The sequence below is a fragment of the Pristiophorus japonicus genome, chromosome 8 (assembly GCF_044704955.1).
Source record: "Pristiophorus japonicus isolate sPriJap1 chromosome 8, sPriJap1.hap1, whole genome shotgun sequence".
Taxonomy (NCBI): Eukaryota; Metazoa; Chordata; class Chondrichthyes; family Pristiophoridae; genus Pristiophorus; species Pristiophorus japonicus.
In genome coordinates this window covers 16,942,440-17,014,528 of record NC_091984.1, presented here as the reverse complement: position 1 = coordinate 17,014,528, position 72,089 = coordinate 16,942,440, and the positions used below count along the sequence as shown (strand labels likewise).

Genomic DNA, 72,089 nt, shown 5'->3' with positions numbered 1-72,089 from the left:
GCACACTTTCCAGCAGGGGTCACTGGATAGTGATGATGTGCAAAGACCCCTCACTGACCTTTCTCCTCACTAGACAAGAGATGTTGAGTCCAGTTGACATACTTCAATTGTTATCTTGGGCTGAGTCTGGCTAATTCAGCACAGACTGGGAGCTGAACTTTGGACCTCTTCGCCTACATGGTTCAGTGTGATATCAAGCGATGTTCTTTGTTTACTAGTCTCTCTGTTCTTTGATGCCCCAGATGACATGTGAAAAAATCTAGATTTTTCGCTTCAAGTAATGTTGGCTCCAGTGCAACTGAAGGGTGGGAACATGGAACCATCTTCGGAAGCTTTTCCACGAGCTCCTTTCTCACTCCGCCGCAATTTTTTTTTTTTAAATGGTTCTCGGAAACAGACACTTCCTGCGAGGCACTGCTTATATTTTCTGGGTCTTTTTTTATTCGGAGGGTAAATAGTAATTGATTTTATCTGCTGGTCAGTGAAGTGGTGAAGAGGGAGCATTAACTAAGGGTGCAGTACATAAAGGGTACACTTAAACAAAATTTTTCATACAAAAGATTAATGGAATATGGCGTGCATTACCACAGGTGAATCGCATGAATATTGTAATAAGGAAACAGGCCGTTCAGCCCATCTATTCCGTACTGGTGTTTTTCCTCCACACAAGCAGTGGTCCTAATCCCATATGCCTTGATAGCGCGAATGTACCCTTCCAAGAATCACTCGTCACTCAGGGTCGGTCCATGCATCAAAACGGTTTATTACGCCGGCGGGGAGATGAAACAACTGGTGGGTCCAGGTACCTCTCTCCGCCGAACAAAGGATTTCGTGGATTTTTATATGTTTTACAACAGTTTACTACAGTTATATCAGCTCATTTCGGCCGGACACTATCCAATCATATTGATTATAGATGACAAATAGATTCAATTAGACCAATAGAAGTGGTCTCTAAACATTAGGTGACTGCGTGATTGCCTCATGCGTTGCTAAGAATTATTCGTGTAGCTTGTGACATGGTCCAGGCCCCCCTTATCTTACTGTCCTTGGGTGCTGTCTTTGGGTAGCCTCCTTATCTTAGTCCTCTTACAGAGTCTTATTGTCCTAACATGTTCTAACCAGAACATCTTGTCTGAGGCCTGGCTGATTAGAGACATCTGCAAAGCTTGCTTGTTGGTCCTGTGTGTGGGAAACAACAGTTATCAGTTTCCAGGAATACATTCTCCTTCAGCTAACAGAAAATCCCTTGAGGCTTTGCTAAATCACGGGCAGCCACCTTTATATATTTCACACACACATTTAATATTACAGTTGCATATTTAGTTCTAATTATGCTACAGGTGCCGTTGCCCTAGGGGAAAATCTTTCCGCTATAACATGCCTGTTATGATATATTCCTTACGACCTCACAAACACACAGGGGCCGAACTCGGTGCACTCACCGCCCGCTGCCGCCGAGTTTTCTGGGCGGTCTCCCCTCCAAGCGAGTTTGGAGGAGGCCTCCCGCTGGCGGGGAGGGAAGACCGCTGGGACCCGCCCGCTGACGTCTGCTGGCGCGCAACTCACGTAAGTGTCCTCCCATTCGCCGTGCTGCCAGTTTGGTCCGGGCCGGAGTCCGCTGCAGCAACGGGAAGGACTGCCGCATGGAGGCAGGTCTAACCTCAATGGTAAGTAAGAAGACCTTCAAAAAGAGCTTAGTAAAGTTTTCTTTATTTTTTTCCCAATGCTTCAGGTGGATGGGGTCTCCTGAATGTTTTGCAGTGTTTTTTATTTTTTGAAAATTTTAAGTTTGATGGGCCCGAACTTGGTCAAAGCCAAGGCCCGCCCAAGTGCCACCCGAAGGACCGCCGATGGCCGCCGAGAGACCGGGCGGTACTTTGCAGGAAGATTACTCTAAAAGAGGTGGAGGTACCGCCCGGTAGCAGCAGGCAGCAGTGGGCGGTAAAGCCACCAATTTCGGGCCCTATATGTTCCCCCCTCCCTGCGCCTGACTCTATCCTCGGCGGTACTTTGCTGAGAATTATATTTGGCGCCGATATTGGGGGTGCCTGCCCCCTGCCGCCTAGATTCCTAAGTCATTTTTTTTGCCGCCGGGCGGTCTTTCCCAGATATTTCCACGGATCTCCCGCCCAAAGTATCGTCAGGTATCTCAGCGGTCCTTTGGGCAGCACTTGGTCAGAACTTACCTTCCACGAAGTTCGGGGCCATAGACTCCAAGATGACTCCATTACACAGGAACTTGTCAGGTGACCTGTCACCTGATGCTTTATTCTTGTAAACAGCAATGACCGCATTACCACAGTAATCCACTAGGTGGAACAGTAGTCCACTAGGTGGAAATATATTACACTTCTCCCTCCTTAATGAAGAAGTAATTATAACAAACAATCATCATATATAACTTGCATCGTTATATATAACAAAAGATATGGACTTATTTTGCCACATTTACAAATCAAACTTAACTACAGGTTTTCTGTTTTGAAGAGGATACCTCCACTCTCAAACAGAACCTTCCAAACATGGTGCCGAACCGAGACTCATTCTAGTCTGAACCTAAGGAAAGGTTTCCTCTAAGGGATGTCCTTGATCTACATTTGAACTCACTATAACTTCAGACTGTTTGTTTGCCTGACTCGGACTCAGACTTAAATTCTGACTTTCTCTTGGACTTGTTTCTAGTACATTTGATGCAAGATATGCTACTGGTACTCTACTTGTAATAAGACTATCTGATAAGTCAGAAATAATCAGATCATTCCAACTTTCAACTCCTTCCATATCTGTAGGTAAAATATGATCAATGAGAACAAACCTAACCTGTACATGATCAACCATCTTGACCAAATATGTGCGAGGACCACATATCTTCACCACTCTTCCTGGTAATCACTTTAACCACTTATGGTGATGGTTCTTCACTCCCACCTTCTGATTTAATTTCACACCTCTCTTTTACTCTACCTCTATCATGATTCTCTTTAGATACGTCATAATGAACTAACATAGTGCTCTCTACCAATTTGGCTTTTACACTCCTTGAATGATGTGTTGCATTCTTCTGACCACTTTAAATTGACCTGTTTTTTGAACAGCTCATTCAGTGGATGTAACACTAGCCAAATGTGGTAAGAACTTCCCACAATAGTTCAAAAGACCCAAAACTGATCGAAGTTCAGTGACATTCTTGGGAGTGGGTGTATTTCTGATTGCATCCAGCTTGCCCTTGGTTGGATTAAACCAACTTTGTCTACTCTGTACCCTGAATTTTGAAATAACTCACACTTGCGAGCAGTCACTTATACTCTGTGCATCTCAAGCCGTTTGAGCACTTCATTCAATATGTTATTATGAATTTGCCTGTTTGTTGCTGAAATTAGTATGTCATCTAAATAACATCATCATCATAGGCAGTCCCTCGAAACGAGGATGACTTGCTTCCACGCTGAAAAGGGATGAGTTCACAGGTGTTTCAATGAAGGACCCGAACTACATCCTCAAGGGTGGAAGATGCCTGTGTGTGGATTTTTTTTAACGTGTGGTGGCCGTTGCACACCAGCCACCACACGGGCTCGACAGAGCTCGGTAAATAACAACTACCCCTTCAATACCTTGCAAAATCTGGTTCATTACCCTTTGAAATATGGTGGGGGCGGAAGACACTCCAAATTGATATAGGCTGAGATGAGTATTTATAGTCAAGCATGACTTGGACTCTTCATCTAGTTCAAGTTGTAAGTAGGTATTTGTGAGATCCAACTTTCAGAAGATCTGACCACCTGTCAGTGTTGTGAACAAATCTTCTACATTTGGCAATGTATTAGGGAGATTACCCTCTAGAACCTGATTTACGGTTACTTTATAATCACCATCCAACCTTACTACCATCAGACTTAGGTACGGTCATACGACCTACCACAGGAATTTGCTCTTCTGAGTAACCTTGCAGCTCTTGGATTTTTCCAATGGGAAATCACGCAATTTGTCAAGATATAGCAATTCCGGTACTACACTCATGGATGGACCAGTATCGATTTCCATGGATATCCTGGTTCCTGCAACATCCACTTGGATGATGATGCTTTTTGAATCGCTGTTAGATACCCTGGTGCTCCTGATGACATGTATCTCTTCATCCTGTTGCTTTTCTTCCATGCTATGTACTCTCTGGGGATTTCTACTTACAGCCTTGAAAGTTGGTTTACTCTTCAGTCAATATGTCCAGTTTTCCCTTCAGAAGAAACACTCTGCCTTCACATATGGACAACTTTGAGTGAGGTGTTGTCCCAGACACCAATAGCATGACTTCAATGCTCTGTTACCATTGCCAGTTTCTGAGACCTTGGTGCCAAACTGCCTTTTACTTTTAACCTGCAGGCGATTCACCTCGGTTGTCTGACGACTGGAAACGGTCCAAAATTCTTGGGAATATTGGTCGTCCATATCCATCGACATAGCTGTCTGACAAGCTAAATCAAAAGTCAAGTTAGGGGTTGTCAACAACTTTGCTCTGATCGCTTCATTTTTCATCCCACAAACAAAGCAGTCACGCAATGCTCGGTCCTGAAAGTTTTTGAAATGACGGTGAATAGACAGCTTCTTCAATGCTACAATGTACTCACTGATACTTTCATCAGTTAACTGATCTCGTATTCCGAAATGATAACTTTCAGCAATTTCCAGGAGCTCAGGACTGTAGTGCTGTTCTAACTGCCTTAGAATCTCCCTAAGTGATGTATCCTTTGGCTTGACGGGAACAAGCAAATTTTTCAGATTTTCAGACACCTCGGGGCCTGCTTCAGTCAAGAAAATAGCCCGTTTTCTTTCCAACACCACCTGGTTACGGCTTTTGTCATCGGGGACTTCGATGATACAATTTGCAGTGAAAGATATTACTAGCCACTCCACATACGCTCCGAAGGTCTCTCGGTCATGGTCTCAGTCTCGGAACTCCCCCAAGCACCCTATTATTCCCATAAGCATAGCCACCCGGACTCTTCAGTTGTGCTTGTAATTTACCTTGGAGTTTTAGCTGTTCTGCAAACAAAGGACCTCTCTGGTCTCTCTGGCTAGAATCATCCACCAATACAAATTTCAGCTTGTGTATCCAGAAATCCTATCCTCATCGCCAATTTGATATATTCCTTACGACCTCACAAACACCCAGACTCTAAGATGACGCCATTACACAGGAACTTGTCAGTTGGAGTACTGCGTACAGTTTTGGTCTCTGTATTTAAGAAAGGATATACTGACCTTGGAGGCTGTTCAGAGAAGGTTCACTAGGTTGATTCCAGAGATGAGGGGGTTGACTTATGAAGATAGGTTGAGTAAGTTGGGCCTATAATCATTGGAATTCAAAAGAATGAGAGGTGGTCTTATCGAAACATATAAGATAATGAGGGAGCTCGACAAGGTGGATGCAGAGAGGATATTTCCGCTCATAGGAGAAACTAAAACTAGGGGACATAGGGCTAGACTTTCCATTATTTTTGCATGCAAACCGCCCACTTAACGTCCATTTTAACGCTGAAATAAGGTATAATGCCCAGATATCGCCCATTTAGCCACAAAATGGAAAATAAAATCCATTTCTCGGGCATCTGTTGCCCAGCGTTACTTTCGGCATGTACTTAACACTGATAAAAAATTATACCGCCCGCCGGCTTTTTTTGGGCAGAAAGATCAGAATGGGCGAACCCAACGACCGTAATATTGCCCGGCATTACTTTCGGCATGCAATTAACGGCGAGATTCAATAATACCGACCGTCCACTTTTTTTTGTCGTAAAGAACAAATTTGCCAAAACGAATGCCCAAAATATCACCCAGCGTGACTTTCAGCACCTCGCACACATATCACCCAAAATCTCAGTCGCCGAAAAAACTGCTGTGAAAAAGTTGAACTGACCTGAACTAATCACAGCGGTGTGGGCGCCATTTTGTAAATCGCAGATCGCTTCATTTAAAAGGGCTGCTTCAACTTCGGGGGAGTTTGGATGTACTCTGGAGTTCTTTTAAGGTGATGTGAACGTCTGAACAAACATATCATACTGTGGACGATTGGAATTTACTTTAGGTGTCTTAGTGGGGACATTTATTGCTTGTGAATAATCGGCATTATACTGATAGTTATTGGAATGGGGCCTGGCATTTCTCAGCCTGTCTTGATGACAACGCAGATGCTGCAGAGTAGAGATGGCAGAAGGTATATTCGACAGCATTATATGCCCAATCTAAGACGTGCCAGACTGATGAAGAGGACGAGACCATACACCCCCCGCTCTTACAGGGAGAAGCGGTCTTACCTCAACTTATCCGAGAACACCTGCCTTCGGAGACTGCGCTTCCACAAAGAGGTTATCAGTGAGATATGCCAGCTCATCAGGGCAGATCTGCAGCTTGCCAGCACCATCAGGACTGCACTGTCCGTCAAGGTCAATGTGACCGTAGCACTTTTGTTCTATGTGTCGGGTTTCTTTCAGGTCTCCGCTGGCGACATTTGCGCTATATCTCAGCATGCCACACATTGCTGCATTAGACATGTCACTGAAGCCCTGTATGCACGCAGGATGGACTTTATCAGCATCCTTATGACCGGGGAGGCTCAGACTGAGAGGGCTGTAGGATTCTACTGAATTGCTAACTTCCCCAAGGTGCAAGGAGCAATAGACTGTACGCACATCACCATGCGGGCACCTTTTCAGGATGCAGAGGTTTTTCGGAACCCAAAAGGATTTCACTCCCTGAAGGTGCAACTCGTTGTCGACCACAACCAGATAATTATGGCAGTGAACGGCAAATTTCCGGGCAGCATCCATGATGCTCACATCCTGCGTGAGAGCGCTGTGTCTGACATGCTTACCTGTCAGCCACAAGGTCAATGCTGGATGCTTGGTGACAAAGGATATGGCCTCACCACCTAGCTGATGACCACCCCGCCCCCCCCCCCCCCACGTGACACCCACACCGAAGCCGAGAAGCAATACAACGAGAGCCACAGAGCCACTCGCACTATTGTGGAGAAAACCATTGGTGTGCTTAAGTAGCGCTTTAGATGCTTGGACCACTCAGGAGACGAGCTACAATACCACCCTGATCAGATAGCTCAATTCGTGATCGTGTGCTCAACTTGGCTATCAGGAGGGGACAAGAATTGCCAGAAGGAACTGATGGTCCACCTCAGAAGAGTGAGGAAGAGGAGGACGAGGAGGTGGATGCTGAACTCGGGCCAGACAATCAGGCTGACTATGCAACCATGCCCACGCCCCCCTCCAGACCGCAGGAAAGGGCCCGTGGTGGCAAGACTCTTACATCAGCAGCTCATAAATGAGCACTTTGCCTGAAAGAACGTTGCTGTATTTACAAAGCTGACACACTGCTGTGTGTGCAGCTCAGACATCAATGGTGGGCATCGCGTTGGTGCCAGTTAAAGTTGAAGTTGATTCAAGTTAAGTTTAATTATACCCTTTCATGTTAAGGAATCACCAGTGTGTAATGGTGCAGCTATCTGAGACAATGCGCAACAAGGTTATGTTAAATAAAAAACATTTAATCCGACCATTTGTGTGAAATCTTAAGTATATCTGTCAAAAACACCCCACCCCCACCTCACTCCACAACACATTTATAACATTGACATCAATCAAATAGTCAACATTTCCAGCAACACAGAACACAACGGCAAACCAACAAGGTGGCCCTCTCCCCACTTATCCCAGACCTTACAACAAATTTGATACACCAAGTTGGAAATATTACAAAGCCATCACCTGCGGACATGCACCTCACTTTCCTTCCCCCCCCTTCTTCTCCCCACCTTTACCCCTTCCCCTCCTGATTCCACGCCGCCTGGCCAAGGAGCTCCTCAGGCACTGCATCATTGGCGGGGGGGTTGAAGGCAGACCCGGTGGTTGCACGGATACGGGCGAGGAGGGTCCCGAGGTGGGAACCTTCTCCGAGCCAGAAACAAGATGTTCCTCCTGGCTCGCATGTGTCATTGGCAATGGGGCTGCGGCAGCTTGGGGTGTGGTGCCGCATTCTGGGACCACTGGGAGGCCTCTGCCACTAGTGTTCCTGGCTATCGCCTCCAGCGCCTCCGCCATCCGCGGAACATACTCCGTCATGATGCCGGACATGCTGGCCAGCTGTCGGGATATACCCCATTGTCTGGAGGATCTAGTCAACACTCCTCCTGGACAAGTGTACCATGTCACCGCTCAGATCTGCCACTCGAAGAGCGGAGCTGCCGTGTCGAAAAAAAACCTCTGCGGGGTCAGCGCCATCCTGGGGACACCTGGGGTGCCCTGTGGCGAGGTGCTTGGGCCCGGTACCTCCGCAGTAGAGGTGTGAATGGCCGCAGGAGCACGAGATGGCGTTGGGGTCGAATGCGTTCTGGAGCCTGGCAATGCAGGCTCCTCGAAGTCCACGCTGTCATCCGTAGAGAACGGACCCAGCAGATTCACGGGCGAGAATCGGTGCTCCTCAGCACTAGATGGAGGATCGCCCGGCGAGTCCGGCCCCACGCCCCCACCTTCTGGGCTCGGTGGTCTTACCTGGGGACGCACTGCTGGCTGAGCTGCAAGACACAAGTGAGGCTATTAGAGGAGAAGCGGGTGCAGGGTCACAAGGTGATTACAGCGCGACACACAGCATATGCATGACAAAAGCACCACCGCTATCAAAATCATCACATTTCATGACCATCAACACACTCTGCATTGCAATGATTCTCATGAGCCCAGCATTATTTAGAGAACACTTTTAGCAATCTATCATATTATTGTTCGGATATGAGTGGATGTGGCATCTATATTGACTTTACATCACGCAATAGTGTATACTTTACTCACTTGGCATCACTTCAGGTTCTGTAGCTGCTTGTGTAGCCGACTGGGGGTGGGGCCCCATGAGTGCCAGCACCCCCTCGATATCAGTCAGGTCGCTGATGACTGGTGGCCCGCCACCCGTTCGCCTCAGCTGGACCCTATTCTTTGAAACCTCCTTCTGTAAAAGGTAACAACAGGACGATATGGCATGAGATCATTGTGTGATATCATGGTTAGGTACTGGGAACTAAACGACAGAAACAGTGGGAAGTTGTTCAACCTTCGCCGTCTCCAGGCCAGGTCCGAGACCACTCCAACCTCTGACGTCGAGCTACAGTATGCGGATGACGCCTGTGTCTGTGCACGCACAGAGGCTGAACTCCAGGACATAGTCGATGTATTTACCGAGGCGTATGAAAGCATGGGCCTTACGCTAAACATTAGTAAGACAAAGGTCCTCCACCAGCTTGTCCTCGCCACACAGCACTGCCCCCCCAGTCATCAAGATCCACGGCATAGCCCTGGACAACATGGACCACCTCCCCTATCTCGGGAGCTCCAATCAACAAGAGCAGGCATTGATGAAGAGATCCAACACCGCCTCCAGTGCGCCAGTGCAGCCTTCGGCTGCTTGAGGAAAAGTGTGTTTGAAGATCAGTCCCTCAAAACTGTCACCAAGCTCATGGTCTACAAGGCCATAGTAATACCTGCCCTCCTGTATGGCTCAGAGACATGGACCATGTACAGTAGACACCTCAAGTCGCTGGAGAAATATCACCAGCGATGTCTCCGCAAAATCCTGCAAATCCCCTGGGAGGACAGGCACACAAACATTAGCGTCCTCGTCCAGGCCAACATTCTCAGCATTGAAGCACTGACCACACTTGATCAGCTCCGCTGGGCAGGCCACATAGTTCGCACGCCAGACACGAGACACCCAAAGCAAGTGCTTTACTCGGAACTCGTCCACGGCAAACGAACCAAAGGCGGGCAGAGGAAACGTTACAAGGACACCCTCAAAGCCTCCCTGATAAAGTGCGACATCCCCACTGACACCTGGGAGTCCTTGGCCAAAGACCGCTCTAAGTGGAGGAAGTGCATTCGGGAGGGCGCTGAGCTCCTCGAGTATCGTCGCCGAGAGCATGCAGAAATCAAGCGCAGGCAGCGGAAGGAGCGTGCGGCAAACCAGGCTCCCTGCCCACCCTTTCCCTCAACGACTATCTGTCCAACCTGTGACAGAGACTGTGGTTCTCGTATTGGACTGTACAGCCACCTAAGAACTCATGCTAAGAGTGGAAGCAAGTCTTCCTTGATTCCGAGGGACTGCCTATGATGCCTGTCACAGAGACTGATACAACGCATAAGCGACAGATGTAATCATGATTATTATGACAATTATTATTCTTTACCTAAAGACGTACACCGTGAATGCAGGCTTGGAGTACAACATTCCCGGTAAAAGTAAAAGACCTCACATTTGATTTTAATCACTCATTACACTTACAAATCAAATTATATAAATAAATATAAGTACATGTAAATGAATGTAATACTTACTCTTGTGGATCCGACAAGGTCATTCCAGCGCTTGCAGCATTGGTTGCCCTCACACACCTCGTTGGTCACCGACGAGATACCTCTGCTATCTCGGCCCATATCTTCTGGTAGGCCTTTGGGGTGGGCTTCCCACGGCCACCCTGTGTCAATTGACCCCAGCGTGACTCGACCTCCTGCATGAGGGAGGCATTTGCCTCGTCCGAGAATCTCCTCGCTCTCTTTCATCCTCCCAATTGTTCCTCTCCCACCTCACTACTTTCGCCAGCATCAGTCTCCACAGCATGCTGTGTCGCCTCCTCCATTCCCTCCATTGTAAGCACCAAATTTGAGAAAATATCTCGCTGGTAACAGCTAAATATTTTCTCACAATTCAGTATTAAGGTCGAAATTCTCCCTCCTACCTCCCAAAACAGCCAAACAAGTATCCACACCACACCCATACACGCCTTCACTCCCTCTCTGCTCCCTCTTTGTCTCCTCTTATACGCATGTAATGATGACCCTTGACCTCCTGAAATGCGGGAAATGAGCATTGCCATGCTGTTGCTATGGATGGCGACACTTTGCGGCAGAAGGTCAGAGAAATTTAACGCTAATGCCCATTTCAGATCGCTCGCGGTAACGCCCATTTAAAAAAATGCAAAGTTAGGGTTTTGACAATGGGCGATAATCCGATGATCTGAAAACCCACATTTACCACCCACGCTGAAAATAATGCCGATTTTTGGGCAATGTGCGCAAAAGTGGAAAGTCCAGCCCATAGCCTCAGAATAAGGGGCCGCCCATTTAAAACTGAGATGAGGAGGAAAGTCTTCTTTCAGAGGGTTGTAAATCTGTGGAATTCTCTGTCCCAGAGAACTGTGGAGGTTGGGTCATTGAATATATTTAAGGCGGAGATAGACAGATTTGTGAATGATAAGGGAGTAAAGGGTTATGGGGAGCGGGCAGGGAAGTGGAGCTGAGTCCATGATCAGATCAGCCACGATCTTATTGAATGGCGGAGCAGGCACGAGAGGCCAGGTGGCTTACTCCTGCTCCTATTCCTTATGTTCTTATGGCATTTTAATGATCTATGTACCTGGACCCCGAAGTTTCTTTGGACCTCCACTGCTTCTAGCTATTCAGCATTTAGAAAATACCCTGTTCTAGGTGCAACAGGGATGACCTCACACTTGCCTGTATTGAAATCCATTTGCCGCAGTTTTGCGCATTCACATAATCTATTAAACGCTCTGTAATTTTATACTTCCATCTATACTGCTTACAATTGACAAACCTGAACATTTATATAGTGCCTTTCACAATGACCAGACAACTCGAGGTGCTTAACAACCAATGCAGTACTTTTGGAATGTAGTCACTGTTGTAATGTAGGAAACGTGGCAGCCAATGTGATAATGATCAGATAATTTATTTTTTTGTTATCTTGTTTAGAGATAAACATTGGCCAGGACACCAGGATAACTCTCCTGCTGTTCTTCAAAACAGTGCCTGAGAAAGCAAACATGGCTTCAGTTCAGCATCTCATCCGAAAGACGACACCTCCAACAGCGCAGTACTCCTTTACCCTCCCATTGGAGTGTCAGCCTAGATTTTATGTATCTTAGAGTGGGACTTGAACCCACAACCTTGTGACTCAGAGGCAAGTGTGCTACAGCTGACAACTTGAATATGTGGCTCTCTATCCCGTCATCTAAGTCGTTAATAAATACTGTGATTAGTTGTGGCCCCAACACAGATCCCTGCGGGACAGCACTTGTCACATCCTGACAAATTCAGTATCTCCCCATTATCCCTACTATCTGCTTCCTGCCGCTCAGCCAATCTCCCAATTCCTTTGCTCCCATTTCTTTCAAGCACCCATCTTGTTTTAGCATATTTTCACATTCTTCCCTTGGAGACCTATTCTTAAATGTTGACACGGGGTGTGAAATTCAACTTCGGCAGGGTGGCACAACGGTCGGTAGTGGATCGTCCTCCCATTAAACTTCCCGCCCAATTTTCCTTTTCCCTCACTTCAATTCTAGACCCCTTCAGTAACAGGAAATAGAGTGCTTCCAGCTACCCTGTCCCAGTTCTTAGGAACACTAGCACAAAAGGATTGATTAAAGAACCAATTTTATGTTCAGGATTAGACCTTGTAATTAAAAGACAGTTTTGCCGCATCTGTGGAAACAGGCGATACCTGTAGAATATCAACAAATCATCTCAACTCTCCAACGCTGTACCGATTGACTTCATACAAGAGAACACTGGGCAGTTCTAATCTTCTAATAGGTATATCTACCTGTTTGCCGACTATCGGGGCTAAATTCGATAGTCCCAAAAACGGGCACAGGGATTGTGATGTGCGATTAACCCACGCCTGTTGGTTCCAATGCACATTTTATGCTGCCTGCTAATTTAAATGGTTGTAGCGCGCAGCACAATGCTAAACGCGTTGTTGAGTGGCTGCGTGCTTCCCCCGGGGGCGAAGGTTCGTGCGAAGCTAGCACCACTTAAAGCTAGCCTGCACTACTTAAAGCACTCTTAATGGGGAGGTGCATTGTGGCTGGGGAAGAGAGTCTAAGCTGCAAGAATACTGACTAATGGCGCAACTGGGGAGAGAGCGGGCTGCAAGGTTCTCAGATGCTGCACTGGAGGCCTTGGTGGAGGAGGTGGACAGGAGCAGAGAGGCCCTTTATCCACCAGAGGCCAGGGGCCCTCCAGGCAAACTCTACTAAGGCAGCGTGAGCATGTAGCCATGCCAGAAGTCAAGCACAGAGGTCCTGGATGCAGCGCCACAAGAAGTTCAATGACATCACGCGCATGGTCAAGGTCAGTGAAATCATTTTCAAATGCCATATCTCACCAACTGCACCACTAGCATCCCCCCCACCCCCCGCACCCCTCAACCCCCACTTCCCACCTAACCCAGCACTCACCTACCAACAATCTCTATCAAACGGAATGTTTTCTTTAGAGCAGCGAAGGTTATGGGGTGATTTAATAGAGGTTTTCAAAGTTTTGAGGGCTTTTGGTAGAGTAAATAAGGAGAAACTCTTTCCACTGAGAGGTGGGTCGGGAACCAGAGGACACAGATTTAAAGTGTTTTGAATAAGAACCAGAGGGGAGGTTAAGTGAAATCTTTTTAAGCAGCGAGTTGTTTTGATCGGGAATGCTCTGTCTAAAAGGACGGTGGAAGCAGATACAGTAATAACTTTCCAAAGGGAATTAGATAAATACTTAAAAAGGAAAAATTTGCAGGACTACGGGGAGAGAACAAGGGTAGTAATTGGGTAGCTCTTTCAAAGAGGCAGCACAGGTGTATTCCAGTAATCACCATACCCGTGTAAGCCTCCAAAATGCGCTCTGGACATGGAGGAAAGGCAATAGAAGTGCTTCCCCCTCCAATCAGCTGGGTTCCACCCCAGTCCTAACTCCTTCCCCACTACATCTTCTCCTAAATTTCACCCGCCACACATCACACCCCCCCTCCTCGTCCCCCCCCCCCATCTCCACAGAGAGAAGCAAAGGGTTCTCCTGAGATCGCAACAAACTTCCCTCAACTGAAAACAGTCTACCTGGTCATTCATCTCCTTGCTGTTTGTGGGATCTTGCTGTGCGCAAATCGGCTAATTTCTTGTCTGCATAACAGGCACTGTACTTCAAAATAATTCAGTGGACCTGAAGCGCCTTGGGACGTTTCTGTGAGGGATGTGGTAAGGTGCATCACGACGTGGTCTCCTCTACATCGGGAAGACCATACGCGGATTGGGTGACTGCTTTGCAGAACACCTCCGTTCAGTCATAAGCGTGACCCAAAGCTTCCGGTCGCCTGTCACTTTACTCCCACTCCAGAAAAACTCTTTGCTTTATTCCCATTCTAACATCTCTGTCCTCGGCCTCCTACACTGTTCCAATGAAGCTCAATGCAAGCTCGAGGAACAATACCTCATATCTCGATAAGGCACTTTACAGCCTTCTGGACTCAACATCGAGTTCCACAATTTCAGACCATAACCGCTGCCCCTATTTTTTTTTTCTGTTTTTTTCTCGCTTTCTCATGGCAACTGTTGCTGATTCTGCCATCTCCATTTACACCCTATCTGGACTCATCTTAACTTTTCCCATTACCATCTTCTTTTGCCTCGCACCATCATCCCTTTTGTCTCTCTAATCTCTCCTGCCTTCCACCCTATCACAGGCCTTCCCTTTTGTTCTTTCCTCCCCTCCCCCCTTTCCCTGCCCCTGCACTTGCTTAAAAATCTGTTACATCTCTAACTTTTTCCAGTTCCGATGAAAGGTCCTCGACCTGAAACGTTAACTCTGTTTCTCTCTCCACTGATGCTGCCTGACCCGCTGAGTATTTCCTGCAGCTTCTGTTTTTATTGCATCTGGTACACTGTTGATGTGTAAATAATGAAGGAACCATTTTTGTACAAGGTCCCACAAATAGCAATTGGACAAATGACCTGCCCTTCTTCACTTATTTATTTATTTCAGTGACTTCCAGAGCAGGTGCTCCCATTTGTGTTGACACAAGAGATAGGGTCTGTGACTGATGTCTGTTGGCAGTCAACATTTAAGAAGAATAGAAGTGAACAAAAGGATAAACGTGTTTCATTGAAAATTATGACACTGTCGTTTAGCAGAACGCAAGCAGATCCCATTGCAAAAATCAGAGGAAATATGTTTTATAAGAATAGAAACTGTAGATTAGTACTTCTAGAGAGACCAACTTGGAGCTGCTTTCTATGTCAGGGATCAACGCCAAGTGTTTACAGATTTTATTCGAGGTGATGATACAAACAACACGCACAACAATGCAAAGGCTGCGGGAGACATGTTACAGTTGCTGAGTTCAGTCGCAGAGCGATTAACCCAACTGGTTCTTTAAAACTTCTCGGTTTTATCCTCATCTATATGGCCATTATATTATCGCACAATGCGCCACCACCTTCACTCTTGGTTTCCGCTCATTTTCATCAACTCGGCATAGGAACAAGTTAACTCAGCAAGGACTGGGATTTGAACTTGCGATATTCTGTTTTATATAGCTGGGCAATACAGGTACTTTATTCTTTTTAAAAATTCGTTCAGGGATGTGGACATCGCAGGCAAGGCCAGCATTTATTGCCCATCCCTAATGTTCCTCGAGAAGGTGGTGGTGAGCTGCCTTCTTGACCCGCTGCAGTCCGTGTGGTGAAGGTGCTCCCACAGTGCTGTTATGGAGGGAGTTCCAGGCTTTTGACCCAGCGACGATGAAGGAACGGCGATACATTTCCAAGTCAGGATGGTGTGTAACTTGGGAGGGGAACTTGTTCTTTATTTAGGCCACCAAGAGAGCTAGAAACAGTAAAATATTTGGTGGAGTCTCCATCTTCAATCTGAACTTATCTGTCTGAGATTCATTTAATGGGGAAGCTGACACATTTAACAACAACAACTTGCATTTTAACATAGTAAAAGGCCCCAAGGAGTTTAAGGAAGGCTTGAGGAGGGAGAAGGGAATGAAGGGGAATATATGGGGACAGGATGTGAAGACGTCATTAGAGTGAGAGGAGAGTCACGTACAGCATAAACAGCGACATAGATCAGTTGGGCCGTATGGCCATAGATTCTGTGTAATTCTCCAACTGGAAAAACTTCAATATTAAAGCAGAGCACTCCATCTACTGGCTGCTGGGTGGAATTAGCATGATAGTCAGAATATCGTGACATGTCATATAAAACTAGGAAAGAGCACAAGCCACGTTGAAGCTGGATAAAAGGAAGATGAGTACACACCCAAAGAGTGTTGTTACATCTTGTGAACGGTCATAGCTGCGACAGTTGCTTTCTCGTAATTTTTCTGTCATGCTCCACCATCTGGAGCCATCTCCACTCTGCGCTCTGGAACTCTCGGCCGGGACCGCTCTGTCTTGTGGCATCTTGCTCCAGCTTTCTCTTTAACTTTGTCTTTTATCGCCTCCCCTAACCTTCACCCCATTGCTGCTTGGTGCCAAATTCACCCATGGTGTTCGCCGTGGCTCAGTTTATTGGTATTCCTGTTTCTGAATCAGAAATTTGTGGATTCGTCGTCCCACTCCAGGGACTTGAGCACTTAATCCAGGCTGAGATGAGACATTAAACCAAGTCTGCCCTCTCAGGATCCCACAGCAGTATTTCAAAGAATAGCAGGGGAATTCTCCCCTGGTGTCTTGCCTAATATTATTGCCCAATGTTGGAAACGCGGCAACCATTTTGCGCACAGCAAGGTCCCACAAACAGCAATGTAATAATGACCAGATAATCTGATTTTAGATGTTGGTTGAGTATTAATATTGAGAATAAATATTTGCCAGGATACTGGGGAGAACTTCTCTGCTCTTTGTCAGGGCCCTTGACCATGTCCATTCTATTTCCTGTACCCCTACTCTCACCCCTTCCCCTCCCTCTCAGAACCATGACAGGGTTCCTCTTGTCCTCACCTTTCACCCCACCAGCCTCCACATTCAATGGATCATCCTCCGCCATTTCGACTACCTCTAGCGTGATCCCACCACCAATCACATCTTCCCCTCTCCTGCCCTCTCAGCATTTTGAAGGGACTGCTTCCTCCACGACACCCTGGTCCAAGAACATAAGAACATAAGAATTAGTAACAGGAGTAGGCCATCTAGCCCCTCGAGCCTGCTCCGCCATTCAACAAGATCATGGCTGATCTGGCCGTGGACTCAGCTCCACTTACCCGCCCGCTCCCCATAACCCTTAATTCCCTTATTGGTTAAAAAGCTATCTATCTGTGACTTGAATACATTCAATGAGCCTAGCCTCAACTGCTTCCTTGGGCAGAGAATTCCACAGATTCACAACCCTCTGGGAGAAGAAATTCCTTCTCAACTCGGTTTTAAATTGGCTCCCCCGTATTTTGAGGCTGTGCCCCCTAGTTCTAGTCTCCCCGACCAGTGGAAACAACCTCTCTGCCTCTATCTTGTCTATCCCTTTCATTATTTTAAATGTTTCTATAAGATCACCCCTCATCCTTCTGAACTCCAACGAGTAAAGACCCAGTCTACTCAATCTATCATCATAAGGTAACCCCCTCATCTCCGGAATCAGCCTCGTGAATCGTCTCTGTACCCCCTCCAAAGCTAGTATATCCTTTCTTAAGTAAGGCGACCAAAACTGCACGCAGTACTCCAGGTGCGACCTCACCAATACCCTATACAGTTGCAGAAGGACCTCCCTGCTTTTGTACTCCATCCCAATCCGCAGTCACCCCCAGCACCCCTCCCCTTCCCACGGCATCTTTCCGTGCAAGCACAGGAGATGCAACACCTGCCCTTTTACCTACTCCCTTCCCAAATACTCCTTCCAGGTGAAACAGCAATTTACTTGTACTTCTTTCAATTTACTATACTGTATTTGCTGCTCACGATGTGGTCTCCTCTACATTGGGGAGACCAAACGCAGGTTGGGTGACCGCTTTGCGGAGCATCTCCGTTCAGTCCGTAAGCCTGACCCCGAGCTTCCGGTCGCCTGTCACCTTAATTCGCTGCACCACTCCCACTCCGACATCTCCGTCCTCGGTCTCCTACACTGTCCCAATGAAGCTCAACGCAGCCCGAGGAACAGCTCCTCATCTTTCGTTTAGGCACTTTACAGCCTTCTGGACGCAACATTGAGTTCAACAATTTCAGACTCCCTTTCCTCCTTTTTCTAAACCCCCACGCCACCCCCCCCTGCCCCCAACTCCCCCCTGCCCCGAACCTATGTAATTTTTTTTCTTTGTCTCCCATGGCAACTGCTAATTATTCTGCCATTCACACCCCATCTGGACTAACCTTTTTCTAACTTATAAGAACATAAGAACATAAGAATTAGGAACAGGAGTAGGCCATCTAGCCCCTCGAGCCTGCTCCGCCATTCAACAAGATCATGGCTGATCTGGCCGTGGACTCAGCTCCACTTACCCGCCCGCTCCCCGTAACCCTTAATTCCCTTACTGGTTAAAAATCTATCTATCTGTGACTTGAATACATTCAATGAGCTAGCCTCAACTGCTTCCTTGGGTCTCAAGTCGGCTCATCATCCCTTTTGTCTTTCTAATCTCTCCTGCCCTCCACCCAATCACAGGCCTTCCCTTTTGTTCTTTCCTCACTCCTCCCTTTCAGTGCTCCTTAAGAATGTGTTCATTTCGAACATTTGCCAGTTCTGATGAAGGATCATCGACCTGAAACGTTAACTCTGTTTTTCTCTTCACAGAAGCTACCTGACCTGCTGAGATTTCCAGTATTTTCTGTTTTTATTTCAGATTCCAGCATCCGCAGAATTTTGCTTTTATAATAGTTGGTGCTTATCTTCCTGGCATCGTTTGGTGAACTCCTGTCCGATCGCTGCAACTGCACCTGAGGGGTTTTCACGGAGCAAATGCAACTCGCACAAGACACTCGGGTTCTCTTCATTTTCGAGTGCTTAAAAGATACTGGGTTAAATAAACGCATCTTCTTAAATTTGCCGCGCTGTCTTTGCTCCATTGTTACTCCACCCAGTCGCCCTCTGTTTTTCTCCGGATAGTCCCGCCTCCGCCCGCACTTTAATCATCTAATTTATTTATGATGTAGCTGCAGCTCAATTTCCCCCGCTTTGATTGGCAAGTTCCACCATCAATCATCAGTGATCCCACTTTGATGTCATGGTGGGCGGTGCAACAGGGACCAGTTTCCAGAACCGGAGACTCGTCCGGGGACATTGTTTGCCGGGGACGCTGTACCTAATCTGGGGACTGTCCCTGGAAAACAGGGATGTATGGTCCTGTTCCAACATTCAATTAGATCATGGCTGATCTGTATCTTAACCTCATCCATTCGCCTTTGTTTCGTAACCCTTGCCTAACAAAAATCTATCAATCTCAGTTTTGAAATTTCAAATTGACCCCCAGTCACAACAGATTTTTTGGGAGAGAGTCCCAGATTTCCACTACCCTTTATGTGAAGAAATGCCTCCTGTCATCACCCTTGACTGGCCTAGCTCTAATTGTAAGGTTATGCACCCTTATTCTGGACTCCCCCACCAGAGGAAATTGTTTCTCTCTCTTTTGTTTTATCCGTACCTGGGATGTGGCCTTCGTTGGCAAGGCCAGCATTTATCGCCCATCCCTAATTGCCCTTGAGAAGATGGCGGTGAGCCGCCATCTTGAACCACAGCAGTCCGTGTCGTGAAGGTACTCCCAGAGTGCTGTCAGGGAGGGAGTTCCAGGATTTTGACCCAGCGACACTGAAGAAACAACGATATATTTCCAATCATCATCATAGGCAGTCCCTCGGAATCGAGGAAGACTTGCTTCCACTCTAAAAATGAGTCCTTAGGTGGCTGTACTGTCCAATACGAGAGCCACAGTCCCTGTCACAGGTGGGACAGATAGTCGTTGAGGGAAAGGGGTGGGTGGCACAGGTTTGCCGCACGCTCTTTCCGCTGCCTGCACTTGATTTTTGCATGCTCTCGGCGATGAGATTCGAGGTGCTCAGTGCCCTCCCGGATGCACTTCCTCCACTTAGGGCGGTCTTTGGCCAGGGACTCCCAGGTGTCAGTGGGGATGTTACAGTTTATCAGGGAGGCTTTGAGGGTGTCCTTGTAACGGTTCCTCTGCCCACCTTTGGCTCGTTTGCTGTGAAGGAGTTCTGTGTAGAGCGCTTGCTTTGGGAGTCTCGTGTCTGGCATGCAAACAATGTGGCCTGCCCAGCAGAGCTGATCAAGTGTGGCTAGTGCTTCTATGCTGGGGATGTTGGCCTGATCGAGGACGCTAACTGTCATGTATGTAACCACAATGTAACACCACTGTATTACTGTATACACTCAACCTAGATGCATACCTTGACCACAAGTGGTGAACTTGTGGGAGACACTCCTTACCTGATCACTCAGCTATATAAAGGGAGGTCCCACGCAGGGTCATCACTTTTGGAGTCCTGTGAATAAAGAGTTAAGGTCACAGAGTGACCTTGTCCCCAGAATGTGCCTCGTGTGGTTTCATACCGTAGAGTAAGGACTTTACATTGGCGACGGGAAATGGAAATTCACGACCCATAAGAATGGCCACCAGTAGCGCAGAGGAACGGTACTGTGTTGGGAAAGACTGGGACGATTTTGTCGAGAGGCTTCAGCAAAGCTTTGTAACGAAAGAATGGCTGGGGGATGCAGCGGCCGACAAGCGACGGGCTCATCCTTTGACAGCTGCGGACCAAATACTTATGCGCTCATGAAGGACTTACTAGCACCCGAAAAGCCGTCGGATAAAATCTTTGAAGAACTTAGCAAATTGATCAGGGAGCACCTCAAACCGGCAAGTAGCATACATATGGCCCGACACAGATTCTACACCCACCGACGTCGTGACGAGCAGAGCATACCAGACTTCATAGTGGACCTCCGGCGTTTGGCCATCCTCTGTAAGTTCACAGATGCCTACAGGGGGGAGATGCTAAGGGACTTCTTTATCGAGGGCATCGGTCATGCGGGAATTTTCAGCAAATTAATTTAGACCAAGGATTTGACCTTGGAAGCGGTGGCATTGTTAGCTCAAACTTTCATGGCGGGGGAGGAAGAGACGAAAATAATATACGCGTGCAATTCTGCCTCTAACGCGGCAATGGATCAGGGAGTCAACGTCATCAATGCGATTCAGAGCCCTGCAGGCAGGCAGGGGCAGTCCGACATTCTCCAGGCAGCAATAGATCCCAGAGTAGGACTTCAACAGAGACAATGGCAGGCTGAACGGACATTCACGACATCACAGTGGACAATACGGCCCAGGATGGGGCCAATGACACCCACTAATAGGGTACTTAAGAGCAGTCAAAGGGACAGTCAGCACGGAATGCCTGGCCATAGTCCCTTTGTCCCCAACAATGGAAACTTTAACTCATGCTGGAGGTGTGGGGGAAAACACTCAGCCAGATCTTGCAGATTTCAACAGTTTGTCTGCAGAAAATGAAATCTCAGTGGACCTTTAGCTCGAATATGCAGGAAGCCTCAACCAGACTAATATATGAGGCGGATGGACCAGAAGAAGGTTTTTTGAGGCAGGATGACTTCTGGGGCAAATCGATGGACGCTGAGGTTCAGCGGGTCCATGCGGTGAATATTCACAGTTCATACATCAAAACGCCACCAATGATGATGAGGGTTTTATTAAATGGTATTCCAGTACGCATGGAGCTGGACACTGGGGCCAGCCAGTCACTCATGGGCGTTCAGCAATTTGAGAAGCTATGGCCACTTAAAGCCAGTCGACGCAAATTAGCATGTATTGAGACACCATTACGGACTTACACTAAAGAAATCATTGTGGTGTTAGGCAGTGCAATGTTGGCTGTCACACACAATGGGTTAGTGAATCGGCTGCCGCTCTGGATTGTCCCGGGCAATGGTCCCGCACTGTTGGGGAGGAGCTGGTTAGCCGAGATGAACTGGAAATGGGGGGATGTTCACGCAATGTCATCTGTGGAGCGAAGTTCAAGCTCACAAGTCCTACAACAATTCAATTCACTATTCCAACCTGGCGTCAGGACTTTCAAAGGCACTAAAGTAGTGATACACATCATCTGGGACGCCAGGCCAGTGCACCACAAAGCCAGAGCGGTGCCGTATGTGATGCGAGAAAAAAATCGAGAGCGAATTGGACCGGCTGTTGAGAGAGGGCATCATCTTGCTTGTTGAATTCAGCGACTGGGCGAGCCCCATCGTTCCCGTCCTAAAAGCGGATGGCTCTGTCAGGATCATTGGTGACTACAAGGCCACCATGAATCGGGTGTCCCGACAAGATCAATACCCGCTCCCGAGGGCGGAGGACCTCTTCGCCACGCTGGCAGGCGGCAAGCTGTTCACCAAGTTGAACCTCACTTCAGCCTATATGATCCAGGAACTGGCCGACGAATCTAAACTACTGACCACCAGCACCACGCACAAGGGACTGTTCGCTTATAACAGGTGTCCATTTGGCATTCGATCAGCGGCCGCGATTTTTCAACGAAACATGGAAAGCCTGCTTAAATGCATTCCTGGAACGATCGTATTCCTGGACGACATCCTCATCACGGGTCGAGACACCGAGGAACAACTCCACAACCTGGAGGAGGTGCTACACCAACTGGACCGGGTAGGCCTGCGACTCAAGAAGTCTAAATGTGTGTTCTTAGCTCCTGAGGTTGAGTTTCTGGGCAGGAGGGTTGCTGCAGATGGGATTCGGCCCACCGAATCCAAAACAGAGGCAATTTAACGAGCACCCAGGCCCTGCAACACATCGAGTTGCGTTCATTCCTGGGACTGTTGAAGTATTTTGGGAACTTTCTGCCGAACTTGAGCACGTTGTTGGAGCCGCTACACGTGCTCCTGCATAAGGGTTGAGATTGGTTTTGGGGGGACAGTCAGGAACGGGCTTTTGATCGGGCGCGAAACCTACTTTGTTCAAACAAATTGTTGACCCTGTACGACCCCTGTAAAAAATTGGTTCTGACATGTGATGCATCATCCTATGGGGTTGGGTACGTGTTGCAGCAGGACAATGCTGAGGGTCAACTACAACCTGTGGCTTATGCCTCCAGGTCGCTCTCTTAAGCAGAACGGGGATATGGGATAGTCGAGAAGGAAACGCTCGCATGTGTCTATGGTGTAAAAAAAATGCATCAGTACCTCTTTGGTAGGAAGTTTGAATTAGAGACGGACCACAACCCATTAACATCCCTGATGTCAGACAGCAAGGCTGTCAATGCCAACGCATCAGCTCGCATATAGTGATGGCCTCTCACGCTGGCTACTTATGACTACTCCATCCGGCACCGGCCCGGCACTGAAAATTGCGCTGATGCGCTCAGCAGGCTTCCACTGGCCACCACTGAGGGGGCAGCGGAGCAAACCGCTCAGATGGTCATGGCTGTCGATGCCTTTGACAGCACAGGCTCCACCATCACAGCCCGACAGATCAAAATCCTATCCCTGATTAAGAAATGTGTCCTGACTGGGGATTGGGCGCCCGCACACGGAGCATGCCCTGAGGAGGTCAGACCGTTACACAGACGGATGGATGAGCTCTCCATCCAAGCCGACTGCCTACTATGGGGCAGCAGGGTAGTCATGCCCTAGAAGGGCAGGGAGGCATCCATCAGGGAACTCCACAGCGAGCACCCAGGCATTGTGCTGATGAAGGCCATTGCCCGGTCACACGTTTGGTGGCCTGGAATTGATTCGGACCTGGAACACTGTGTTCGCAGGTGCACAACGTGTGCCCAGCTGGGTAATGCCCCCAGGGAGGCCCCGTTCAGCCCGTGGCCCTGGCCCATCAGGCCATGGTCATGCAAACATGTTGACTACATGGGCCCGTTCATGGGAAAGATGTTCCTTATTTTGGTAGATGCGTACTCGAAATGGATTGAGTGTATCATCCTGAATTCATGCACGTCATCCAGCACCGTGGAAAGCCTACGTGCGATCTTTGCAACCCATGGCTTGCCGGACATCCTGGTTAGTGATAATGGCCCATGTTTCACAAGCTACAAATTCCGGGAGTTTATGTTGGGCAATGGCATCAACCACGTCAGGACTGCACCGTTCAAGCCGCTTCCAATGGCCAGACGGAACGTGCGGTCCAAATCATTAAGCAAGGTATGCTCAGGATTCAAGGACCCTCCCTACAATGCCACCTATTGTGCCTCCTACTGGCCTACAGATCCCGATCGCACTCGCTCATGGGGGTCCCGCCTGTAAAGTCCTGTCCCTGCAGTGCAGACTCACACGAGGCACATGCTGAAGTCAAGGTCATTCAGGACCTGCACCTTTATTACACAGCTCTCGAATGCCACACTTGCCTGCGACCTGTCTTTATATACCTGTGTGGGACAGGTATGCAGTGTCTCCTGCAAGTGCACCCCTGGTGGTAAGGTATGCTTCTGGTTACAGGTCATATTTAGTACAGTCATGTATAGCATGGTAAGATACAGTTATGTACAGTAGTGTGAGATACATGACACCACCTGCAGAGCTACTAATGAAACAGACACTCAAAACTTGGTTGTCCCTCATTCACCCAGTCCTGACCAACATAGTTGAGGGCAAGCGCAAGTCACAAAATGAGTGCCATGATCGTAATTCGAGGGGGAGATGTATAGAAATAAAAGATCCTGTATTCGTCCTCAATCACGCCATGGGGCCCAAATGGCTTGCGGGTACTGTAATTGAAAAGAGGGGAATAGGGTCATCGTGGTAAAACTCAACAATAGTCAGATATGCCGTAAGCATCTGGACCAAGTAAAAAAAAGGTTCAGCATCGACCTGAAGAAGACCATGAGATGGAGCTCACACCACCGCCAGTGAACGAGCAACAAGAGAAATCAGAAGAATGCACAGTCCCTGCGGTCAGGCCGGAATCACCACAGGTGACAGACACTCACGTCAGTGTCCAACAACCAGAGCCCCAACTGCGGCACTCCACGAGGGAGCGTAGACCACCTGAAAGACTAAACCTATGATCCTATGAAGACTTTGGGAGGGAAGGTGATGTCATGTATGTAACCACAATGTAACACCACTGTATTACTGTATACACTCAACCTAGATGCACACCTTGACCACAAGGGCCGAACTTGTGGGAGACACTCCTTACCTGATCACTCAGCTTTATAAAGGGAGGTCCCACGCAGAGTCATCACTTTTGTAGTCCTGTGAATCAAGAGTTAAGGTCACAAAGTGACCTTGTCCCCAGAATGTGCCTCGTGTGGTTTCATACTGTAGAGTAAGGACTTTACACTAACGTTGGTGCCTCTGTCCTCCCAGGGAATTTGCAGGATCTTGCGGAGACATCGTTGGTGGTATTTCTCCAGTGACTTGAGGTGCCTACTGTACATGGTCCATGTCTCTGAGCCATACAGGAGGGCGTATTACTACAGCCCTGTAGACCATGAGCTTGGTGGCAGATTTGAGGGCCTGGTCTTCGAACACTCTTTTCCTCAGGCGGCCAAAGGATGGTGTGTGACTTGGAAGTGGCGGTGTTCCCATGCGCCTGTTGCCCTTGTCCTTCTAGGTGGTAGCGGTCGTGAGTTTGGGAAGTACTGTTGATGCTACCTCCGCTATCAAACCAACACCTCAATTTGGTCACCTCTTAATCTCCTGTACTTGAAGGAATACAAGCCTGGTCTATGCAGCCTGTGCTGATAATTTAATCTTTAGGTGGATGTAAAAGATTTCATGGTATTTTTCAAAGATTAGTGGGGAGCCCTGGAATGCTGACCTACATTCCTTCCTCAACCAACACCAGCAAAAAGCAGATTAACTGGCCATTGGTTACAATGCTGATTGCAGGCGATTGGTGCTGAACTTGCCCAATAATAAATCACTGAGCAAGGTCACCAACACTCCGGGATTGCCCTGGAATCTTCAGGAATTAAAGATTAATCTCCAGGGTACTGCTGTGAGCGAATCTCGGAGAATAATCAGAGGGGCATTAAATAAATGTGTTTTTAAAATTTTCTTTGCAGACTTGTTTAACAAATACTGAATAAAAGGCTGGATCGGTAGCTCTCTGGGCTGAGTTAGATTTACCATCCACGGAGCTTTGACTTAAATATAACTAATGAATACTCAACCTCAGAAACACCATTTTATACCGAATACTTTTTAACCACGGACTTTTAACCGATTAACTTTTTTTGAAATCCAAGTCCCGGCAGACTGAGATTAAAAGGATCAGTTTCACTTTCATTTCCACTGAAACCGGAACCGAGGGTTTTGAAAACACAACCTGCTGACGATTCCTGCTCCGGCTTTCTCCACACCCTGCAAAGTCTGGCGGTTTTGATCAGTGTTGGAGATCTTTCTTGGGTCGTGGATCTTCGATCGCAGGGTGCTCGGGGGAGACCACGTTAGGTGTATTCCTGTTGTGGAGAGCAGCTTGTGACCCAGTGTGTTTAGTCATTGCAGCAACTCGCAGAGTGAATCTTGTAAAAGTATCTCGGAAGGCAGTTTAAGGGGTGAGTGAGTATTCTGAGATCATTGCTGTGAGAAGAGACTGGATGAAGTCAGGTTATGGTAGAGTTTTGTTATGTAAGGATAGCCAGGGATGTAGAGCAAAGGCAGGTAAACGGAGTTGAGGTACTGATCAGCCTTGATCGAATAGAAGGGTGTAAGAGGCAATTGCGGTTGAATGGCCTCCTCCTGTTCCTGTGTTCCCTGCAGAGGTTACCAGGTGATCTGATTGTACTGTGCAAAGTACTGAAATGATTGGAAAAGGTAGATACGTAATAAGGTTGATTTTTCTCTCTGTTGCACCCGACAAATGGGGTGTTGAGGTGTTAATTTGGGCAGAAATCGGTCTTGCCTATTTTCCCAGTCCACTTTAGCCAACTCTGTCTTCATACCTTTGTAATTGCCTTTCTTTAAGTTCAGGACAGTAGTTTGAGACCCAAGTTTCTCACTCTCAAACTGAATTTGAAATTCTAGCACGTTACGATCACTCTTCCCTAGAGGATCCTTTACCGAGAGATCATTAATGAATCTTATTTTATTACACATTACCAGATCTAAAATAGCCTGCACCCTGGTTGGTTCCACAACATATTCAACGTACCATTCTGAATACACTCTATGAACTCGTCCTCAAGGCTACCTTCGCTAATTTTGATTTGTCCATTCTATATGAAGATTAAAATTGCCCATGTTTATTGCTGTACCTGTTACATCTGTAATGCACTTATGAATGACTCCATGAGGCAATGTGTTGTACTCAAACTGTAGTGACCTTGGTTCTTTATTTGTAACTCCAGAGTGAGCCACAAGCATGGTGGGCAGCCTTTTATATTGGGCCCTGCACACCTATGCAAGTGACCCTCAGGTCTCCCACCGCAGTGCCCTCTGGTGGACAGCCTCTGCCACAGAGGCAGGAAACCCCGGTCTCCACCAGTTGCACCCTCTAGTGGTGCCAGCATAGTATATACACAGTGTAAACATTATTGCTAGTACATCAGGTAACACGTCTTCATCTTATGCAACTTTACAGTGACTACACAGAGAGTATATATATAGTCTGCTTATATAACATCACTCTCACCCAAGTCCTTTGTGACAATTACCTTGGCTGTGCTTTGGCATGGCTCTCTCCCTGTTAACCCCCAAGTCCTTTTGCCAGAATGTTGGGTAGTGGTGACCAGTTTGGATGGTTCGATGATGCAGTGGAGGTTCCAGTGGGTTCTGGGTGTGATCCATGTGTGTGTCCATGGCTATAAACATCCATTTATACCCCTGCCCCCCCAGCAACAGTGAGATCATGCAGCTGGCCCATTGCATTAACATACAGGATCAGACACAGTGCAATTACAAAGAAAGGAAGTTACAGTTTGTATCGTGACATCTTGGTTAAGTGACTTACATTCGTTATGTTTTGCGGTCGTGCACCAGGATTGGGTAGATTGCATTCATGGTTCAGTCATGGACAGTACTGAGGTAGCAGTACAGGTATGCGAGGACGCTAGTTCCAGAGCAACCGGACGGGGTCCTAGTCGTCTGATGGCGGCGCTGCGCCCCCTGCTAGCGGGGTGGGCTTGGTTTGCTCACCTAGCCAAGACTCGGGCCTTTTGCCGTTGCCTAGTGGTGGGCAGAGCCACAGATGTGTGTGGCCTCCCTGTCCTCCTTTGAGGGCTGCAGAATCTTCTGCCTGCTCTCTAATGGTGTTGGGAACCTGGCTGTTCCAGGTCCTGTTTGGGGAACTCGTTGGTTCTGACCTTTCGCTCCAGGACACGGCCGAGGTAGCGACTGGGTCTGGGGGCTGCACCTTCTCCACCCGGCTGATGGGCAACAGCAGCTGACTGCGGGTATTGGCGCCGTTTTTGTTGCCAGGTCCATGGCGAATAGTGCCATCGGGTACCTGCAGCGTGGGATAAACCTGGGGCAGGGCAACAGGATCAGCGCCTTCACCCTCCCGAATTCGCTCGCTTGCTACTTTTGGGGACACTATTCCTGACATCTCGCAACAACATTTTGTTCACAATCTTAATCGGTTCGTTACATTGATTGCCATGCATACAATGTCTCTAAGTTCAGTTGGTTGCAGGTCTCCTTTAAGAGAACCTTGCTGGCTTTACCCCAATCGAATCCTTTGTTGGACACCAGGTATTGGTCCCTCAGCGTTGCACCTTGTGATATGGCCGTGGCCATCTTTTTTTCAGCCACGCTGCACCCCGCTGCAGCAGGGACGCCATCTTGCCTCTGTCCTCGAGGTCGACTGCCTTGATTCTTCTCTCCTGCTATTCTGCCACAAAAGCTGGAAGAGTGCCTGTGAATTCGATCTTCCTCCCCAGGAGTCCTGCCACTGGAGCCGGGAGGGTACTTTTAGGTCTTTCCGGTCAGATCATTGCAACGCAGTCGTGATGGATGGTATGTGCCTCAGGTGCTGCGCTGGTCTGTTCTCTGGTGCCTGGCCCAAGCGAAGGTGAGGTTTTGCTCTGCGTCTGAGCAAGGGGGACATCGATTGCTGGAGTGAAGAGGTCTTCCCATTTCCACTGGATCTTCCCCATCCCCCTTCTTCCAAGTAGCATTGGACCATCACCTGCAACAAACTACAGAGGTAACTTGTGCACCACGTCATTATGGATTACACTTACATCCGCACTACCCAGGACTGGGATCAGCTCCTTGGTGTAAGTGCGCAACTTTTCCTGTACTGGAACCAGCTCGGGTCGTTTCTCGTTCCACAGCCTCTCAAAAGGCATCCTGGCTCATCACTGACTGGCTCGCTCCCGTGTCCACTTTCATGAAGACTCAAACGCCATTTATCTCGACTTCCATCTTCACTGGAGGACAATCGGTGGTGCAGGTATACACTCCATACACTTCTTCTTGGGGCTGAGCTGCCTCTCTGGCCAAATCATCATACTCCCCACTGGATTCAAAGTCATCTACCGACTCCTCTGTTCGACGGTGAGTCGTATTTCTTTTACACATACGCTGGAGGTGGCCCTTTTGTGTTACAGGCTTTGCATACGTACTCAGCAAACCGACACTGGTGAGCCCTCTGGTTTCCTCCGCAATGCCAGCATGGTGCTACTCGATTAGCACCCCTTGGCGGACTTTTGAGTTCTGGAACCCTGAGGTCTGTGCTCTCTGCCCAAGGCAGAGCCATGTTCTACAGTCTTACCTGTGAAAGGCATCATTCTGTGTACAGTACTTGCTGGGTTTGAGTCCACAGGATGAATGATTTGCTTGGTGCTGCAGGTCGAGGTCATGAATGCCTGACTGATGCTGATGGCCTTCTGCAGGTTGACTGTGGTGACGGCAGATAATAGCTTGTGAAAGAGGCCCTCGCGGCCAATTCCCATAACGAAGATGTCTCGCAATGCTTCGTTGAGGTACATGCCAAAATCACACAGTGCCGCAAGTCTCCTGAGATCGACAACATATTTTGTAATCTGGCCCTCAGGTCAGCGGTGAGTGTAGAATCTGGCTGGCCGTGAAGATGCTCTGTTTTGGTTTTAGTTGGTCGCGAATTAGTTCAGTCAGCTCATCGTATCTCTTATCCTTGGCCTTCAAGGGTGCCAGCAACTCCTTGACGAGGCGGTAGACCTCGGGCCCACAACTGGTCAGCAGTATAGCCTTGCGCTTCTCCACCAATGTGTCCGTCTCCCCTGCCAGGTCGTTTTCCACGAAATATTGCTCGAGCCTTTCCGTGAAGGCATCCCAAACATCACCCTCTGCATAGTCGTTTTGTGTGCCAAAGGTAGCCATAATCGCGTGAAAGTCCGTATTCTCATCGCCAGTTGTTAGGTCTGTAATGCACTTATGAATGACTCCACGAGGCAATGTGTTGTACTCAAACTGTAGTGACCTTGGTCCTTTATTCGTAACTCCAGAGTGAGGCACAAGCATGGTGAGCAGCCTTTTATACTGGGCCCTGCATACCTATGCAGGTGACCCTCAGGTCTCCCACCACAGTGCCCTCTGGTGGACAGCCTCTGCCACAGGGGCAGGAAACCCCGGTCTCCACCAGTTGCACCCTCTAGTGGTGCCAGCATAGTATATACACAGTGTAAACCTTATTGCTAGTACATCAGGTAACAAGTCTCCATCTTATGCAACTATACAGAGAGTATATCTATAGTCTGCATATATAAAGTACCTTTCTGACAAGCCTCCATTATTTCTTGATTTATACTCTGTCCTACAGTGTAGCTACTGTTAGGACGCCTATAGACTACTTCCACCAGTGACTTCTTTCCCTTATTATTTCTTATCTCTCCCCAAACTGATTCTACATCTTGATTTTCTGAGCCAATATCATTTCTCACTACTGCATTGATCTCATCCTTTCGTAACAGAGCTCCCCCACCTTCTTTTCCTTTCTGCCCATCCTTCCGAAATGTCCTTCAGGAATACCCCTGAATATTCAGTTCCCTTGGTCACCTTGAAACCATGTATTGGCTATCAGATCATACCCATTTATTTCTAGTTGTGCGATCAACTCATCTATCTTGTTACGAATGCTGTGTGCCTTCAGATAAAGAGCTTTTAATTTTGTCTTTTTACCATTTTTCCCTACTCTGACTCTACTTTCTGGTGCACTCGTATGTTTCTACGCTCTGTCCCTTCCTGTCACACTCTGGTTATTATCATTATGCCTATCGCTACCCTGCACTATTGCCTTCTCCTTTCTCTTTGAATTTTTAAATTTCCCCTCACCTGAATCCTTAACAGGAACACTGCTCTCTACCGCAGCAATGAAATAATGAAAACATAATCTGTTTTAGCGATGTTGGTTGAGGGATAAATATTGACTGGACAGCGCTGTGAACTCCCCTGCTCTTCTTCGAATAATGCCACTTGAGACCTCGTTTCATCCCAAGTCCGGCACCTCCGACAGTGCAGCACTTCCTTTTGGCTGAGGGTTGATGCCACCTTACCTTTAAATGAAGCCTCCGAATGCCAGCATTCGGCACTGTGTCCCCAACCTGCAAGGATCATCAGTAGGTCGGGGCCTTCAAAGGAGCGCACCATTTCAAGGTGCAGCGTGTGCTGGAGAGCGACGGCTGTGAAGAGGGCGACTGGATTGGACATCACCAAGGTCCAGTTTGCTGATTGGAGCGTGGGCAGGGGCAGCAGGAGCGGCGAGGTTGGGGCGCAGGAGCGGTGAGTGATCGTGGAGCAGTGTGATCGGGGCCCAGGAGAGGCGCGAGTTCGAGGCCCAGAAGAGGCGAGGGCCCAGGGGCAGCACGGGCCAGCCCACACTGCGATATGTGTGCGCACTAGGTCTGTGCAGCAGAGCAGGTCTCCAGTCGTCTTGGTTAATCCTTGCTACTGGACCAAGACCTAGCTCTGTCAAGCCCGTGTGGTGGCTGATGTGCAACGGCCACCACATGTTAAAAAAAATCCACGCACAGGCATCTTCCATCCTTCAGCCTGTAGTTCGGGACCTGGAATATTAGGTCCTTCATTGAAACACCTGCGAACTCGCCCCTTTTTGGCGTGGAAGCAGGTCATCCTCGAAACGAGGGACCGCCAACGATGACTTCCTCAGTACTGTACTGGAGTGCCAGCCTGGATTATCTGCTGAAGTATATGGAGTGGGACTTAAACCCTCAACCTTCTGACTTAGAGGCAAGAATGCTACATAGGAACATGAATAGGCCATTCAGCCCCTCGAGCCTGTTCCGTCGTTCATTTAGATCATGGCTGATCTGTATTTTAACTCCATCCAGCTGCCTTGGCTCCATACTTCTTAATATCTCAGATTTAACATTATTAATTAAAATCGCCTCTATTGATATTTGTGGGAGAGAGTTGCACACTTCTACCACCCTTTGTGTGAGGAAGTGTTTCCTAACTTCTCTCCTTAATACCACTGACACCATTATGAATCATTTCATCTTAGCAGGGGAGTTATCTCTGGTATCCTGGCCAATATTTATTCCTCAATCAACATAACAAAAACAAACAGATTATCTGGTCATTATCACATTGCTGTTTGTGGGAGCTTGCTGTGCGCAAATTGGCTGCCATGTTGCCCACATTACAACAGTGACTACACTCCAAAAGTATTCCATTGTCTGTAAAGTGCTTTGGAATGTCCGGTGGTCGTGAAAAGCGCTATATAAATTCAAGTCTTTCTTTCTTCATCCTAATCACTTGGACATTAAGCATGGGCTGGGCGGAGCATGGAAAGGAAGATCTGGTGGGAAGGATCACAAGTCTCTCACAGAACCCGTCGGATTTTCCTCCCACTGAGTATTATATTTTTCCGGGCAGCTAAAATCAATCCATTGTATTGATTAAAATCTATTTTAATCAAATGTTTTCTAGGTTTCGGCATGTCTGAGATAAGGTCTCGTCTCACAACAGAAGATCAAAAACAACTGTCCCAACTTCTCGGAAAAGTAAACTTGCATTTACTTTACAAAGCGAGTGTCCACGGTTTCTCTGTTCCAGATTTCCATGCCAAATGTGATGTACAAGGACCAACGTTAACTGTCGGGTACAACAAGCAAGGTTACACTTTTGGAGGTTACACAAGTCAAGATTTTGATAGATCTGATAGTAAAACAGATAACAAAGCTTTTCTATTTCGGTTGCAAAATTGGACAGAGCAGCCATTAAAGGTTGCTGTGAATCCCGATGCTGTGGCTGTTCTTAATAGTCGGAATACCGGTCCCAATTTTGGAGATAGTCTTGTGTTTCTGAATAATGAGCAAATAATCAGTGGCCAAAGATTCAACGCCCAAAGAATCAAAGCCCAAAGAATCAGAGCTGAACCTGGCCAGTCCTACAGTTTCAATAAAAGTGACCTGTGTGGCAGCGATCTGGATCTTGTAGAATGCGAAGTTTACCGTGTGGAAGGTAAGGACCGTTACATTTTGCCAGCAATGACTTTGAAATGAGTGCAATTACGCAACTGATACTAAATATGATTTATATTTACACGTGTTTTCCAGAGATAAAAGCTCCCTGGAGAAATCTAACAAGGTGAGTTTCTTAATAGGCATTCCTGCTTAATTAATGGGTGCAAAAGACATTTAAAAATGTGAGATTAAAAAAAATGAAATCCTTTTCTGAACCTGATGCTTTAGGTACCCGGGACAACATGTCTCACACTGAACCATCTACCCATGTACTAGGCCGAGTCCTTGCTGTCTCTAAGATAAGACAAGAGCTAATTTTTTTTTTATTTGTTCACAGTGGGCGTTGCTGGCAAGGCCAGCATTTATTGCCCATCCCTAATTGCCCTCGAGAAGGTGGTGGTGAGTTGACTTTGTGAACTGCTGCAATCTGTGGCTTCTTTGTAGCGGTTTTTGAGACAACTGAATGGCTTGCTAGGTTATTTCAGAGGGCAGTTAAGAGTCAACCGCATTGCAGTGGGTCTGGAGTCAAATATAGGCCAGATCGGCAGATTTCCTTCCCTAAAGGGTATAAGTGAAGAAGATGGACCTGAAATTCATCAACATACCGCCCGCTTACCGTCCAAAAATTCAAGTTTGGTCAAAAAACACGTGCATACCGTCGACATACCGGTCGGTGGAATATTCATCATTGACATACCGCCGAGCGGTATGGACACCGTCCACTGTGCTGGACTGCCCACATACCGCCCAAAAAGTCCAATTTTCATGACATACCGCCGACATATCACCGGAGCTGCATACCGTCCTGGAAAACATAGAAACATAGAAAATAGGTGCAGGAGTAGGCCATTCGGCCCTTCTAGCCTGCACCGCCATTCAATGAGTTCATGGCTGAACATTCAACTTCAGTACCCCATTCCTGCTTTCTCGCCATACCCCTTGATCCCCCTAGTAGTAAGGACCTCATCTAACTCCTTTTTGAATATATTTAGTGAATTGGCCTCAACAACTTTCTGTGGTAGAGAATTCCACAGGTTCACCACTCTCTGGGTGATGAAGTTCCTCCGCATCTCGGTCCTAAATGGCTTACCCCTTATCCTTAGACTGTGACCTCTGGTTCTGGACTTCCCCAACATTGGGAACATTCTTCCTGCATCTAACCTGTCTAACCCCGTCAGAATTTTAAATGTTTCTATGAGGTCCCCTCTCATTCTTCTGAACTCCAGTGAATACAAGCCCAGTTGATCCAGTCTTTCTTGATAGGTCAGTCCCGCCATCCCGGGAATCAGTCTGGTGAACCTTCGCTGCACTCCCTCAATAGCAAGAATGTCCTTCCTCAGGTTAGGAGACCAAAACTGTACACAATACTCCAGGTGTGGCCTCACCAATGCCCTGTACAACTGTAGCAACACCTCCCTGCCCCTGTACTCAAATCCCCTTGCTATGAAGGCCAACATGCCATTTGCTTTCTTAACCGCCTGCTGCACCTGCATGCCAACCTTCAATGACTGATGTACCATGACACCCAGGTCTCTTTGCACCTCCCCTTTTCCTAATCTGTCACCATTCAGATAATAGTCTGTCTCTCTGTTTTTACCACCAAAGTGGATAACCTCACATTTATCCACATTATACTTCATCTGCCATGCATTTGCCCACTCACCTAACCTATCCAAGTCGCTCTGCAGCCTCACAGCATCCTCCTCGCAGCTCACACTGCCACCCAACTTAGTGTCATCCGCAAATTTGGAGATACTACATTTAATCCCCTCATCTAAATCATTAATGTACAGTGTAAACAGCTGGGGCCCCAGCACAGAACCTTGCGGTACCCCACTAATCACTGCCTGCCATTCTGAAAAGTACCCATTTACTCCTACTCTTTGCTTCCTGTCTGACAACCAGTTCTCAATCCATGTCAGTACACTACCCCCAATCCCATGTGCTCTAACTTTGCACATCAATCTCTTGTGTGGGACCTTGTCGAACGCCTTCTGAAAGTCCAAATATACCACATCAACTGGTTCTCCCTTATCCACTCTACTGGAAACATCCTCAAAAAATTCCAGAAGATTTATCAAGCATGATTTCCCTTTCACAAATCCATGCTGACTTGGACCTATCATGTCACCTCTTTCCAAATGCACTGCTATGACATCCTTAATAATGGATTCCATCATTTTACCCACTACCGATGTCAGGCTGACCGGTCTATAATTCCCTGTTTTCTCTCTCCCTCCTTTTTTAAAAAGTGGGGTTACATTGGCTACCCTCTACTCCATAGGAACTGATCCAGAGTCAATGCAATGTTGGAAAATGACTGTCAACGCATCCACTATTTCCAAGGCCACCTCCTTAAGTACTCTGGGGTGCAGTCCATCAGGCCCTGGGGATTTATCGGCCTTCAATCCCATCAAATCCCATCAAAGGTGGCTTTACTCGATCTTAAGTGGGCGGGAATGGGCGGTATTGCTCAGAGCCGCCATTTTGAAATCAGGAACAGTCAGCTAAAGCAGCACCTCTATTTCTGAGGTGAACAGTGACTTTACAGTGCGATTTACAGTGGGAAAGGTGTTTTTTTTTGGTACTGAGTATATTATTAAGACAGAAGGCTTTTCAGTTTTCTTTTTTTCATTGAAAAATCTTCTGGAGATTTAAAACGAATAAGGCCTGTTCTATCTCAGCCTGTATTGCTGACTACCTGTCTAATGCAGGATCCAGATGGGAGAAGGTTTATTGAGCAGAATTATCAGGGTAATGGAGGAAGTCGCAGACTGATGAGGAGGGGGAGGCCTTACCCCCAAAGGATTTTCAGGGAGAAGCGCTCATACTTGGACCTGACAGATCGACAGTGCGTTCAAAGGCTGTGCTTCCGAAAAGAGGTGATCAATGAGATTTGCCAGCTCTTTAAGGCAGACCTGCAGCCCAGTACCACCAACATTACTGCACTCTCTGTCGCGATGAAAGTGACTGAGGCACTTTCCTTTTATGCATGTGGTTCTTTTCAGGCATCAGCTGGGGACATATGCTGTATTTCTCAGTACGCTACTCATTGCTGCATTTGACAGGTAACCGAAGCACTGTATGCACGCCGGATGGAATTTGTAAACTTCCCAATGACCAGGGAGGCACAGAGTGGGAGGGCTTTGGGATTTGCACGCATTGCTGGCTTCCCCAAGGTGCAGGGTGCTGTTGACTGTACCCATATTGCTCTGCGAGCACCATTACAGGAGGCGGAGGTGTGCCGAAACCGTAAGGGGTTCCACTCCCTCAACGTGCAGCTCGTCTGCGACCGTACACAGCGCATAATGGCAGTGAATGCCTACTTTCCAGGGAGCATCCATGATGCGCACATCTTGCGTGAGAGCAGTATGTGTGACCTGTTGAAGTCTGAGCCACAAGGTAAATGCTGGATGCTGGGGGACAAAAGGTACGGCCTCGCCACCTGGCTCTTGAACCCTCAGGCAGAACCCGAGCAACGATATAATAGCCGTATAGCCACACGTAATATTATTGAAAAGACAATTAGAGTGCTGAAGCAGTGCCTTCGATGCTTGGACCACTCGGGTGGCAGGCTGCAATACCACCCAGATCAGGCTGCTCAGTTCACAGTGGTGTGCTGCATGTTGCATAAGTTAGCAGGTGGGCAGAGGAAACGTTTCAAGGACACCCTCAAAGCCTCCTTGATAAAGTGTTAACATCCCCACTGGCACCTGGGATTCCTTGGCCCAAGACCGCTCTAAGTGGAGGAAGAGCATCCGGGAGGGCGCTGAGCACCTCGAGTCTCGTCGCCGAGAGCACGCAGAAATCAAGCGCAGGCAGCGGAAGGAGCGTGCGGCAAACCAGTCCCACCCACCCTTTCCTTCAACGACTGTCTGTCCCACCTGTGACAGAGACTGTAATCCCTGGTATTGGACTGTTCAGTCACCTGAGAACTCACTTTTAGAGTGGAAGCAAGTCTTCCTCGATTTCGAGGCACTGCCGATGATGATGATGATGAATTTAGCAATCATGCGGGGACAGGAATTGCCACACGGGACTGCGGGACCACCTGAGGAGAGAATGCAGGAGACGGAGGGGGAAGAAGAGGAAAATGAGAGGGAGGAGTACGAGGAGAAGCTAACAGATAAACCCACCACCGCTGCCCCCAACACCACAGAGTAATGTACGCGGACATGTGCCACTGCAAAATTGTTACGTCAGCAGCTCATAAATGAACGCTTTGCTTGAATGTGGAGAGCTGCGTTTTGGGACCTTGATGACTGTTACCTCACAAGTTTGACACTGTACAAGAATGCTTAAATTCAATTCAAACGTTTATGTAAAAATCTAAAAAATATACAACAATTTTTAAAACTTTGTAAAACGTATAACCATGGGCCAGACTTTCGGCTTCATGGTCGGCGATTTTCTCGGCGTTGCAAGCTGTTTTTTTGCCCGGCGACAGTTTGCTTGCAAGTTTTTTTCCTTGGTATCGCCCACATCAGAAGTCGCCCGCCGGGACCAAACCGCCCACTGGCAACGCCGGGAATAACTGCCAGGGCGTAAGTTTGGCTCATGCGCTGGCGTCCAGATCGCCGAGAGACCCGCCCTGTAAAAGCAGCTTTTCCAGGCGGTAAGGGGGGACCCTGCAAAGAAAGGTAAGTGAAAGGCTATTTAATTATTTATTTAAAATGTTACCACGCCGATTAGGCTTAAAGCTGTCTTGGGGAATGCTTTGTATTGTGTTTTTTCTTTACAATAATTTTTTCTTTAGGCTTTCCTTCCTCCCTAGGCCCAACCGCAGCCTCGGCCTAAATTTTTGTACTTACCATCCATTCCGGTAACGACCGCCCGTTTGGCTAACTTTCCACTTACCCGCCGAGAGACCGCCGAGAATGAGTGTGCATCGCCAACGTTTTTCACCGGGCGATCAGTTCCACACACCTTTACCCTCAAACTGGAAATTCTCGCCCATTCTTTTCGCCGAGCATTAGCAGTTCTTCTCAGCGGGCAATCGGGCGTTGAGAGGCTTTGTGGAAAGTCTGGCCTCATAACTTTGAACTGTAACAACATTAATAACAGCTTTAACAAAACTTTAACAACTCGAAATAAACTTTTCAAAATCAAACTTCAATGATTTTAAATGAACAATGAACACTTGACTCCGAAAAACATCCTTTACTGTCCTTGACCTCGACTGCATGCTCCACTGCCCCCTTTCTTACTCCTGCCCTTTCCTTTCCCACTGCCCCTGAGCCTGGACCTCCCCGTGGTGGTACCAAGCCGGCGTGTAGCACCACACCCCGAATGCTGATGCTGTTGTTGGGGGGGTCAGACATTGCAGGCGCAATAAATGGGGCCTCAGGAGAAGCTCGTGATGTAGAAGGCACGGCTTCAGGGCTGGAAGCTGTTGACAGTTAGGCACCTTCAGGTGCTGTCGACCCGACTACTGTAGCACGGGGGGGGGGGGGGCTTCGCGTCATGTACCCGATCCCATCGATTGCCGCATGGCATTGACGGAGTCGGCGGTTCGCTCCATCGCGGTGATCAGACGCGACATATCCTCCGACTGCCGCTCTGATAGAGCCACGATGTTTGCGGCTATCGTAGTCATGGCCTTGAGCAGCTCTTGACCTGTATCGACGCTGGCCTGTGACAGGCGCACCATGTCCTGGTACACGCCTATCTGTCGTGCAGCAACCGATCTTTTCTGCACCGACCTCTGTCGCTGCGGCAAAGGCGCTGCAACACTGGGGGTGCCTTGCTGCGCACCGCTTGGTCCCGCAGAGTCAGAGGAGCCATGGGGGAATCCCCTGAATTCAGACTTGGTGGTGGAGGATGCTCCATATGGCCCAGATCCTTCTCCATCTCCACCCACTCCTCCTCCTCCACTGTCTCCAGGATCAGCGGCTCTTCCTCTACCTCTTCATCATCTCTGGCGGTGGTGAAGTCGGGAGAGGGTTGGGTGACGCCAGGGGTGGAGGCAGTGGGTCTGTCGTCTGGTCTCTCTGCGGAGGTCTGGTCTGAATCCTCCGAGTCTGGAAGTACAAAACAACATTTAAAAATGCTTGGCACCAGTGGAGGGGCCAGGGTTACATGAGTACATAGTCCAGTGACGTAGCGCAGTCTTACTTAAATGTCCACCACTGCTGCATCACTGCATTACATATCGCAGACAGACAACACATATATACATATGCATCGCATTACATGCCCCCAACATTGCAGTGCAATAAATTTACATTACATTACATGAGGCCAACATTACAGTTACATTACATGACATTACAGGACCACAACACAGACCGGGGATTGTATTGAACTGACCATCCTGTGTGAGTGGGTCAGCTCCAATGCCGGTGGTAGCACGGTTGCTATCCCTGACCAGGGACAGGGCACGGATCTCCATCTTCGTCAATGGTTCTTGGATTGGGGGTCCTCCCCCCGTATGCCGCTGATCTGCCGCTATTGCAGATGTCTTCTGCAGAAAGTGAAATAAACGAAAATTAAAAGTAAAAATCGTCAATCCATTTAATATTGCAGACTCACAGATTCACACACACACACACACACACATCAAAACACTGCGTTGATCCTCTTGTCATTGCCTGAAAGGACAAATACATCGCTATAGCCTTGGGATAAATAGCATCATCGTGTGACACTGAACCTACATTTACATGGTATATGGCACATTGGGGGGTGCATAAATAAAATCATTACTTACTCTTGCTACCCTCACCAGGTCCTTCCACCACTTACAACACCTTTCCCCAGTGAGTACCATGGTACTTGTGGAGGACACAGCCTCTCCGATCTTATCCCATATTCTGATGTACTCCTTTTGAGGGGGGGGGGGGGCTTTCCACGACCACCCTTTGTTAAGTCGGGGTATCTCTCCGTTATATTCTCCAGCAGGGCAGGTAGCTCCGTCTCATCAAAGGTGGGCGACCTCAACCTCCCGTTCGTCTCGATGTTCCTGCGCTTTGACTTCTTTTTGAGCATTTCCATTATATTTATATTATAATTTTTGATTTATAAAATAAGTATTATTATTGTTAATTGCATAATTATTATTTGTTATTATATTTTACCTCTGGAATCTGTGATTAAACCAACAGACCCTCAAACACCTTGCTGCTCCTTCTCACTCTCTCTCTCCCTCGACTTCAACTCTCTGCGTATGCGCAGGTGACCCCTGACCCGCGAAAAAGCTTCTCTGGAAAAAAAAAAGCAAACAAATCTATAATTCGCGCATGCGCAGTGCGGTGCCACAGCGTCCATCGACAAGAAAATCGACCTGGATCGATTACAATGTTGCATACCGCCCGCTGCACACCGCTCGCATACCGCTGAAAAAAAAATTCACCAAAATTGCGCTCTTTGGTCTCGGCGGTATGTCGGCAGTTTGAAGCGACGCACTGCTGGCATACCGCCGAGAAATGGGCGGACCTTATGTCCTGACCAATTTCGGGCCCGATAGGTTTTTTCAACAATCCTGTAGTTTTCATGGTCACTAGATACTGGATTTTTAATCCAGATTTATTTAATTAATTAACTTTAAATTCCCCAGCTGCAATGGTGGGATTTAAACTCATGTCTCTATTATTCCACCAGGCCTCTGGTTACGGTAACATAACCACTATGCCACAATTGACGATCTGTCAGGCCTGGAGAGTCCCTTACAGAACTATTGTCTGATCTTCCATCTTTATTCAGTGCCTCTGAGCTGAAATTATTTTGTAATAGAATAATAAACTTTAAAAAAGCCTAATCATTCATACTTTTGTTTCTGCTTCCATACTTGAGCACCGGACAAATTTCGATGTAGCTGTGATAAATATAAGACATTTAGGTTGAATTTTGAAATGTTCCTTTTATTTTTGCAACTTTTCTCCCTTCCTCTTGTGAAGGTACAATTCCACAATGCCAGTGGTCCTCTGCCACCTTGCTCAAGTGTCCACCCTTTATCTGTGAAACCAGACAGTAGGCCCAACTTTCCCCTCCCCCGCCTGACCACAAGAGATGTGAAGCACACTGGGAGTGCATTTCACCAAGAAGTACCTCTTATATTTCCAGGTTCAAGTGATTTATGTAGCGTGGGTGTAATTTGGAAGCACGTAGTATCTCTGGTTGAGCGTACACTCAATCTTGAGAGGACTGCAGCAGCTTAAAGCTGCAATGTCTTTTATTGACTAACTGCATTTCTTTCTCTGGAAGCCGCTCGAAAAACAGTCCAGGAAATCATAGAATGGTTACAGCACGGAAGGAGGCCATTCGGCCCATCGAGCCCGTGCCGGCTCTCTGCAAGAGCACTTAGTTAGTCCCACTCCCTCCGCCTATTAGCGAGTTCCACTTCTCCGCCCTTTCCCCGTAGCCCTGCAAATGTTTTTCTTCAGGTACTTATTTGAAAGCCATGATTGAGTCTGCCTCCACCACCCTCTCAGGCAGTGCATTCCAGATCCTAACCACTCGCTGTGTAAACATTTTTTTCCTCATGTCGACTTTATTTATTTTGCCAATCACCTTAAATCTGTGACTTCTGATTCTCGATCCTTCTGTTAATGGGAACAATTTCTCTCGATCCCTGTCTAGACCCCTCATGATTTTGAACACCTCTATCAAATCTCTCAATCTTCTCTGCTCTAAGGAGAACAATCCCAACTTCTCCAGTCTATCCACGTAATGACGTCCCACATCCCTGAAATCATTCTCGTAAATATTTTTTGCACCTGCTCCAAGGCCTTCACATCCTTCCTAAAGTGTGGTGCCCAAAATTGGACAAAATACTCCAGTTGAGGCCGAACCAGTGTTTTATAAAGGTTCATCTTTAATGACTCATCTTTTCATGGTGAGGATGGGAGGAGCAGGAGAAGAACTCTGGGCTCTGCTGGCCTATCCGAGGAGCCCCTCTGTCCCCACCCCACCCCCCCAGGATCACCTTCTTCTGGCCCATCTGTCTTCCTACTCAGTATGGGAGCTGGCTGATTTCCTACCCTCCCAGAACCAGTGAGCTATAGTGGGGTGTCCACTTAGCTCCTGAGGCTCAATGATGAAATGTAAGTGAGGACCAGGCATCAAAATGGCTCGGACCTCACGCAGCAAGAAACAGGCGAGCTGTGGGCTCAGTCCACCCACTGCCATCTGATCTCTGCCGTACTTAAAATTAGCCCCGTAGTATAATGCTCCTATTATTATCAACCAGTGTATCATCCAACTCACTGTGAGCAGCACTAAGGGAGATCTGTTAATTGGACTATGAAAATTCTGATCTTCATAAATATAAATGTTCTTGTTCTCAGGACAAAAAAAGAACTGATTGACTTCATCAAGAGCTATAAGCCATATGTAAGCTCTGTGTCTAAGGCACGGGTTTTACTCATTGGACCAGTTGGAGGAGGAAAGTCTAGCTTCATCAACTCTACAAATTCGGTTTTCCGTGGCCATGTCACCAGTCGAGCTTTGGTTGGAAGTGGAGCAACAAATGCCCCAAAAAAGGTAAGCCTACAAGTGCAGTCAGAAGGGCTTTGTCTTGTGAATATTTTCCCTTCCCATCTCTCATGATGCTATAGTTCCTTGTGGAGATATGGTTCTATGGGCACATGCATTCTCTGATACACTGTTCATTATGTGTCAGCGTTGACAGTGTGTGTTGGGAGGCTGGGTCCAACAATGCCCGCACACAACATCCATTTCCAGGGGGGGTTGCTGGATGGTGGTCAAGAGTGGGAATCCTGGAGTTTTGCCCTCCCCAGCAAATGGACATTGTGGCCCCATTATAGTTCCACTATTGCACAGACTGATGATCAAATCTGACCGTTCCTGGACTGTATGGCTCAGATGCTTGTAAGATGAACTCACTTGAGCCACAGAGGGAGTTCAGGTTGTTTTATAGAATGAGCATTGCTGTGACCACACTTAGAATATTTTTTGCACTTCTCAGTCATCACAATACCAAAGGATATTGCAGCTATTGAGAGGATGCAGAAGGGAGGAACTATGTAGGAACATTGGAACAGGAGTAGCCCATTCAGCCCCTCGAGGCTGTTCCAACATTTAATGATCTGTATCATAAATACATCCACATGCTTTGGCTCCATATAATTTATACCCTTGTTCAGCTAAAATCTTTCGATCTTAGATTCAAAATGATTAATTGAGCTAGCATCTACTTCTTTTTGTGGGAGAATGTTCCATAGTTCTTTGCCAGAAGATGGGTTTCCTAACTTCTCTCTTGAATGATTGAGGGGATGGAGGAATTGGATTATGAACAGTGATTATATAAGTAGCGCATGTTCTCACTGGAAAAGAGAAGGTTGAGAGCTGATATGATTGCTGTTTTTAGGTTTAGAACATGATGAACTATTTCACCTTGTCGAGAACAGCAGAACCACAGGACACGGCCTGAGCTCAAAGAATTATAGAATGGTTACAGCACAGAAGAAGGCCATTCAGCTCATTGAGGCCGTGTCGACTCTCAGCTAGTCCAACTCCCCTGCCCTTCCCCGTAGCCCTGCAATTTTTTTCCTTCAGATACTTATCCAACTCCCTTTTGAAAGATAAAATGCTTGAAGGTGATACATTCAAAACGAGTCTGTGGAAACAATATTTCAGTGACCCAGTGGTCCGTCTATGGAACAAGCTCCCCAGGGAGAGGGTGGAAGTAGTTCAAATCAAAATGAGATAGATTTCTTTAAGAAAATATCACTGTGCGATATAGTATATGAATAACATGAGACCTGACCTGTGGTAAGTGTAGCGTGCTTGGGAGGAATGGGTGAATTTGAACCCCTGGGGCTAAAATCTCCACTTTTTTTGCATGCTTAACGCCCACTTACCGCCCATTTTACCGCTGAAATGACGTATAATGCCCAGATGTCGCCCATTTTGGCGCAAAATGTAAACTGACGGGCATTTTTAGGCAACTTATCGCCTGTTACTTTCCCCATGTGATTAATGCCGAGAAAAAATATTACCGGGGAATCATCAGAATGGGCGGAATCAACGCCCATAATATCGCCCAGCGTTACTTTCTGCATGGAATTAACAGCGAGATTCAATAATACCACCCGCCCACTTTTTTTTGTCGTAAAGAGCACATCTGGTGAAACTAATGCCCAGGAGATAGCCCACCATCACTTTCACCACCTCGCGCACATATCGGCCATAATATCGCTCGCCCAAAAAAACGCCCACAAAAATTGGAACGGTTCTGAATGAACGCCAGTGGTGTGGCTGGTATTTTTAACATGGCACTCTTACGTGAGGAGCTGATAGTTGAATGATTTGCCTGAAAGAGCATTGATGTGAGTGACAACACTGACACACTGCTGTGTGTGTGCAGCTCAGACATCAATGGTGCCCATCACCTTGGTGCCAGTTAAAGTTTACGTTGATTGATGTTAAGTTGTATCTAACCCTTTCATGTTAAAGAATCACCGGTATGTAACGGTGCAGCTATCTGAGACAATGCACAACAAGGTTATGTTCAATAACAAAAATGTTATATCAACATTGGTATGAAATCATAAGTATCACAGGCAATAACATCCCAACCCCCATCCACACCCCACGTTTTCCACCATTGGCATCAATCAAATGTTCAGCATGTCCATCAACACAGAGTACAAAGGCAAAGCAGGAGGCTGGTCCCCAGCCCCCTTACATTACAAAATTGCATACATCCAGATGGAGATATGACAGAGCCATCACCTGCGGACATGCACCTCACTTTCCTCCCCCCTCCCCTTCTCCTCCCCACCTCTACCCCTTCCCCTCCTCGCTCCACGTCGTCTGGCCGAGGAGTTCCTCAGGCGGTGTCTCATTGGGGGGGGGGCGCGGGGGGATCAAGGCAGATGCGGTGGTTGCACGGGTACGGGAGCGGGGGGCTGCCGAGGGGGCAACATTCTCTGATGCAGAAGTAGGATTTTGGTCCTTGCTCTCATCTGTCGTTCGCAGTGGTGGTGCGGTACCTAGGGGTGGAGTGCCGCGCTCTGGGATCACTGGGAGGCCTGTGGCAGCAGTGTTCCTGGCTATTGCATCCAGGGCTTCTGCCATCCGCGGAATGTACTTGGTCATGGTGGCCAGCTGTCGGGATATGCCCCCTAATGCTTCGATGAGCTGGGCACCAAAGTCTACAGTCCTCCTGGACTACTGTACCATCTCTCCGCTGTCACGTGGCGCTCGTGGAACAGACTTGCCGCGTCCACGAGGCCTCCGCGGGGTTGGCTCCACTCTGGGGACAAATGGGATGACCAGTGGCGAGGTGCTTGGGGCCGGTATCTCCAGAGTGGAGGCGGGAATGACCGGAGCTCCACGAGATGACCTTGGGGTGGAATGGCTTCTGGAGCATGGCGATGCAGGTTCCTCGAATCCGCGCTCTCATCCGTGGAGAACAGACCCAGCGGATTGACGGGCGAGAATCGGAGCTCCTCCGCACCAGATGTTGGATCGTCCGGAGAGTCGAGTCCCGTGCCCCCACCTTCTGGCCTCGGTGGTCTTGACTTGGGACGCGCTGCTGGCTGAGCTGCAAAACACAAATGAGGTTATTAGAGGAGAAGGGGGTGCTAGGGTCACAAGGTGAGTCCAGCGCTACACACAGCATATGCACGACAAAAGCACCACCACTCTCAACATCATCGCAGATAACACATTTCATGACCATCAACACATTGTGCATTCCAATGATTTTCATTAGGCCAGCATTATTTCTATGACAATTTTAGAAATCATCTATCATATATGATATTTCAGATATGTGTGGATAAGGCATCTATTGACTTTACATCATGCAATGGTGTAAGCTTTACTCATGTAGCATCACTTCAGGGTCTGCAGATGCATCTGTGGCTGTCCGGGTGTGCTTCCCCACGAGTGCGAGCACTCGCTCTTCCATCTCAGTGATGTCGCTGGGGACTGGTGGCCCCCCACCCGGTCGCCTCTGCACGGACCTCATCGGCGATAGCTTCTTCTGTAAATGGTGACAGGATGACATGGCATGAGATCATTGCATGATATCATTGCTAGATACTGTCACAGGGACTGATACAACACATAACCGACAGATGTAATCATGATTATTATGAAAATTATAATTCTTTACCTAAAGACGTACACCGTGACCGCAGGCTTTGAGTAAAACATTCCCGGTAAAAGTGAAAGACCTCACATCATGACTGTTACAAATCAAATTATATAAATACATAAGTACATGTAAATCAATGTAATAATTACTCTTGTGGATCCCACACGGTCATTCCATCGGGTGCGGCATTGGTTGCCCTCGTTGGTCGCCGACGAGACCACCTCTGCTATCTCGGTCCATATCCTCTGGTATGCCTTTGGGGTCAAATCACCCCAGCGTGACTCGACCTCCTGGAGGAGGGAGGCATTTGCTTCATCCGAGAACTTCCTGGCTCTTTGCAGCCTCCAATGTGCTCCTCTACCATCTCATTGCTCTCTCCGGCATCAATCTCCACAGTATGCTGTGATGTCTCCTCCTCTCTCTCCATTATAGGCCAAATTCGGGCAAATATGTGGCTGGTAACAGCTACTTTTTGTTTGCCTACTTGCTGTGAAGCTCTAAAGTCTCCCTCCTTCCTCCCAAAGCAGCCACACCACACCCAGACATGCCTTCAGTCCCTCTAAGCCTCCTCTCTCTCTGTCTCCTCTTCTGCGTATGTCATGATGACCTTTGACCTCCTGAATCGTGGGAATCGAGTGTTGCCATGCCGTTGCTAAGGGTGGCCACACTTTACAGCAGAAAATCAAAAAAGATTTAATGCTGCCACCCATTTTATATCGCTCGCGGTAACGCCTATTTTCAAAAATGAAGACTAGGTGCTTTGAGAATGGGCGAGAAGTCAGCGATCTGAAATCCCTTTTTTCCCGCCCATGGAAATAACGCCCATTTTTGGGCGATAAGCACAAAAGTGGAGGTTCTAGCCCATGGTTGCTAAATGTCTTCACCACTGGGATTTTCCTCACCTCCTGCGTTTACACAACAAAAGAGTAGGAATAGACTGGATGTTAAGCAGTTCTGCTTTTGCCAGAGAGTAATGAGCCTCTGGAATGTGTTACCGGGTGGTGTGGTGAGTGCTGACTCTCTGCACAGCTACAAGAGGGAGCTGGACAGGTTGCTGACTGGGGCAAAGATTGCATCATATAGAAGGTAAGTGCATGTGATCTCCTGGACTGGTTCCGATCGCCTGAGGGGATTGGAGAGGAACTTACACGGGAGTATTGTTTCCCTGAATGGCTGTAGGTTTTTTTCCTGTTTATTCCCCTCTCTGAGGAGATTACATGGCTTCTGGGGGGGTGGGGTGGGTTGGGGTGGGGGCGGTGGAATTTGTCTGATCATGATGCAGCAGCCATCTCGGGAAAAAAAGGATAGACTTCCATTTATATTGCGTCTTTCATGACCACCGGACTTCCCAAAGCATTCATAGCCAATTAAGTACTTTTGAAGTGTAGTCGCTGTTCTAATGTAGAAAATGTAATGAGTGTGGGGCAGGCTTGATGGACCAGCTGGTCTTTCTCTTCCTATAATTTTCATATGTCTGTATGTTTCGATCTGTTGTAGTGTAATTAATAGAGATTGATTGCCATGATTAGTCAACAACTCCGTTATCGTTGTATCATGCAACTACCTGGATGGTAGATAGACCTTGGTGTATTTTGTCTAAGCAATTCCTATGTTCCATGTTTGCAGATTTTCCCTGTATGTTTTTACCATTGGAAATGATTTAATTTTGACAGTGCCCCCAAAATAACCTGGTATCTTTGCTTCATTGCAGTATTCAACATACTCCTTCAGAGGAGATGAGGTTGGCACATCTCCCCCTCTTATTCTTTGTGATACAATGGGACTTGCAGAAGACACAGAATCGGGGATATCTAGTGAAGATATTATCAGCATCATCAAAGGACATGTTCCTAACAAATATCAGGTAATCTGTTATTATCTATATCATATTTCTTCTGCTCTTTGCTTTCTCATAGACCGTCCCTGGCTAAATGAGAAAACAATCTGATCTCAGGATTCCGCGTTTCTGCTTTATGACCACTTGCCCTGAGAGGTGTGAGAGAAGGCTGGGTTTGGTATCTGTACAGTATTACTCATCCTGTTGTTAAGGGCTTGTTAATACCCTGAATGTGGGAGCACACTTGTTGAAGCTGGTTTTAAAGGAATATTGGGGTAAATTTTCTGGTCGTGATGTGTGGTTCGCATTAAGCATTTTCACCAGCATACCTGACCTTCATAATATCGTGGGTTCAGCGTGTTTAAGTTCGATCAGTGAGCTCCATGTCTGGGAGGGTCATTGTAGCGGGGAGACATTGAGGTCAGTTTTCCCAGTTCTGCATCTGGGGCTATTGGATTCCCTGGGTGGGTAGGATCGCAAACCAAGAGAGCCTGTTCCATTACTGCCTATTAATTTAAAACCTAATTGTTTCTTTGACAGATTGGCTCATGAAGCAGTCATACTCGGAATTATTTGGGCAATTATTTTCAACTAAGATTCCCCAGTAAAATAATCCCCCTGCGTTCACACATCCTTTTAATCTCTTCACGGAGTAAATAATTTCCTTCTAATTTTTGCCCTGGTGGACAGCAGCATTCTCATGGGGGGGCGAAATTACCCCTTTTTCAGAGGTGCTAAAGGGGTGCAAGACACTTTTCACCCGGAGGAGTGGGGGGGGTGTGGGGAAGTGACCCGCTCCCGGGAAATTGCCCAGGAGTTTGCGGAGTTGCTGCCATGGCAGCGTCGCGCCCAGACAGCAGTGCAACTGATGACCCCTAGTGCCCCGCGTCGACCTCCTACCCACCTGCGAGGCTGGCACGAGCGGGTGTCAACTCCAGTTTCGCGGATCACGATGCTAGCTGACATGCGCTCACGGGGCGGAGGTTAATGGGGAGGTCGCCAACGCCTCCAGCTTGCTCGTTTTGTCAACTTCCGGGTCAGCTTCCCTACCTTATTTACACATGTCATCGTGTAGTCCCAACACTCCATTTTATAGGCTGGCACCACTCTGTGTAGTGGAGGCAATCAGAGGCCTTGCAGTGGCCTTCCCCTTTAAGTGAACGGGAGTGGCGTTGAAGTGTGTCAGTGCTACGCGGACCATCCATGTAGCGCTGCATTACTCACACCATTAGTGCCGCTGGTACCACCCCTAAAGGAAGTGGAGCACGTGAGATTGCACTCTACCTCTTTTGAGGCGCGGTAAATCCAATTCAGCAGCTGGGGCGGGACTTCTGCACTGGGCGGAGGAAGTCCCAACCCCAGCAGGTGACAAAAGAACATAAGAAATGGGAGTAGGAGTAGGCCCCACAGACCCTCGGCCCTGCTACGCCATTCAATAAGATCATGGCTGATCATCGACCTCAACTACACTGTCCCGCCCGATCTCCATATTCCTTGAATCCCCTAGACTTCAAAAATCTATCTATCTCCGCCTTGAATATATTCAGAGACTCAGCATCCACAGCACTCTGGTGCAGAGAATTCCAGAGATTCACACCCCTCTGAGTAGAGACATTCCTCCTCATCTCGGTTTTAAATGGCCTTCCCCTTACCCTGAGACTCCCCAATTCTAGACTCTCCAGCCCGGGGGAAACAACCTCTCAGCATTTACGCAGTCAATGCCCTTCAGAATCTTTTATGTTTCAATAAGATCATCTCTCATTCTTCTAAACTCCAGAGAGTACAGGCCCATTCTACACAACCTCTCATCATAAGACAGCCCTCTCATCCCAGGAATCAATTTAGTGAACCTCTGTTGTACTGCCTCCAAGGCAAGTATATCCTTCCTTAGACAAGGAGACGAAAACTGTGCACAGTATTCCAGGTGTGGTCTCACCAAGGCCCTGTACAATTGTAGCAAGACTTCCTTACTCTTATACTCCAACCCCCTTGCAATAAAGGACAACTTGCTTGTTGCTTGCTGTACCTGCATGCTATCTTTCTGTGTTTCTTGCACAAGGACACCCAAATCTCTCTGAACACCAACATTTAAAAGTTTCTCACCATTTAAAAAAGATTTTGTTTTTCTATTCTTCCTACCGGTGAATAACCTCACATTTCCCTACATTATACTCCATCTGACACCTTACTGTCCACTCACTTTGTCTATCTTTAACCCTTTGCAGATGCTTTGTGTTCTCCTCACAGCTTACTGTCCCACCTAGCTTTGTGTCACCAGCAAACGTGGATACATTACACTCGGTCCCTTCATCTAGGTCGTTAATGTAGATTGTAAATAGCTGAGGTCCCAGCACTGATCCTTGCAGCACCACACTAGTTACAGCTTGCCAACCTGAAAAAGACCTGTTTATCCCTACTCTCTGTTTTCTGTCCGTTAACTAATCCTTTAGCCATGCTAATGCATTATCTCCAATCCCATGAGTCCTTGTGTAATAACCTTTTATATGGCACCTTATCGAATGCCTTTTGGAAATCCAAATATATTATATCCACTGGTTCTCCTTTACCTACCCTGCTAGTTACATCCTCAAAAAACTCTAATAAATTTTTCCAACACCATTTTGCTTTCATAAAACCATGTTGACTCTGCCTAATCATGTTATGACTATCTAAGTGCCCCGATACCACTTCCTCAACAATAGATTGCAGCATTTTCCCGACGACTGATGTCAGACTAACTAGCTTGTAGTTCCCTGTTTTTTCTCTCGCTCCTTTCTTGAATAGCAGTGTTACATTTGCTACCTTCCAATCGGCTGGGACTGTTCTAGAATCTTAGGAATTTTGAAAGATCAAAACCAATGTATCCACTATCTCTGCAGCCACTTTTAGAACTCTAGGATGTAGGCATCCGGTCCAAGGGATTTGTCGGCTTTTAGTCCCATTAATTTCTCTTGTACTTTTTCTCTACTTATATTTATTACATTAAGTTCCTCACCCTCATTAGACCCTTGGTTCCCCGCCATTTTAGATATGCTTTTTGCGTCTTCTACTCTGAAGACAGAAAGAAGACATTTGTTTAACGTTTCTGCCATTTCCTTATTCCCCCATAATAATTTCTCCTGCCCCAGCCTCTAAGGGACCAATGTTTACTTTTGTTACTCTCTTTTTACATACTTGTAGAAGCTCTTACAATCTGTTTTTCTATTTCTTGCTAGTTTTCTCTCATAGTCTATTTTTTTCCCTTTTCATCAATTTTTGGGGTGGTTACCGCCCCTCAATCAGGGCACGGGGCAATTTCGCATCCATGGTGTTAGCTTTGACTAATTCTTCTTAAAACTATCTGTTTAATCTATAACATTCTCCCTCCACTGGACCAACTTTGTTAATCTCCCAACTAAATCAAGTTAAACGGAACACTGGTTAGGTCACATCTGGAGTATTGTGTCCAATTCTGGGTGCTACACTTTAGGAAAGAGTTCAGTGTTCAGGTTTGTCATGTTCAGATACCATCTTCCCAATACTTGTAGCATTCCTGTGTGTACGCTTTATTATTAAAGATTTAGCCGTTCTTTTAGTTGATTCTAGTAGACTTATTCGAGTAGCTTAGGCTGACCTGTTGGCCAACCCAAAACTTCAGTCAGTCTTGAGGCCTTTAAATGATGATGTGGGCCAGTAGTATACATACAATTAATGTATTTGTAGGAAACTCCTTCCTTCTCTATTTTAGTGGACACATAGGGGGCAATTTTCAGCTGGAGATCATTTCCGGCAGGCAGTGGACAGAGTGATCATGCGGCTCGTCCAATGGTTCCAGCCCAATACCTGAACCACTTCACGCCGCTCCGCCCATTGGTACTTTACAGTGTGGTCTGTCAACCGGTGTAGGACCAATTTAAATATTTTAATATGGCTCCTCCTTGTTTTAGCCCAGAGCATTAGCTGCCCATTTTTCAGCCTGCTCAAAAATTGAGTCTGGCGGGCCTCAGGCAGCGATTGGACATGTCCTCTTGCTTTCTCAATTTCCAATTGCCGCCCGCATTGATTTCCAGCTTGAATTGGGCGGGCGGTAGTTGAAAATAACCCCCCATTGAGCCCCTTATTTAAAATTTGGTGCAAATACATTCAGCTCTTGTACACATGCCTTTCAGATCGAATGAAGAAATAATAACATGTAGAGAGTGGAATATTTGTTAACTGCTTATTTTAGAAATCTTACAGTAAAATGCACTGAGTTCAGTTCCATTTGCAACTCCTCAGATAATGAAGCAGTCCCTGCCCTCATGCAGCAAGACCTGGACAACATTCAGGCTTGGGCTGATAAGTGACAATTAACATTCGTGCCACACAAATGCCAGGCAATGGCCATCTCCAATCAGAGCAGGTCAGAGGCTGGGTATTCTGCGGTGAGTGACTTACCTCCTGCCTCACCAAAGTCTCTCCACCACCGGCATGCCACAAGTCCGGAGTGTGATGGAATATTGTCCAATGGCCTGCAATGGCTGCAGTTGCAACAACACCCAAGAATCCTCAAACCATTCAGGACAAAGCAGCTAGGTTGATGGGCACCCCATCCACTTGCTTATATATCCACTCCCTCAACCACCAGCATGCTGTGGCTGCAGTGTGTACTATATACAGGAAGCACTGCAGCAAGTCACCAGGGCTTCCTCAGCAGCACCTCCCAAACTTGTGACCTCCACCATGGAGAAGGCTAAAGGCAGGAGGTGCTTGGGAATACCATCACTTCCAAGTGGTTCCAGAAGAAGGCCCACCACCACCATCTCAAAGCAACAAGGATGGCCAATAAATGCCAGCCTTGCCAATGATGCCCACATCCTGAGAATGAATAAAAAATGTATTCTTTTAACATCAGGTTCTTTTTCCGCAGTTTAATCCAGCTTCCCCAATTAAAGCTGATACAGAGGGTTACATTGAATCAGTAACTGTTGGTGGGAAGATACACTGTGTTGCATATGTGATTGACGCAAGCAAAGCCACCATCCTCTCCACCGAAATGGAAAAGAAAATTTGTGGCATTCAATCACAGATTAATGAGCTGGGTGAGTATTGCAGTCCAGGAGTGTCCAGGAAGTGGACCATATCCCAAATGCAGCCCGTGATCTGGCCCACCAAAGTTGTGCTGATTCCATTTTATTATTCTGATTATTCAGCAGCATTGTCCCAGCCAAGCTCACTCGTCTACTCCTGTCTAACATAACCTAAAGAAGGAAAGACTCCCATTTATACAGCACATTTCCTGACCTCAGGACATCCGAAGTGCTTCACAGCCAATGAAGTTCCTTTGAAGTGCAGTTATTGTAGTTATGTAGGAAACATGCAGCCAATTTTCCCACAGCAAGGTCCCACAAACAGATCAACTGAACTATTTCTTTAGTGGTCTTACTAAAGATCACTTTAGGGTCTTGCTCTCGTCTGCCAAAATTGCTCACTATTCCAGAATCATTCTGGAATGCAAAGATAAACCCCGGCATCTATTCTTCACTGCTAACAGTCTTCTTAAACCCCTCTCCTCTGTCTCCTGCACCCTCCCCTCCGGCAACAGGTGTGAGGAGCTCATGGACTTCTCTGTCTCATAGATTGAGACCATCCATTCAGCTCCCTCTGCCACTTCCCTTCCTTCCCCTAGCCCACCGGGCCAAACTTCCTCTAAGGATCCCCCTTGTCCTAGCCCTGAACTCACATCTTTCTCCAGTTTATCTCCGATCTCCCCTCATGATCTCTCCGAGCTCATTTTATATATTGAGACCCACTTCCTGCTCCCTTGACCCTATTTCCACCAAACTGCTGACCACCCAACTTCCTTTTCTGGCTCCGATGTTAGCTGACTCACCTCTGGTAATGTCCCCTCCCTCAAATCTGCCGTCATCACCCTTCTCCTCAAAAAAACAAGCCTTGAACCCCTCCATCCTTCCAACCTTCCTCTCTTAAAATGCCTTGAACGTATTGTCGCCTCCCAAATCTGTGCCCATCTTTACCGCAACACGTACCGAAATGGCTCTCATCAAAATGACAAATGACATCCTTTGTGACTGTGACAAAGGTAAACTATCCCTCCTCGTCCTTCTTGACTTATCTGCAGTCTTTGACACGGTGGACCACTCTATCCTGCTCCAACGCCTCTCCACCGCCATCCAGCTGGGTGGGACGGCGCTCGCCTGGTTCCATTCTTATCTCTCTAATCGTAGCCAGAGAATCACCAGCAATGGCTTCTCTTCCCGCCCCCGCATCATCACCTAAGGATTTATCCTTGGCCCCTGCCCCATTTCTCATCTACATGTTGCCCCTTGGCGACATCCTCCGAAAACACATCAGTTTTCACGTGTATATGACACCCAGCCCTACCTCACTACCAATTCTCTCAATACCTCCACGGTCTCTAAATTGTCAGACTGCTTGTCCGACATTTTCTCCAATTAAATATTGGGAAGAACGGAGCCATTATTTTCAGTCCCTGCCACAAACTCCATTCCCTAGCCACCGACTGCTTCCCTCTCCCTAATATTTATCTGAGTCTGAACCAGACTGTTTGCAACCTTGGTGTCATATTTGACCCTGAAATGAGCTTTCGACCACATATCCGCGGCATAACTAACACAACCTATTTCCACGTCCGTAACATCGCCCATCTCCGCCCTTGCCTCAGCTCATCCGCTGCTGAAATCCTCATCCATGCCTCAGTTACCTCTAGACTTGACTATTCCGACGCACTCCTGGCTGGCCTCCCACGTTATATCCTACGTAAACTTGAGGTGATCCAAAACACGGCTGCCCGTGTCCTAACTCACACCATGTCCCGCTCACCCATCACCCCTGTGCTCGCTGAACAACATTGGCTCCCAGTTAAGTAATGCCTCGATTTCAAAATTCTCATCCTTGTTTTCAAACCGCTCCATGGCCTTGCCCCTCCCTATCTTTGTAATCTCCTCCAGCCCCACAACCCCCGAGATATCTGCGATTCTCTAATTCTGCCCTCTTGAACGTCCCTCAACCATTGGTGGCTGTGCCTTCTGTTGCCTAGGCTCTAAGCTCTGGAATTCCATGCTTAAATCTATTTGCCTCTCTACTTCTTCCTCCTTCAAGATGCTCCTTAAATCCTACCTCTTTGACCAAGCCTTTGGTCACCTGCCCTAATTTCTCCTTATGTGGCTTAGTGTCAAATATTTTGTCTCATAATACTCCTGTGAAGCGCCTTGGGGCATTTCACTACATTAGAGGTGCTATATAAATACAAGTTGTTGTTGTTGTTGTTGCTTCTGCAACAAAGCACCTTCCCATTAAGTAGTGGAGAGACCCTAGGCCAAACATTATTGGCCATTTGACTGCACCCGATAGTGACCTCCCCACTCTCCCCACGCCTGCCGTTGAGCGCTAAGCCAATCAGCAGGCGTTTAGTGCTGAGATCAGTGCTGCAATCATTATAATGCACTGGAGCACGAAGTTTGTGTACTGACTGGATCACTTTCAACGGGCACAGGCAAAAATCACTGGCCCTTGACACCACCCGTTTTCGGGCCTAATCCAATTTCTAGGCGTTTCCATTTAATTTAAAAGGAGTCATGCGTTACAATTTGTACAAAAGCAAAATACTGTGGATGCTAGAAATCTGAAATAAAAACAGAGAATGCTGGAAATACTCAGCACCTCAGGCAGCATCTATGGAGAGAGAAACAGTTAACGTCTCAGGTCGATGACCCTTCATCAATGCTTGGGCCTCAGCTATTTACAATCTATGTTAATAACTTAGGTGAGGGTGCTGAGTGTAATGTATCCAAGTCTCGGGACTCGTGGACAGTATTGAGAGAGGTCAGACCTCGTGGCCAGCATTGAGGGGCACCTGGAGGCCAGGATCAGGGGGAGATCAGAGAGAGTCTGCAGATCGAAGGGGGGAGTGAGGTCGGAGGTGCTAATGGTAAATATGCGCGGCCATTAGTAAAGACCCAACAGCCAAAGTGTAAACGGTTGGAGAGAGAGCGGGAACAAGTGCAGCTGAGCCTGTGAATGGAGAGCAGTATGCTGGAGCTGGAGCCGGAGCTGGGGAGCCTGGGGTACAGTGTCAGTATTTTATGGATAAAAGCACAAGCTGTTCCAAAGTTAATGTTCTCACCTACTCTACGATCTCTGGAAACCAGGGAGAGAGGATCTGATGGAGAGAGGGGGTTAGCAGAGCCTGGTCTCCAATCGTCTTGGGTCCCCTTGCCATTGGACCATGACCTTGCTCTGTCAAGTTCGTGTGGCAATTGGTGTACAACAGCCACCCCACATTAAAATAATTCACGCACAAGCACCTTCCACCCTTTAAAATGAAATTCGGGACCTGGAACGTCAGGACCTTCATGGACAACCCCAACAATGACAGACCAGAACGCCGCACTGCTATCATTAACTGAGATTTAGGACGCTTCGCCATTGACATCGCTCCCCTGAGCGAGACATACGGACAGGGGAAGACCAACTCAAGGAACAAGGTGGTGGATACACCTTCTTCTGGAAAGGCAAACCAGAAGAAGAACGTCGTCTCCATGGGGTTGGCTTTGGCATCAAAAATGAGCTTGTTTGGCGTCTTAGAGACTCCCCTTGTGGGATAACCAATCGCCGCATGACCCTTCGGCTCACTCTAACCCGGAACCAGTACGCTACCGTCATTCTGTGGATGCCCCAACCCTGGAAACTACGGACGAGGCCGAAGAGGAATTTTACTCCATTCTTGAACATGTCTCGAGTACCAATGGGCGACAAGTTGATTCTCCTTGGTGATTTTAATGCCAGAGTTGGAAAGAACATAGTCCTCGGAAGAGGTGTGTTTGGCAGGGAAGGGGTAGGGAAAACCAACTCCAATGGTATCCTCCTCCTGACGAAATGCTTAGCACATGGTCTTGTCATAATCAACATTTTGTTTCATCAGAGAGACAAGTACAAGACCTCATGGCAACACCCTAGTTCCAGGCACTGACATCTGTTAGACGACATCTGTTAGACAACATCATCATCTGAACGAGGGACCGCAAGGACGTCTGCATCACCCGTGCCATGACAGGAGCTGATGACTGCCGGATTGATCACCGCCGAATCCGTTCTGTTATCTCCATCAACGTAGCCTCAAAACAGAAACACTGCCGCTGAAAAATCAACGCTGAAGCACTCAAAGACCCTGCAAAGATCCTATTCAGTCAAGGCATCACAACCAACCTGACAACTCCCAATGAACCCGAGCCACTGAGTGTCCATAGTGCCTGGTCTGCCCTCAACTCCACCATAATTAGCACCTGTGAAGAGACTCTTGGTTACTTTGTCAGAAAACAACAAGACTGATTCGATGAGAATGACCAGGAGATCCAGGAACTATTAAGCCATAAAAGCAAGGCATTATTGAATTGGAAACATCATCACAACTCTAGAGAAAGAAAGCAGATCTACAGACAATTGAAGGCCGAGGTCCAACAAAAAACTCGTGACCTAAAGAACAGATGGTGGGTGGAAAGAGCGCAGGAGATCTAGAATCTAGCCAACAATCATGAGGTGCGTGGATTTTTTCGCGCATTCAAGACCAACTATGACCTAAGCACCCAAGGACTTATCCCACTGAGAGCTAAAAATGGAGAGGTGCTCATCAAGGACAGAGAAGCAGTCAGCGCCCATTGGAAGGAGCACTTCGAAGATCTCCTTAACCGAGACTCTGTCTTTGATGTGAGTGTCTTGACTCCATCCCACAGCATGCTACCCGCCACTATCTCGGCACAATCATAGCCCGGCATGAGTTTGAAAAGGCCATCCAAAATCTGAAATACAACAAGGCCTCAGAAACAGATGGAATCCCCGCCGAAGTACTAAAGCATGGCGAAGAAGTACTCTTGGTGCAAATCCATGACCTCATCTCTCTTATCTGGAAGGAGGAGAGCATACCAGGGGATCTCAGACGTCACAATCGTGACCATCTTCAAGAAAGGAGACAAGTCCGATTGTGGTAATTACAGAGGAATTTCCTTACTGTCTACCACAGGGAAAATGATCACAAGAATCATCCTCAATTGTCTCCTCCCAGTGGCTGAAGAGCTCCTCCCAGAGTCACAATGCGGATTCCGCCCACTAAGAGGCACAACGGACATAATTTTCACCATGCGATAAATCCAAGAAAAATGTAGGGAGCAGCACCAACCTCTGTACATGGCCTTTTTTGACCTCACAAAGGCCTTCGACTCTGTCAACCATGAGGGATTATGGCGTGTCCTTCTCAAATTCGGTTGTCCTCAAAAATTTGTCATCATCCTCCGCCTGCTTCACGATGACATGCAAACCGTAATCCTTACCAATGGATCCACCACTGACCCAATACAAGTGCAGACTGGGGTCAAGCAATGCTGTGTCATCGCACCAATGCTCTTCTCAATCTTTCTCGCTGCAATACTTTATCTCACCTTTAACCAGGTCCCCGCTGGAGTGGAGCTAATTTACAGGACAAGCGGGAAATTGTTCAACCTCTGTTGCCCCCAGTCCAGAACCATGATTGTTCCAACCTCCAGCATTGAATTACAGTATGCAGATGACGATTGCGTTTTTGCACATTCAGAGGCCGAACTCCAAACCATCAGTTGATACCTTCACTGAAGCGTGTGAGAGACTGGGCCTTACATTAAATATTCATAAGACAAAGGCTCTCTACCAACCTGGCCCCGCCACACAGTACTGCTCCCTGATTATCAAGATCCATGAAGACACCTTGGACAGCCTGGATCACTTTCCATACCTTGGGAGCCTTCTGTCAGCGAGGACAGACGTCGATGATGAAGACCAACACCACCTTCAGTGTGCCAGTGCAGCCTTCAGTCGCCTGAGGAAAAGAGTGCTTGAAGATCAAGATCTCAAACCTGGCACCAAGCTCATGGTCTACAGAGCAGTAGTGATACCTGCCCTCCTATATGCCTCACAGACATGGACAACATACAGTAGGTACCTCAAAGCACAGGAGAAGTACCACCAACGCTGCCTCCGCAAAACCCTGCAAATCCATTGGCAGGATAGGTGTACCAACGTCAGGTCAACATCCCCAGCGGGGCATTGATCATGCTCAGCCAGCTCCGATGGACGGGCCACATTGTCCGCATGCCTGATACAAGACTCCCGAAGCAAGCACTCTACTCCAAGCTCCGTCATGGCAAGCGAGTCCCAGGAGGGCAGAGAAAATGCTTCAAAGATGCCCTCAAAGCCACCGACCCTTTGGAATCCCTGGTCCAAAACTGCTCAAAGTGGAGGAGAAGCATTCGAGAAGGCGCCGAACTCCTTGAGTCTCTTCGTCGGGAGCACGCAGAAGCCAAGAACAAACAGCGGAGGGAGCGTACGACAAACCAAGCACCCCACCTGCCCGTCCCTTCAACCACCACCTACCCGACCTGTGACAGAGACTGTAGATCCCGCATAGGACTCATCAGTCACCTTAGAACTCATTTTAGTGTGGAAGCAAGTCATCCTCGACTCTGGGGGACTGCCTAAGAAGAAGAAGATCCACGTTTGCTGACAGTACAAAACTAGGTGGTAGAAGGATGAAAAGAGGCTGCAAAGGGATATAGATAGGTTAAGTGAGTGGGTAAGAACATGGCAGATTGAATCTAATGTGGCGACGGGTGAAGTTACCCACTTTGGTAGAAAAATAGAAAAGCACAATATTTTTTAAATGGTGAAAGATTGTGAAATGTGGGTATTCAGGGGGACTTGAGTATCCTTGTACACAAATCACAGAAAGTTAACATGCAAGTACAGCAAGCAATTAGGAAAGTAAATGCTATGTTGGCCTTCAGATAGAAACATAAAAACATAGAAAATAGGTGCAGGAGTAGGCCATTCGGCCCTTCGAGCCTGCACCACCATTCAATGAGTTCATGGCTGAACATGCAACCTCAGTACCCCATTCCTGCTTTCTCGCCATACCCCTTGATCCCCCTAGTAGTAAGGACTATATCTAACTCCTTTTTGAATATATTTAGTGAATTGGCCTCAACAACTTTCTGTGGTAGAGAATTCCACAGGTTCACCACTCTCTGGGTGAAGAAGTTTCTCCTCATCTCGGTCCTAAATGGCTTACCCCTTATCCTTAGACTGTGACCCCTGGTTCTGGACTTCCCCAACATTGGGAACATTCTTCCTGCATCTAACTTGTCTAAACCCGTCAGAATTTTAAACGTTTCTATGAGATCCCCTCTCATTTTTCTGAACTCCAGTGAATACAAGCCCAGTTGATTCAGTCTTTCTTGATATGTCAGTCCCGCCATCCCGGGAATCAGTCTGGTGAACCTTCGCTGCACTCCCTCAATAGCAAGAATGTCCTTCCTCAAGTTAGGAGATCAAAACTGTACACAATACTCCAGGTGTGGCCTCACCAAGGCTCTGTACAACTGTAGTAATACCTCCCTGCCCCTGTACTCAAATCCCCTCGCTTTATTACAAAAGGAGTCTTACTGCAATGATATAGGGCCTTGCTGAGACCACACTTGGGAGTACTGTGTATAGTTTTGATCTCCTTATTTAAGGAAGGATATATTTACCTTAGAGGGAGAGCAACGAAGGTTCAACCGACTGATTCTTGAGATGGGGGGATTGTGCTATGAGGAGAGACTGTCAGGACTAGACCTATATTCTCCAGAATTTAGAATAATGAAAAATGATCTAATTGAAACACATAACATTTTTACAGTGCTTGACAAAGTAGAGGCTGAGAGGATGTTTACACTGGCTGGGGAGTCTAGAACTCGGAGTTACAGTCTCAGAATAAGGAGTTGCCCATTTAGGATTGAGATAAAGAGAAATTTCTTCACTCAAAAGATTGTGAATCTTTGGAATTTTCTACCCCAGAGGGCTGTGGATGCTCAGTCGTTGTGTATATTCAAGACAGAGATTGATAAATGTTGGGATATTAAGGGAATCAAGGGATATGGGGACAGTGCGGGAAGGTGGAGTTGAGGTAGAAGATCAGCCATGATCTTATTGAAGGACAGAGCAGGCTCAAGGGGCTGAATGGCCTACACCTGCTCCTATTTCTTATGTTCTTATATTCTCTGATGTATTCTGAGTAATGCCATGGAAGATCTACAAATAAATACATTATTTCTTTCATTATATAGAGATACCACAGATTGTTTTATTAACAAAAGTGGATGAAGTATGTCCTTTGGTTGGGAAAGATGTGGAAAATGTCTATCGGAGTAAATACATTGAAAAAAAGGTACAAATTCTATTATATTACTAATTTCAGTAGCTTCATCATTCACATTGGCCCGGATTTTGTGCTAGGAATAATGATGCAGCTATCAGTAATCAACGTTATTAAGGTATAAATCTGACAGCAACTTCTGGCGTTCGCACAAGCGCACTTAAACGCAGAAATCCAAAGTTGCAGTCCGAGTTACCCTGCTCTGCTACAGGCTGCGCTACCGGTACCTGGCCGAAAGACTGAGCATTGAAATACATGTAAGGGTGTGAAGTTGCTGTACTTACCCACTAGTTACCCACTAAACACAGCAGAAACATTTAGGGCTGGTGTATTCAAGTGGAAGTGAATTTTAACAGCCTGATAATCTTAATTACTGCCAAACAACCTCTCTAGCACTGAAAATGTAATTTTGCAAGTGTGGAATATCTTTGCAGCAGAATTCAATTATTATTGGACATTTAAAAAGATTAAAAATTAAAATAATTTTTTTGTAACTTTTTCTTTCTGTCTCTTTTATCTCTCTCTTAATCACATCTTTTTTTCTCTGTCTTTATTTTGCTTTGTGTTCTTGATTTTACTTTGAATATTCTAACTTATGTTTCCAGGTTTACACTCTGCATGTTTCAGTGAGGATTCTTCAATCTCATTGGTTAAGGAGATGCGCTGTTGCTTGTCCTGTTCTCACAGGTCACAGATTTCCTGTAGAGGGTGCCGCGCTGTTCCAGATACTTGATGACCATAAGTTGTTCAAAAGCCCACAAAACTCAGTGGGCAAAGCGTAATGAAGGGCGAGTGCTTTTCATTTGCCACTAACCACAAAATCTGGGCCATAGTGCACTTGTTGGCTTTCAAGGTGCTTTAAATAGAATTTGGAGCTTTCTTTATTCTTAGTAAGTGGCACCATACTAGTCCTGGAGAAAGTCCATCGATGATTGCCCAGGACAATATCTGGGATTGAGGGACTGAGCTATGATAACGGAGTGCCAAATTTTGCATTCCTTGGAAATGAGGAGGCCAAGATTGAGAGGTTTAAAATTATGAAGGTAATTGAGAGGGTGGAAAGAGATAGAGGAAACCAACACCAGGGGGCAATAGCTTAGAATTAGAACTAAATTGGTTTAAAGAAAATACAGGAGAAACATCTTCGCAAAAAGGTTGTGATAATGTGGAACACATTGTCCCAGAAAACCATAGCTGTGGAACATGGTTACAGTAGTGCAGTAGACATGGTACTAGATTAGTCGGCCTTGAGGTTGTGACTTCAAACCAGCCATTGCAAGCTATGAAATAAGAACTTCCACTTATTTAGCACCTTTCACAACCTCAGGATGTCCAAAGTGCCAATGACACTGAATTCAATAAATCTGGTCATTTGTGCTTCAGCAGCAGAAATGGAAAGCTATTGGATTGACCTAAAATCCCAAATGGTTGAATGTGCCCTTCAGGAAGTAGAATATGCTTGGTCTAGGCTATCTGATGGGTAATAAGTGCGGCATTGCCAGCCTCACCCACATCCTAAGAATAAATTAAATTAATTATTGTGGGAAGTGAATAAGTGGGGTTTGTTTGTTGTGAGAGTTTGGTGTGAGTGAGAGTTTAGGCTAACACTACATACATTTTTAAGTTAGACACAGTGGGATAACAGTGCAAGGTTTCCCGTGATTTGTGGCGTGTGATACGTGGCAGATAACTGAGTCCTTGGAGGGAGAATCTCTGTGCTTGAGCAGTAATTGGCTACACTGCACAGCATCAGAGAGGATAAAGGGTTTCTGGATCACTCTCTCCTATGGTCACTCAAGCAGCAGCACTAGATAGTTCAGGACAAAGGGATAATGTGTAAAGTAAAAGGTGGGTGACCATCTGCGGGGGTAGCAGAGGGATACAGGAATCACAGGGGCGAGGAACTCCCCGGGTTACTGGAAATTTCCCATACCACCAAAGGCCAAGAAATTCCTGCAGCCCAGCTGATGACAGAAAAGTGAGGAGGTCTGTAAATGACTTCAGGAAGACATGGACAAGTTAGTGGAATGGGCAGGCAGGTGGCAGATGCAATTTAATGTAGTGTGAGGCGGTACCTTTTTGGAGGAACAGTAAAGAATGGGAGTATACACATAATGGAGATTCACTGAAGGGTGTGGATGAATAGAAAGACCTAGTTGTTCAAATATAAAATTCCCTGAAAGTGCAAGTGCATGTAGTTAAAGTCATAAAAAAGGCTAATAGAATTTTGTTTTTTGTAAATCGGGGCATGGAATACAAAAATAAAGAAGTAAAGATGAATTTGTAGAAAACACTGGTTAGGCCAGAGTTAAAGTACTATGTGCAGTTTTGGCCATCCCATTATGCATGGACATTAAAGAGAGAGAGAGACTTGGATTGATATCACGCCTTTCACGACCACCAGATGTCTCAAAGCGCTTTACAGCCAATGAAGTACTTTTTGGAGTGTAATCACTGTTGTAATGTGGGAAACTATTAGGTTTGAGGAGACTATTTCCACTGAAACAGATAAAGCTGAGAGGCGCATTAATAGAGGATTTTAAGTTTGATAGAGTGAATAGGAAAAGATTATTTCCTCTGGTTGGGGAGTTTGTGACAAGGGGCTACAAATTAAAAGAATGTGGCTAAATGTAAGCAAAAGTTTTGTTACACAGAGTATTGTTGGAGTGTTGAATATTTTGTCATGGGGAATAGTTGAGGCTTTTAAGGAAAATTAGGTAAGTGTTTGTAGCAGAGGAAGAAACAGGGCTGTGGAGAGAGAGCGGGGCAGTGGGATTAGTTTTGGATTGATGTAGGGCTATGGTGAGAGAGCCGGGTAATGGGATTAGTTATGGATTGATACAGGGCTATGGTGAGAGAGCAGCATAATGGGATTAGTTATGGATTGATACAGGGCTATAGGGAGAGAGTGGAGCAGTTGGGATAGTTTTGGATTACTCCAGGCTATGAGGAGACAGTGGAGAAGTGGGGATAGTTTGGGATTGATACAGGGCTATGGAGATAGAGCAGCACAGTGGAATTAGTTTCTGATTGCTCTCACAAAGAGCCAGCATGGACATGATGGACAGAATGGCCTCCTATTATGCTGTAAACTTCTGTGACTCTAATGAGATTGATATTTAGATAGAGTTAGGCGAGGAAGGATGGGAGGAGGTTCGTGTGGAGCATAAACACTGGGATGAACTGGTCGGCTTCCATGCAGTATGTGCTACTTAATTCTCGATACTTGCATGGGAATTATTAAGGGATGTAGGGAAACAGTGGGTAATGGAATTCAACAAATACTGAACTGCCATGGATAAGGATGGGCTCGATGAGCCAAATGTCCTATTTGTGTTCTTATGTCCCTAATACGTTGTATGTTTCTTTTCCAGGTGATGGAAGTTGGCAAAAAACTCGGTATTCCAGTTACATGCATAGTTCCTGTGAAAAATTATTGGTCAGATCTTGAGCTTGATTGTACTACAGACATTTTAATACTGTCTGCGCTGGTACAGATGTTGCGATACGCAGATGATTATTTTGAGGATCTGGATGAATAATCTCCAAAATGTTAGATTGCTTTCTAAAGACTGTCCCTTTTTTGGGAGATAGTTACTGAATAGTTTCACCTGGAGTCTGAGTAAATTTAAAAACTCTTCACAATAATTTCTTCTCTTGCAGCTCTGTGATCTCACTGTCTTGGATAGAATAGTTAAAAAAAACATAACTTAGAGAGATACTAATGTCGATAGTGTAAGTAAAGGGTTAATCAGACTTCCCTGAAGTCCGCTAATGTTATACTGCTGTTGATTTCACTTTTTATTGTAGTCAGTTTAGCATGTGCCTGTTAAGTAAGGAAATATAAGTCAATATAGATGCAGTGACCACTGAACTGTTGAATTAATACTGAGCTTAAAACAATGGTCAGTTTGGTACCAGAACAGAGATATTCCAGTGCATACTGATTCATTCATTTGAGAGACTGTTAATTAATTAGTCAGAAGTTCTGACGAAGGAAACTCTGCAAATAAAGCAAACTTTTTAGAAGCAGGTAATTAGAATGGAATGGTGCAGACTGATAATTAGAAGTTTCACTTGGTGAAATAGCAAGTGCATGAGTAAAACTATCGGTAAAGTAACAATGTTGGGGGGTTGTACCACTCTGCGGAAGAAGAACTAAAGTTACTAATAAGGGACAAGTTCATTAAAATTCACCTTATATGGCGCTGTATTGTGTAATGCAGAAATGTGTGGATGGTCATGTAAAACAGTGCAAGAAAAAGGTATAGAACGTGGATTCGAAGAGGCCTAAGATACTGAGCTCAGAATGGTAACATGTTTGAATGCTCTGACCAAACCTGCAAGGTTTTGTCGTATGCATTGCTTTTTAAGTGTATGCTTAATTACTGTATACTTAATAAGAAATCTGTGACATCTGATATTTTGTCTATGAACCCTGTTGATTTGAGGCATGAAATATAAGTAAGCACACACTTATCCTCTCCAGCAATCCAGAGGAATCCAGAAGAATTGGACAGAATCTTAGAATTAAGCTGGTTAAAAGTGAAATCAAGGAAAAACTAAATACTGAGGATTGACTTGGTTAAATTTAACTTCTCTAAGTGTGAAAGATAAGAAGCCTGCTACAAGTAGATACAAATTCTTTGTTCACTTGGGCTGAACATTTGTTGCCCTGCGTCAGGGGCAGTAAAGACAATAATGTACCCTTTGGGTGTTTTGAATGGAGAAATACAAACCAATAGCTAATCTGTGGATACAAATGATTAACATGCTCATCTGGATGTTCCTCCTTCCTCGTCTGTCTCTTTATTTGGAGTACTTTGAGACGTTTTACTACATTAAAGGCGCTATATCAATTCAAGTCATTGTTGTTTACTTCCTCAACGTTCTATCCTTTTAACAGGAAATCTTAAACTATAAGCCACTGAAATATCAGACAGAGGAATGCCGTGGGAACACGTTGGGCATTCATATACCGATAACATGAACACAAACTTTATGGGGATGAATTCCCTCGGTAAGGGGCGAGGCTTGGGGTCTCAGCAGAGGGCAGATAGAGAGAAGCTGTTTGCACTGGTTGGGGATTCTATGACTAGGGGGTATAGTCTAAAAATTAGAGCTAGCCCTTACAGGAGTGAAATTAGGAAACACTTCTACACACAAAGGGCCGAAATTTGCCCAGGAGTTGCTCCGTTTTTTTTGGAGCAACTTGATTTTTCTGGAGTATCTTATAAATCTCCATTCTGCACATTTATTTTGCGCCAGTGTAAGTGAGTTCATTAGGGTTTTTGTTTAGTTTAGTTTTTTTTTCAAAAGGGGGCGTTACCAGCCACCTATGCCTGGTTTGGCCATTTAAGCCAGTCACCCAGAGAGTGGTGAACCTGTGGAATTCTCTACCACAGAAAGTTGTTGAGGCCAATTCACTAAATATATTCAAAAAGGAGTTAGATGAAGTCCTTACTACTAGGGGAATCAAGGGGTATGGTGAGAAAGCAGGAATGGGGTACTGAAGTTGCATGTTCAGCCACGAACTCATTGAATGGCGGTGCAAGCTAGAAGGGCCGAATGGCCTACGCCTGCACCTATTTTCTATGTTTCTATGTTTCAATGGACAGCTAATAGTTGCTCCAAACTAACTTAGGCCAGCGTATGTGGCCACTTGTGGCCGCACAGAAAACCCTTGTGGAGAGTTAAGAAATCAGCGCAGGTAGCCAGAGATGGGGTGAAGGGCGGTGAGGGAAGCGGAGAGGACCTTGAAAAGCACTAAACACCTTCACAACAACATTAAAGAAGCATAAAAATCATTAATAATAAATAAAAATTAAAACTTAAGTCCTACGTACATAACTCGGCCCGGGAAGTCAGAGGGCCTGCCGGTGCGAGAGGCCACTCTATTGGGGATCGGTGCGGGTGGGTGGGAAGCCAGGGCAGGAGAGAGAACACAGGGAACTGGCCACACACAGCAGGCTGGGCTCGCAGAACACTGAGGCTTCAGGAGTCAACTCCAAGGGACTGGTGGACTTCTTTCTCCTAGGGACTTCTCTCACCCCATATCAAAACTCCCACCCCCATCAAAACTGCCCTCCCCACCCCCGCCTGATCAAAACACTCTTCCCAACCCCGGACCAAAACTCTAAGCCTCCCCCCCGCCATCAAAACTCTCCTCCTCCCCCCCCCCATCAAAGCTCTCCTCACTAAACAAAGCACAGCCATCAATAAGTAAAAAATAAAACTCCCAAGTCCTAGCTCGGCCCGGGAAGTCAGCGGGCCGGGTTGGCCGGTGCGGGAGGCCACTCGGCCGGGGACAGGTGCGGGACTCTCTCCAGGACGTGCAGCAACCTGCCGCGCGTCGTGATGCCACTCGGCCTGTGATAGGGGCAGGATATCGGGCCCCACGCTGCAGAGGAGCTACTGCGCATGCACGAAACCTCCAGTCCGCATGCGTTGAGCTGCTGGCACTCTTTTGAGCGCAGGGCCCTAGCTCCGCCCCCCCCCCCCCCACTGTAATTGCCACGCTGCGCCAAGCACAAGGAAGTCGACAGAGCGGGGAGAATACGGGGATATCTTTTCGGCGCTGTTTTGAGCATAGGAAATCGGCGCACCTCACGGGAAGTGCGCCAAAAAAACCGGAGGGCCAAATTTGGGCCCAATGAGTGGTAGAAGTTTGCAACTCTGTTCCGCAGATGGCAACTAATGCTAGATCAATTGTTAATTTTAAATCGGAGATTGGTAGCTTTTTGTTAAACAAAACTCGAGGCCCAGTGTCAATTCAAAACCGAAGCACAGTCGAAACCAGTGACGTTTGCACCGGCTTGACGCTCCCGGGCAGTGCTGCTCAGCATCTCCTCAAAAATGGCAACTAATTTGCCAGCTGGCCGTCCGCCCGGAAACTATTCCCGCCGCCAGCCTGGAGTTCTTTAGCGAAGGAAACCCAGGAAACCAGCCATCTTTACCTATTTTCCTTTATCAATCATCGAACCATAGAATGATACAGCACAGAAGGAGGCCATTCGGCCCACCGTGGCTTTGCCAGCTCTTTGAAAGAGTGATCCAATTAGTCCCACTTCCCTGCTCTTTTCCCATAACCCTGTAAATTTGTTCCCTTCAAATATTTAATTCATTTTTGAAAGTTACCATTGAATCTGCTTCAACCATCCTTTCAGGCAATGTATTCCTGACCACAACAAATCGCTGTGTAACATTTATTTTTCTCATGTCACCAGTATATAGTTTGCTGTGAGTCTGTAGAAAGTGGGCTGAGACTGTCCAGCCTCATGTTTATAATAGATTATATAGAATGATACAGCACAGAAGGAGGCCATTTGGCCCATTGTGTCTATGCTGGCTCTTTGAAAGAACAATCCAATTAGTCCCCTACCCATGCCCTTTTCCCATAACCCTGTAAATTTGTTCCCACCAAGTATTTATCTAATTCCCTTTTGAAAGTTACTATTGAATCTGCTTCCACCATTCTGATCATGTGTAACATTTATTTTTCTCATGTCCCCAGTAGATAGTTTGCTGTGTCAGTAGAAACTGGGTTGAGACTGTCCAAACTCATGTCTGTAATATATATTTGTTCCCAAGTTGTGGGCAATATTGGCAAGGTTGTATTTGTTGCCCATCAATAGTTGACCTGAGAAAGTGTAGGTGGGCCTTCTCCTTGCAGTCGTTGTGGTGATGGTGCTCACAAGGTGGTGCTAGGTAAGGAATTCCAGGATATTGACCCAGTTACGATGAAGGAACAGCCGTATATTTTCAAGTCAGGATGGTGTATGACTTGGAGGAAAACTTGGAAGTGATGGAGTCTGCTGATACTGTTGCTCTTGGTCTTCTCAATGGTAGAGGTCATAGGGGAGAGAGGTGCTGTTGAAGTAATCTTGGTGAGTTGCTGCAGTGCACGCCGTAGATTGCACATCCTGCAGCCACAGTGCACCAGTGGTGTGGGGGATGGGATATTAAGCCCAGTGGCGAGGCCACTGAACAAAATGCTCTGTCTTGGGATGGTGTCAAACTTCTTGAGTGTTGTGTCTACACCTATCAAGGAGAGTGGTGAGTATTCCATCGCACTCCTTACTTGAGCTTTGCAGATGATGGAGAGACTTTGAGGGCCAGAAGGTGAGCCACTTGTTGTTATGCTCATAATAAAGTAATGCAACTGAGTACTGTAGACAGTGACCTTAGCTCCTTTATTTAAACTTCAGAGTGTTGGTACAGCATGGGAGGCCTGCTAATATATAGTGCCCCCAAGGGATGCTGGGATCCCTTGGGACTCCAACAGGTAGGCCCTCTGGTAGCAGTATGATACAGGTTGCCGAGGGTAACATCTGTAACATCACTCCCTCCCAAAGTCAATAGTACACTTATTTACAGGGTGAGACGATCTGGGGATTTTCGCTCCCTTGTCGATCGTCTTGGTACAAATGCAGGTGTGGGTGAGTTGGTTGGTTCTTCGCTGGGATGCTGGGCAGTTGGCCTTGCCAGGCTGCGGGGGATGGTGAGTTCAGCATCATGGTCAACTGTGATGTCGTTTACATGGGTTATACAGAACAAGCAGTTTGTTGGAACATAACAGGTTTCTGGCTTTTTCAAAAGCAGCCTCTTGTGATTTCCACCATACCCATTTGTCTCCCTTGCGTAGTAGAGTAGGGGTTCTAGCAAGGTGCTTAACCCGGGTAGGAAATTACCGAAATAGTTGAGGGGTCCCAGGAACGACTGCAGCTCCGTCACATTCTGTGGTTTCGGTGCGTTCTTGATGGCCTCTGTCTTGGCGTCGGTGGGTCTGATGCCGTCTGCCGCGATTCTTCTCCCTAAGAACTCGACCTCTGGTGCCAGGAAAACACACTTAGAGCATTTCAGCCTGAGTCCCACACGATCGAGCCGACTTAGAACCTCTTCCAGATTCTGCAAGTATTCGATGGAGTCCCGACCTGTCACCGGTATGTCGTCCTGGAAAACCACGGTGTGCGGAACCGACTTTAGCAGGCTCTCCATGTTCATTTGAAAAATAGCCGCGGCCGATCGAATCCCAAACGGGCATCTATTGTAGATGAACAGAACTTTGTGCGTGTTGATGCAGGTGAGGCCTTTCGACGATTCCTCCAGCGGCTGCGTCATGTAGGCCGAGGTCAGGTCCTTCCTCCAGCCAGGGTCTCAAATAGGTCGTCTGCCTTGGGTTGCGGAACTGGAGCTGCGGGGGGGTTCACTCTGGAGCATGCACGTTGCTGAGAATGATGTGAATAGCACGTTTAGTGAGTTGGTTTTATCGCAGATAAAGGGTACACAGCCAGATAGGGAATGGAAGACCAACAGGAAGATCAGTGCAAGGAAGGTAATGCAGGGATCCCCTGCGGTCATCCCCCTGCAAAACAGATACACCGCTTTGAGTACTGTTGAGGGGGATGACTCATCAGGGGAGAGCAGCAGCAGTCAAGTTCATGGCACCGTGGCTGGCTCTGCTGCACAGAAGGGCAGGAAAAAGAGTGGGAGAGCGATAGTGATAGGGGATTCAATTGTAAGGGGAATAGATAGGCGTTTCTGCGGCCGCAACCGAGACTCCAGGATGGTATGTTGCCTTCCTGGTGCAAGGGTCAAGGATTTCTCAGAGCAGTTGCAGGACATTCTGAAAAGGGAGGGTGAACAACCAGTTGTCGTGGTGCATATAGGCACCAATGACATAGGTAAAAAATGGGATGAGGTCCTACGAGGTGAATTTAGGGAGCTAGGAGCTAAATTAAAAAGTAGGACCTCAAAAGTACTAATCTCAGGATTGCTACCAGTGCCACATGCTAGTCAGAGTAGGAATCGCAGGACAGCTCAGATGAATACATGGCTTGAGCAGTGGTGCAGAAGGGAGAGATTCAAATTCCTGGGACATTGGAACCGGTTCTGGGGGAGGTGGGGCCAGTACAAACTGGACGGTCTGCACCTGGGCAGGACCAGAACCAATATCCTCGGGGGAGTGTTTGCAAGTGCTGTTGGGGAGGAGTTAAACTAATATGGCAGGGGGATGGGAATCTATGCAGGGAGACAGAGGGAAATAAAAAGGAGGCAGAAGCAAAATATAGAAAGGAGAATAGTAAAAGTGGAGGGCAGAGAAACCCAAGGCAAAAAACAAAAAGGGCGACATTACAGCAAAATTCTAAAGGAGCAAAGTGTGTTAAAAAAAAACAAGCCTGAAGGCTCTGTGCCTCAAAGCGAGGAGTATTTGGAATAAGGTGGATGAATTAACTGCGCAGACAGCAGTTAACGGATACGATGTGATTGGCATCACGGAGACATAGCTCCAGGGTGACCAAGGCTGGGAACTCAACATCCAAGCATATTCAGCATTTAGGAAGAATAGACAGAAAGGAAAAGGAGGCGGGGTGGCGTTGCTGGTTAAAGATGAAATCAATGCAATTATAAGGAAGGACATTAGCCTGGATGATGTGGAATCGGTATGGGTGGAGCTGCGGAATACCAAAGGGCTGAAAACGCTAGTGGGTGTTGTGTATAGACCACCAAACAGTAGTAGTGAGGTTAGGGACAGCATCAAGCAAGAAATAAGGGATGTGTGCAATAAAGGTACAGCAGTAATCATGGGCGACATTAATCTATACATTGATTGGGCTAACCTAACTGGTAGCAATGCGGTGGAGGAGGATTTCATGGAGTGTATTAGGGATGGTTTTCGAGACCAATATGTCGAGAAACCAACCAGGGAGCTGGCCATCTTAGACTGGCTATTGTGTATTGAGAAGGG

At 46.9% G+C, this 72,089-nt stretch overlaps 1 protein-coding gene across 1 annotated transcript; it reads left to right on the top strand.

The window, feature by feature from the left end:
- The first annotated feature begins 25,902 nt into the window (after nt 1-25,902).
- On the top strand, nt 25,903-66,201 carry LOC139268015 (interferon-induced protein 44-like). The gene is made up of 8 exons (XM_070885983.1): nt 25,903-26,371; nt 32,685-33,218; nt 33,314-33,344; nt 42,505-42,700; nt 47,998-48,150; nt 53,012-53,183; nt 61,254-61,354; nt 64,717-66,201. Exons 2-8 carry the CDS (start codon nt 32,693-32,695, stop codon nt 64,882-64,884), a joined length of 1,347 nt encoding a protein of 448 aa, XP_070742084.1. The 5' UTR covers nt 25,903-26,371; nt 32,685-32,692; the 3' UTR covers nt 64,885-66,201.
- Nucleotides 66,202-72,089: the final 5,888 nt, after the last annotated feature.

Excerpts from the sequence above, each read along its gene's own strand:
- LOC139268015 (XM_070885983.1), top strand. The coding sequence starts at position 32,693 with ATGTCTGAGATAAGGTCTCGTCTCACAACAGAAGATCAAAAACAACTG. Across the intron at positions 42,701-47,997 it reads CAACAAATGCCCCAAAAAAG|TATTCAACATACTCCTTCAG; the intron begins GTAAGCCTACAA and ends GCTTCATTGCAG. Across the intron at positions 53,184-61,253 it reads ATCACAGATTAATGAGCTGG|AGATACCACAGATTGTTTTA; the intron begins GTGAGTATTGCA and ends TTCATTATATAG.